The sequence below is a fragment of the Giraffa tippelskirchi genome, chromosome 6 (assembly GCF_054371585.1).
Source record: "Giraffa tippelskirchi isolate mGirTip1 chromosome 6, T2T-mGirTip1v1.2.pri, whole genome shotgun sequence".
Taxonomy (NCBI): Eukaryota; Metazoa; Chordata; class Mammalia; order Artiodactyla; family Giraffidae; genus Giraffa; species Giraffa tippelskirchi.
In genome coordinates, this window is record NC_137280.1 from 57,666,633 (window position 1) to 57,738,069 (window position 71,437).

General features: G+C 48.2%; 1 protein-coding gene and 1 long non-coding RNA gene across 15 annotated transcripts; one reads left to right on the forward strand and one right to left on the reverse strand.

Moving 5' to 3' along the window:
* Positions 1–14,124: 14,124 nt before the first annotated feature.
* LOC145509359 (uncharacterized) lies at positions 14,125–40,230 on the reverse strand. 3 transcript variants are annotated; one of them, XR_014056061.1, is made up of 5 exons: positions 40,152–40,230; positions 37,651–37,787; positions 16,737–16,781; positions 16,549–16,634; positions 14,125–14,449 (listed from the first exon to the last, which is right to left on the reverse strand). It is a non-coding gene; the product is annotated as an uncharacterized LOC145509359 (long non-coding RNA). The 3 variants fall into 3 exon arrangements; XR_014056062.1 differs by having other exon boundaries at positions 40,142–40,230; XR_014056060.1 differs by having other exon boundaries at positions 40,038–40,172.
* A 209-nt stretch (positions 40,231–40,439) lies between these two features.
* On the forward strand, positions 40,440–58,321 carry CLXN (calaxin). Of its 12 annotated transcripts, XR_014056055.1 has the most exons (10): positions 40,440–40,571; positions 44,747–44,905; positions 45,614–45,718; positions 46,652–46,803; positions 47,518–47,622; positions 48,943–49,022; positions 51,442–54,558; positions 57,004–57,093; positions 57,185–57,288; positions 57,977–58,321. XR_014056055.1 is itself a non-coding variant. In XM_081497992.1 (7 exons), the coding sequence occupies exons 1-6, from the start codon at positions 40,514–40,516 to the stop codon at positions 49,000–49,002; spliced, it is 639 nt and encodes a 212-aa protein (XP_081354118.1). In that variant the 5' UTR covers positions 40,440–40,513; the 3' UTR covers positions 49,003–49,022; positions 51,442–58,321. The 12 variants fall into 12 exon arrangements, 7 of the variants coding, with proteins under 7 accessions (XP_081354118.1, XP_081354119.1, XP_081354121.1 ...); XR_014056058.1 differs by having other exon boundaries at positions 51,442–51,616; positions 52,268–52,415; positions 54,678–58,321; XR_014056056.1 differs by lacking the exons at positions 57,004–57,093; positions 57,185–57,288 and having other exon boundaries at positions 51,442–52,420.
* The last annotated feature ends 13,116 nt before the right edge of the window (positions 58,322–71,437 follow it).

The window sequence follows — 71,437 nt, forward strand, 5'->3', positions numbered from 1 at the left end:
TGGACATACCTGACTTCAAGATTTACTGTGAAGCTACAGGAATCAAGACAGTGTGTTGTTGGTGAGAGGATGGACAAATGGGTGAACTGGAACAGAACAGACAGGCTGAAAAGAGACCCATATAAACACGCAGTAGGTCCCCTACTTATGAACCTTTAAGTTGCAAATTTTCAAAGATTCAAGCTTGTCCAATCACATAAGTTAATTCACGTGTCTGGCGTACATTGTCACATCCTCTATAAGTGGTTGTGCTTTTGTGTAGTTTTTACAGTGGGCTTCCCTGGTAACTCAGATGGTAAAGAATCTGCCTGCAATGAGGGAAACCTGAGTTCAATCCCTGGGTTAGGAAGATCCCTAAAGGAGGGCCTGGAAACCCACTCCAGTATTCTAGCCTGGAGAATCCCCATGGACAGAGGAGCCAAGGCGGACTTCAGTCCATGGGGTCGCAAAGAGTCGGCTACCACTGAGCGAATAACCACACACACATAGAATACAGTAGTATGATATCTTTATTTCAAGCCCAAGATGTCAAGAAGCAAGTGTAAAAGTGGTGATGTAGCTGATACATCACCAACCAAGAAGCGCCAAGCAATAATGATGAAAACAAAAGTGAAAGTTACCGAGAGAATACAGCAACAAGAGGAAGAAGTAACTGAAGAACAGAAGAGATTCATGATCCAGGAAACGGCAAGGGGATTTTCTTGATTTGAAGAGGTTCTGTTAGTCTTTGAGACTCAGAACCCAAATGCAGAATGGTGCACAAAGTTTGCAGCAGTCGTTCAGAAGGCGATCCAGTGCACCGTGTCATCTAAGACGAGAAAAAAAGAGCTACTACCCAGACATCACTGGATGGTTTTTTCAAGAGGGTGGATAAAATTGAACCCAGTAAAGAACCAGAATCGATGCCATCAACAATAGGCGTGAGTCAAATTCAGCTTGCCCTCTGTCTCCTATTGCTGATGATCATTCAGCTCTACCATCTCCAACCTCCTCTCCCTCCTGCAGTCAGTACCTTTTCTTGCCTGTTCACCTGATGCCAGCCCCTATATGCCAACTGTTGTTCTGTGGTACTGTGATTTTCACAGTACTGTATTGTAATGTTTAAAAATATTTTCTTAATTTTTTGTTTTTGTTAGCTTTTTATGTGTTATTTGTGTGAAGTGTATTATAAACCTACGATAGTACTACATAGCCAATTGTGTTAGTTGGGTACCCAGGCTAACTTTATTGGGCTTAAGAACAAATTGGACTTTCAAATGCATCACTGCCTGGAAGAGAACCAGACAAAGACATAGTTTTGAATCTCCTTTTCCAAGTTGCTTACTGTAGTCAGCTGATCCCTGACAAAGGGGCAAAGACAATTCAGTGAGAAAAGATAGTCCTTTCAACAAATGATCCTAGAACAACTGGACATCCGTGTGTTAAAAAAAAAAGACTCTAGACACAGACTTTATACTCACCACGAAAATTAACTCAAAATGATTCACAACAACCAAGAGATGGACGCACCTTAAGTGTCCATCAGCAGATGAATGGATAAACAATTCAGTTCAGTTCACTCGCTCAGACATGTCCGACTCTTTGTGACCCCATGGACTACAGCATGCCAGGCTTCCCTATCCATCATCAACTCCTGGAGCTTGCTAAAACTCACGTCCATTGAGTTGGCGATGGCATCCAACCAATTCATCCTCTGCTGTCCCCTTCTCCTCCTGCCTTCAATCTTTCCCAGCATCAGAGTCTTTTCCAGTGTCAGTTCTTCGCATCAGGTGGCCAAAGTATTGGAGCTTCAGCTTCAGCATCAGTCCTTCCAGTGAATATTAAGGGCTGGTTTCCTTTAGGACTGAGTGGTTTGATCTCCTGGCAGTCCAAGGGACTCTCAAGAGTCTTCTCCAACACCACAGTTCAAAAGCATCAATTATTCGGCGCTCAGCTTTCTTTATGGTCCACTCTCAAATTCATACATGACCACTGGAAAAACCATAGTTTTGACTAGACGGACCTTTGTTGGCAAAATAATGTCTCTGCTTTTTAGTTTGCTGTCTAGGATGGTCATAGCTTTTCTTCAAAGGAGAAAGTGTCTTTTAATTTCATGGCTGCAGTCACCATCTGCAGTGATTTTGTAGCCCAAGAAAATAAAATCTGTCATGGTTTCCACTGTTTCTCCATCTATCTGCCATGAAGTGATGGGACTGGATGCCATGATCTTCATTTTTTGAATGTTGAGTTTTAAGCCAGCTTGTGACATATATGTGTGTGTGCATTCTATGTGTGTGTGTGTATGTGTGTCAGAGTATTATTTAGCCATACAAAAGAAGGAAATACTGCCATTTGTGACAACCAGATTGACCTTGAGGCCTTTATGCTAAGTGAAATGTCAGACACACAAAGAAAAATACTGTATAATCCCATTTATATGTGCAATCTTTAAAAAGGAAGAAAAGAGAAAAACACAAATCATAGAAAAAGAGATCAAAATCTCAGATGTGTGGTTATTAAGAGGGAATTGAATAACAACGACTAGAGAAACAACTGGGAAATTTCTGAGCTCTAATCTGAGAATTGTTCAGTGCTGCCAACACTGGGCCACCTTGAGGGAGAGGGCAGGATGTGAAACCCATCGTGGGCTCCCCACCAGGGGCAAACTCAGGTCTCTTGTGCTGGGAGATGGATGGCGGACAACAGGCCACCAGTCCTGCCAGAGCTAGGCCACCTGACCTCAGGTCCTGTTGGGCACCACCAGCAGCATAGGCCTCAGCCCCAGGATGACCAGGCACCTCAGGGCTCCCACCCCCCTCACGGGGAGGAGCAGAGACCTCAGACCCTGGAGGGACCATCTGCAGACGCTGAACTCCACCCTCTCCCCCACAGTCCCCCCAGAAGCAGGTTTGTGCCAGGAGAAAGTTCAGATCGCTCACTGAGAAAGCCGAGCTGCCCCCGGAGGCCCCGGGCTTCCGCTGCGCTTGCTCCAGGGTCTGGCCTTTTCCCTTTTCTGCTCCTGCAGCCTCGGGGCCTCAGCACCTGCTCCCATCATACGATCCAGGTGCAGACGCACCCAGGGAGCAGATCGAATCTCCCCACCTGGCCAGGCATCTGTCTGTCCTGCTGCGGCAGGAACGTGACGCCAGGTTGACAAAATGCAGCCCCGCATGCATCCAGGGGTCTTTGTTCCACTCAGCGCCCCTGCTGCCGGGTCACCCCAAAGTTCAGGGGTCCAGACTTCTAATACAAATGGTGGATCCCAGATCCCAGTGGGCGACACTCAGCTGGACATGTGTGGTCCCCACTCAGGGCTCCTCCCTCTGTGCATCTCAGAACCAGCGAGTAGTCTAGGGGCTGTGTGCACACGTGTATGTGTCTGTGTGTCTGTGTCTGTGTGTGTGCGCACGCACCCCACCTCTGGCCAGGAAGCCACCTTCCACCCTGTCCACCCTCTGCCATATGCCTGGAGACTCATTCTACCTCTGAGATGCCTTCTCGCCGCTAAATCTGGTCTTTCCTTGGGGCAGGTCCAAGAGGACGCTGCCACCGCACGGGTACCTGGATGCTAGAGATGGAGCTCTTCCCACGTTCCGACTGCAGGGGAGGCGGGGACTACGTGGGGCAGGGTCCATGGGGAGGCGGGGTCTATGGGGAAGCGGGGTCCGTGGGGGCGGGGTCTACGATGAGGTGATGTCTATGGAGGCGGGGTCTACAGGGGCAAGGTCTATGGAGAGGCGGGGTCTACAGGGGTGGGGTTTGTGGGGAGGCGGAGTCTATGAGGAGGCGGGGTCTATGGACAGGTGAGGTCTATGGGTGATGTCTATGGGGGCGGGGTCTACAGGGGCAGGGTCTATAGAGAGACGGGGTCTATGGAGAGGCGGTGTCTGTGGGGAGGCAGGGTCTATGGACAGGTGGGCGTCTATGGGAGGCGGGATCTATGGAGAGGCGGGATCTACAGGGTGGGGTCTGTGGGGAGGCGGGGTCTGTGGGGAGGCGGGGTCTATGGACAGGTAGGGTCTATGGGTGATGTCTACGGGGGCGAGGTCTACGGGGGCAGGGTCTATGGCGAGGCAGTGTCTGTGGGGAGGTGGGATCTCTGGACAGGTAGGGTCTATGGGAGGCGGGGTCTATGGAGAGGCAGGGTCTATGGAGAGGCGGGGTCTACGGGGAGGCGGGGTCTACAGGGAGGCGGGGTCTACGGAGTGGGGTTTACCTACGAGGTGGGGGTTACGTGGGAGGTGGGGACTTGAGGCCTCACCTAACAGACCTCCGGGTGCTGCATGGGCAGTAGGATGGCCACCCTGGGCACCACAGGGAACAGATATGAGATCACGGTGACCTGAGCGACCTCAACAGTTGCTGAAGTATCTGGCCTCTGAAAAGGGGTTAAGATTCCAATACTCGGAAAAGGACGGGGGGCAGGGACAACAGGAGAGAAAGTCAAGTCCAAAGGACGCGGGGACAGGGCAGGAGGTAAGGAAGAGTCGACCCCAGGGCTCTGTGCCCCAGGCCTTCCCACCTGTGCGCCCCCGCCTCCCCAGCACTCAGCCCTCTTGATGCTCAGCACACAACCCCCTGAAGACCCCAAAAACTGGAGGAACCCCAGGTCCCACAGAATGTCATCGCGAGGTTAGAAGGGTGGGGAGGGGAGAGAAGAGGTGAGGGCCCCAGCCTGAACACTATGTCCCCTGTCTCTGACTCTAGGCGCATCCTGAGTGACTTAGAGGACAAAGCCGGGGGCTGAGAGCATGAATAAGCTCCCTCCTCATCATCGACAGCTCCCCGGGGAAACCCAGGAGCCCGTGAACCGGCCAAACTCCGGGGCACAGGCAGCAGCGCCTAGATCCAGGGATTAGTCACATCCTCTCCGGGGCTGGGCTCCAGTCCTGCTCCCCGAGGAGGCTGGGTCTGGAAGAGCTGCCTCTGGCCGAGCCAGGGCCAGGCCCATCCAGGCTCCTCCAGGCTCCGCGGGAAGGCCCGCCCGCGCCCGGCACACCCACCCGAGCCTGGGACCCACAAAGAGCCCTCTGTGCTCCGGCCCCGCGCATTCCTGTCTGTAGCGCCTTATACAAATAGCAATTTCAGTTTTGACCAGTGTCTGTGTGCTCAAAACTGAGAGGAACAGAATAAAAGAAGGGCGGCTGGAAGCAACAACAGAAACTCAAAGCCAAATTCTTGGTAAGTATATGCTTTTCAGAACCATGAGAAAAAGGAAAAGGCTTCAGAGATTCCTGTGGTTGAGCCCACTGACCACTGCTTTTAGGGACATCTCACGTTTCTGATGACAGAGCACAGCCCGCACCCAGGCACAGGGACACTAAAAGGTCCCCTTACAAAGCCTGGGGGACAAGCTTCTGACTTTTTAAGTCAAGAGAAAAACCCAGACAGAAAGGGGAGCGTTCCTGCCTGCAATGGGCCTGCTGGGCCACCCCAGCCACCCTGGACGGCTAAGCCTCCATGCCTGGAAAACTCAGCCCCTGTGCCTAGACGGCTGAGCCCAGGGGACTGGAAGGCCGGCTGCTGAGGAAGGGGCTCCTGCTGACTGCTCTCCTTGCACAGAACTCTGTGTCCCACACAAGGACCTGGAGCCTGGAGGCACGAAAGGCTGAGAAAGCAAGGCGGAGCATGATTCACTCGGAGATGAAAAGTGACTCAAAAAGGAAATTGCCGGGTGCGCTGGGATAGCACAGTTCACAGTAACCCACCGTGAGCAGGCCCCACGTCAGGAGCCCTCAGGGAACACGCCAGGCACACCCCAGCCTCGCCACCACCCGAAGACCAGGACAGCTCCTGGCTGGCCTGGCACTCCTGACTGCTCCCGCCCACCCTGCTCAAGGGTCCCTGAGACTCCAGGAACCTAGTCAGAAGCGAAGACAGGATGGTGGGACCCAGGAGGGTGGCAGAAAAGCAGGGAGCCCACCTGCACCCCGATCCCTAGAGCCTGCGCTTGAACTTCCTGCCCCAGCTCGGAGCTCCCTGCAAGCCACACGCAGGGAAAAGACATGAGCTCACTTGTGTGCTGACACGTGACTCTTTCCTAGTCTCTTCCTTTCTCTCTTTCTAAGGTAAAGCAGCTTTTCTTAAGCCTTAAAACATCTCAGTATTCCATGAGTTCATTCACCCATGAAAAGTAAAGATTAGGGTCAACTAATATAATATTATACATCAACTCTACTTCAATCAATAAATAAGTTACAATCAATAAGTGCACTTATAAATATGTTTAAAAATAAAGATTAGGGTAAAGTACATGAAATTACTGCTTTGGTAAGTCAAAACTGTGGCAAATATCCTCATAATTAATCTAACAGACTACCCCGGGGAGAAGCCAAAGCTGCTTCAAAAGTTGCTAATTTTCTTTCAGATGGCTTCATTGGTGTCTCAGGAGATCTTAGCACCTGTCACTCTTCCTCACCTGGTGGTCCTCACCACGGGTCCCCAAGCATCCTGGGAGGCAGTCATTTTCCCTCACCCCAGTCGTGACAAGCCGAATCCACCTGGCATTGACCTCTGGGCAATTTCACACCGTTCCAGGCTCAGGGGTTACTGGAGAACAGCCTAGACCTGGCCAAGGCCAAAACCAGACCAACAGGCCTGTATCAGAGGGAGAAACCAGCCTCCTTCCCCTTCGAGTTCGGGACCCCCGTGTCCCATGACTCGGGCAGAATGAACCAACTTGGCCGGTGGGGGATGCCCGCCTGGTCCATGACTGCAGGTGCGCTGGTGGCACCCCATCCTCCACGCGCCATCGCTGAGGAGAAAGGGACCGCCAGCTCCTCCCACATAGCGCGGGGCTCCAGAACGTCTCCACCGGGCCGCTTGGCGGCTTCCACGGAGCAGTCTGCCTGCCTGCGTTCCTGCCACCCTTCTTTCCTTCAGCGAAAACTTGTTAAGTGTTTACACAACACCAGGCACTTCCCAACGAAGAATCATCAATGTCTCAGACTGTTCCCAGAAAGCGAGGACTGTGCCCCAGCCAGGCCTGTGATGTTGCAAAAGGGTGTGTGTGGTGAAGATGGACTAGACTGCCAGGGACCAGCGAGCGTGTGGGGGCGTGACCAGGGAAGGAGCCACCCATCACCTCCTGGGTGGCCACCCCCGCTCCAGGTGCTGGGGCAGAGCAGATAGACAAACAGCTTCATGGAAAAGAATAGAGAATTCAGAAATGGATCCACCCGTATGGATGTCACCCACTCTGACATCCGCCTGCCTCTGGATCACGTGGGCTTGACAGACGTGGGGTCTGGAGTTTAGAAAAAAAAGGTGCAGCTCTTTAAAAGAAAGCAGGATAAATAAAGTTGTGTTTAGAAAAATATATACACTTTTTTGAAAAACAGGAATCAGGAACATAAAGATTTTCACCAAAGGGAGCAGCTTGGGGTCGTGGAAGCACATACATAGTCCAGAAAGGAAAACTATAGAAACAAAACTTTTCAGAATCTACAGCACAGGGAGCTACACTCAATATTTTGTAATAACCTGTAAAGGGAAAGAATATTTAAAAATTACATACACACACACACACACACACATACTCAGTCACTTCAACCGTGTCCAACTCTGTGAGTCCATGGACTATAGCCTGCCAGGCTCCTCTGTCCATGGGATTCTCCAGGCAAGAATACTAGAGTGGGTTGCCATGCCCTCCTCCCGGGAATCTTCCCTACCCAGGGATAGAACCCTTGTCTCCTGTGTCTTCTGCATTGGCAGGCAGGTTTTTTACCACTGAGCCATCAGGGAAGCCCATATATATATATATATATATACACGTATAACTGAATCACTTTGCTATGCACCTGAAACTAATACAACACTGTAAGTCAGTTATACTTCAATAAAAAACAAATAAAAAACTTTTAGAATCGGATGAATTATAGAAAAAGGAGAACAGTAACACATTCTGGACTCTGCCTCTGACCCCCTCAGAGGGGTGATCCGCACCCCCAGATCTGCCTTAGTCATCAATAGAGGTGGAAAGCATAATGGAAATAAGTCTGACCTTTCCACTTGCCTCCAACCCAAACCTCCCAAGCAGGCTGCTTAGAGGTAGGGTGGACTGGGTGGAAAGGAAGAAAACTGCCCGGCTCCACAGAAGACCACTTTCCAACGTTCATTTTCCACACTGAACATTCTCAACGTCTGTCATCTTCATCTGGTGTATACGGGTGGATCCATTTCTGAATTCTCTATTCTCTTCCATGAAGCTGTTTGTCTATTTGCAAGCCAACAGCACACCACTATCAGATCAACACAGATCTGTAGGAAAAATCCCATCAGACAATGTTAAGTCTTCCAATGGTTTTCATTTTTCAGCTTTGTTTTTGTTTTCTTAGATGCTTTGGTTTTCCAAATATGCTTTAGAATCAGTTTATTTCTTTTGAAAAGTGCACCCTGACATTTTGATTGCGACTGTGTGAACAATAGATTGATTTTAGGAAAATTAACATTTTAGGAATGTCCTCCAATCAGTGAGCAGGAGTGTCTTTTTCCATTGACTTAGGCTTCTGTCAGGCAGTGGTCTGTGTGTGTCTTTTCCTTCTTAAGTATTGTATTTTGTGTGTTGCTATTGTACACAGGATACTCGTGTTCTGTCTTCCAGTTCTTTGCTACTGGTATGTAATGCAACTGATTTTTTAAAACTGATCATCATCCTGTGACCTTGCTGAATGCACTTTGGGTTCCAGAGAAGTTTTAGCAGATCTATGTAAACCACTATCACCTGCTAAAGAAATAATTTTACTTCTTCCTTTCCAATCATATGCTTTTTGTTTACATTTCTTACTGCACTGGCTACAATCTCCAGTATATGCTGAGTATAAGTAGTGAAAGTAGTTACCCTCACATGAGTCTCAGACTCTGGGGGAAGACATTTTAGTGTTTCACCAACTAAGGAGGATGAACTGCAGTTTGTTTTCAATCAAGATCTTTTTACAGATTCAGGGGCTAGGATCACAAGCTGAGGCAGTTCTGTTGTAGCCCGAGGAAGTGAGAGCCACGGCCACTGTGATTAATCCTAATATTATGATGATTTCATTTGTTCGTTCATTTTTAAATATGTATGGAGCACAATCTATGCACCCCAGCTCTGTGCCAAGTGCTAGAGATAGAGCAGAGAGCGAATCACCCTGCCTTCAAGAGGCTTACACTCCAGTAAAATGGCGTCATTCAAACAATAGGACATTTGCACATCATTGCAAAGTGTGTTCTGTAGGAAGCACACAGTCACTCCCCACCATGCTGAGTAATGGGTGGCGAGAAAGCTGCTGGCAGAACTGGAAGGTGGCAGAGGGTTCAAGGACGCAGGCTCCCAGGATGACTACCAGGCTCGGATGGAGGAGTTTGGGGTGGTGTCCCCACATCAGGGCAGAGAGTGGAAGGAATGAGAGTTGTTTCTTCCTTCCATCCCTCAGGAAATATCTCATTCACGCTTGAAGGCACTAAGCTGTGTATCAGACACACCTCCATGTCAACCTTTTCATTCATGTTTTAGATTCCTTTTCATGCAAAAACTTGAGATTCCAACAGAAGTAGCACATTTATACCAAGTGCACCAGGAAGGAAGGCAGTAAAACTGCATCTTTCTAATTTTTGTCACATGCAGTCAAGCTCAGCGGACGTGCTCCAGAGGAAGTGCGTGGAAACAGCTCCTTAAGTAACAGGTGGCGTTTTGCTTTCCATCTGCCTGCTTTTCAGCTTTCTTTTATTACGAGTGTTTTTTGCTTTATTTTGTTTTAATGTCAGAAAGAAGCTGTTCAGCAAACGCATAACTTAGAGCCTTTAGGTGTCTTTCTTGAGTAACAGTCTCTACATTTTCTATCCTGTGAGATTCCAGATCCTTGGAAATCATTTAATAAGTAGAATGCTTTTTCTTCCTGCAAATATACCCTCTTAAATGTTTATTTTAGCATAAAAGCTTTCCTATGTCATCAAATAAACACCGTAGAATAATTTCAATTGAAAACAGAAATGCTTATGCCTCCTCTCATCCCCACCGGTGACTATATTTATTCATTTCATAAATACTTCTGAAGTGGTTCCCATATTGTGAGCCAAACACTGATAACTTAGCTAAACAACTTTCTTTTACTGCCTTTAATTTATAAATGCGATTAGAAGTCTTTTCTTCCTTGAAATCACATGCATGCAGATATTAACTCTCTCTCTATATATGAACATATGTGCAATTGTGCAGTTATAGAAGATTACTGTATATTCTTTAAAATTAATTATTTAATTAATTCTTAATTAATTATTATACTGCAGAGGGGTTTCACTGAGTCTAGATAAGAGATGTAAGAGCTTTAGCAAGAAAAAGAACATGTTATCTATTTCACATGTTGTACGATAAATTATCTCATGAAACTTTTACAAGTGTTCTCCTGAACACAATCCACAATGTGAAAAGAAGAAAAAATTTCAGGGGAATAAAAGCAAAATCAGTGTCATGCTTTTCTCTCAGTCTGAGTTCCGTGGTCCCATGTCCAGGAGACAGTGGTCGGTCAGAGTTTGACTCAGTCCTGTTTCCACTGTGGGCACTGCTGGGCTGGACCTGGTTTCTCAGTGCTGTCATCTTATGTTTGTGCCACTTTTGTGGCTTCAGCCAAGAGCCCACCCCAGTCAGGTCTGAGAAGCTATCGTCAGTGTGCCGGGCACAAGCCGCCAGCCCATCAGGCCCCTTTGCCCACTCTGCCAGGGGCTACCTGTCCCCGTCAGCCCCCTCTGGAGCCAGGTGAAATAATGACAAGACAAACAGAGTGATGCTGCCACACAAGTGGGGGATAGGTAGAGAGTGAGCATGTGGGATGAATCTGCTTCCCAGCCAAGTCCCCCTAAAACCGGAGCACTCGATCGGGGCGCCGAGTAAACCCCGTGATGGTCTCCAAGCCAGAGGTCTTTCCGGCAGCTCCCTCCATGGCTATTAGAGTGATTTTCTTGTCTCGAGAAGTTATGAGGAGCTTTGAACAAAGTCTGCCTTCATTGACTCAAAGAAACGATTCTCTCAAAAAGGTATAAAGAGCTTTGAGAGGCTCTTTATCAAAATACTTTTATGGAGACTCTTTCTTAAATGTTTGACCCCCAAGTTTCTCAGACCTGAAGATTTTCAGGTTTTCTCTCCAGACGAGAAAGAGAAGGTGCTCCAGGGCTAAGAGGCGCACTTGGAGCAGAAACGGGACACGGCGACAGTAAATGAGCTACATTTGTGCATGTTCCTTTCTTCTAATACTGTTTATTTGAAAAGTGCTAGAAATAGCAGAGAAACAAAAGAGTAAGACTGCAGAATGTTCATAAAATTTGAATTAGGCAGGAAATCACAACGTATTGCATTTGACAGTGAATAACTGCACCACAGGCCACAGAGCTGGAGAAAGGCCGCACACAGCCAGCAGAATGCGATCATCTTTGCCTGGCTCACTCTGGAGGCGCCTGTGGGAGAAAGGAAGCACGACCCTGGAAATGAGGTGACACCAAGGGATTTTCTTACAGCACCTGTGAGCAGCTGAACTTCCACAAAGTTTGGGGATGACGGTCAATAATTTTAAGAAAAAAAGAGAGTTTTAATGGCTCAGGCAGCAAAAAGATCAGAATAGGATCTTCCAGTTCCATTCATTTGATCTCTGTTGATTCTCCTGGGTCCTAATTCCACAGGTCACCTGTTGGCAGTGTCTTCCTGTGACAATGAGAGAAACTTTGCCCTTACTTAAAACTTAAACTTTGCCCTAACTTACACGTTTTAAGTCTCCATTGAGAAGACTCAGGTGGTAGCATTTATGAGTGGGAAGGTCTGTGTGCACCTGTCCCTGGATACAGGCTGCTGCACCAGCCGAGAGCCTGAATCCACACTTGGAATGTGCAGGTCGTACTTTTAGTCCAGGGCTCCTGACCTCTGTCTAGGTTGTGGTCATGATGTGCACACTGTCTTCCTCTTGACAGTTGAGATCAGCTGCTTTCTCCTTTGCACATGTTCTTTGACTTTCAAACTTTCAAGCACATTTGTCCAAGGAGGATGTTGCTTTAAGACTAGCAGGGCAATTATGAGACAGGACGGATGGTCCACACACGAGGGCTTGGAAGAGAGCCCTGGCATGGAAGCAACATGGGTTCATGCTTATGATGTGCACACAGCTGCCAGGCACTGGATCCCTGATGGCTGCAGAGCCTGAGTATGTGCCTGTATCTGGGGCATTAAGCAAAAACTTCATTGATGTCTCCTGCATCTTCCTGAAGACCACAGTCTATGATCAGGGCAGAAAAATGCGGTATTTCCCAAGATTTTCTGGCCCTTTGGGCAAAAGAATAGTCTTTTTGTAAGTGGGAGTTTGTCAAATGAGAAATTTGGAGAGAACGTGTAAGTCAGCACGTGATTGTATGCACAGCTTCACTCCAGGCGCCGACACGCTAGGAAAGTATGACCACGATTACATCAGGTCACTGTGAACAGCTCTATGGACAGTAAAATGAGAAATCCTGAGCATGGAATAAATGTGCTTCCCAGCATGAGTGAGAGCTCACCAGGCAAACCTCTAGTGCACATTTCCTTCCTAGTTACGATGTTCGTCCCCCGGGGCTGGCGGATCCCTTCAGCCCCTGTCTCCAGGAGCAGAGCTACATCCACTCAGGCCCCCATGCCCTTTGCTGTTTCGCCTTCAGAGGACAGACATCATGGCTCAGGAAAGGCTCTAGTTAAGTTCAGTCCACAGCTGCACTCATTTATCGGGCTCCTGCACCCCTGCCCCACTTTCTCTGGCAGCTGGGGTCGGGGCACGGGGAGGCGCGCGTGGCTTGGAGACAAAGCCCCTGAGGACACCAGTTATCTCGTCTGTCTTCAGACCCATCTCATGGACTCCTGCCCTCTCTCCCCACCCTCGGGGAGGAGCAGCCTCCTTTCACCCACTACAGTTAAAGCTCAGCCCTCAGAGACTCCAGCACCTCCCCCTCCCTACCCCCAACAAACTGCCAGACTCCAAGTGCCTGGAGTCTCCCCATCGACCACCTTGAAAGCCCAGGCTACGCTGAGAGCCGCCCATCACCTCAGCAGATCTGATCTCAGGAGGAGAGCATCTGATTATTCCAAGTGGGGATGTTCATTGAAGAAAGACCAGCAGACCAGCTTACCTAGAACACTACCTGTTCAGGTGGTCTGAGTGTAGCCCTTAGCATCCTGCATGTGTCTCGAGGGGCAGGTCCGCAGAGCCACAGGACCCCGGGCTTCCTGGCAGAGTGTGGCCTGGGGAAGCCGTGCCAGCTCAGAGTTGGGGCACACCTGGAGGGAGCGGGCAGGCTGTGCCCTTGGTGGCGGCTCTGGCCAGACACAGAGGTGGCAGAGCCAGGTGTGGGGTGTGGCCCTGTGGAGCCTTACTCATTTGGAAAGAGCAGCGGCTGTGAGGACAGTGGCTCACAAGACCCCCCCCCACCCTGATTCATTCCAGGATTGAGGAAACGCAGGAGAAACTGTTCTGAGGGTGGTGGTGGAGACCACAGGGGCCAGGGTCCCCGCCATGGCAGGATGGGGCAGGTGCCAAGGATGCATGGATACACAGAAACTGGGACAGTTTGCTGAGAGCCCAGGGTCGCCCAGCAGAGACCCTCTCTCCAGCTGGAGGGGAAATAGCCCTGAAGTGAAGATTTAGAGCAGAAGTAAACAGTGGCCACATTTGACAAAATGGCTCAGAATTCTCACTGAACTGATTGTATTACACAAAACAAACACATCAACTTGGTGGCTACACGCCACAGCTCTTACTTTCTGTCTCCCTTGCAGAGACAGGGTTCTGAACCAGCAAACAGGCCATTATGAAACAGCAATCCACACCCTTTGTGGTTGAACAAGAGGAACAGCTAGACACAGTTTCCATTCCGTAGTCCCTCAAAACTAGATGTGAATTTTCCAGTATTTCTGCTGCTGCGGAGTAGAAGACGTATATCTGAGGACCCAGACATTAAACACAGCCATGGGGCCCTGCTTTGGCCCAGTCCTCACCATCACAGTATCTGAAAGCCAAATGTCCATTTCCTTCAGAGTCCCCATAGCATGTGCCACCTAGATGGACTACATTTTGAAAAATCAATCTATTAATTTAAATTACATACATTCAATTCTATTAGCTTCACCCTAAAGTTTTAAGGTAACAACAAAGTAGATCATGTTTGAAGGTTTCTTTAAATGAAAGATGCAAAGTAACGTAACTGTGTCCTTTCTGCGGTTCCCTACACTCCTGTTCCTGAGTCCAGGACACAAAGGTCAACAGCAGAAGAAGTTCAGAAGGTAACAAATTGTGGGAGCTTGTTGAAATGGAGAAGCAAGGACACAGGATTTAATTTACCTGAGTGCTTGAAGAGGAGAGAGAGAGGATGGCAGAGTTGAAAGATCTGACATTCCCGTGAGTCCTGGGAGCCAGCCGCATCTGGCTTTCCCAGCACTGGTCTAGTCGGTGGTGCCCATTTCCTCCGCTCGGTCCAGAGGACAGAACTTGAAAAGAAAGAGCAAATACAACAGAGAAGATTATTTTTACATCAGTTCTTTGAAGGAGTCTCAGTACTGCTCATTTCTTTTCTGATCTTTAAACTTGAGTCATTTTTTTATTTTAATTTCAGCTTCATTGAGGTACAATTGACACAACTGTAAGATATGGAAAGTGTACACTGCGGTGATCTGATACGTGTGTGCACCGTGAAAGGATTTCCCGCACATGGTTAACCAACATCCGTCTCCTCACGTTTATCTTCATGTGTGAGAACATTTAAGTTCTTCTCTCTTAGCAAATTTCAACGATACAAACAGTGATCAACAGTTGTCACCACATTTTACATCCAATCCTCAGAAATTATCCTGCCTGTAGCTGGAAATTTATACCCTCTACCAGCCTCTCCCTGTTCCCCTGGTCCCTGGCAACCACCACTCTAGCTCTGTCTCTACGATAAACTCAAGTCTAAGATGGAAAGAAAATAACCCACAAAATGTAAACAACTTAAATGCTCATCTTAAGACAAAGTATCTACAAGAAGCAGTTATATTCAGAGACTTTGTTATTAATAAAAGAAAATTCTGTCTACTAATAATAAACCACTCCAACTTTATGTATTTTTATCATAACCAGCCTTTATTCGGTACTTCAACCCCTGTAAATTTGAGATGGGCTGGTAAATGCAATCCATCAACTAAAACTGAATTTTAATAATGTAAACATCTCATTGTGTTTAGAAGTGGTAGAGGCAAAATTTGAACCTGGATCTCATCCCCCAGCCTTTCCTGATTCCAATAGAACCAGTTGTCTTTCTTAGTTGACATGTTGAAACAAATTGATATACTCGAGTTACAGCATTTAAACTGTGCATTTCCTTGATGCACTGCCCTGAGATTACCCTGGTGGGTTACCCTGGGGACCTTGGTGGGTTACCTGGGGACCCTGTTGGCCCCTGGTCCCTGCCCAACTCAGCCCCACCAAGCACATGCCCACCAGGCACAGAGAGTCCATGTCCTCACCCTGCTGCTCTCGGAGTGAAAATTTTTCCAGGCGTGTTCTTACCTCCCAGCGGTCTGTGTAAAGACCTACTGGCACACAACCTTCTAAAGTAAATTGAGATCAACTGAAAGGCACTTTTAATGCTTATTGTAAGCTTTACATTTTGCCAATATTGTATATGAAAATATATTGCAAAAAAAATAAAAATAAAACTACCATATGATCCAGCAATCCCACTCCTGGGCATATATCTGGAGAAAACCATTATTCAAGAATATACAGGCACCCCAGTGCTCACTGCAGCACTATTTACAATAGCCAAGACATGGAAACAACCTAAATCTCCATTGACAGATGAATGGATAAAGAAGATATGGTACATATATACAACAGAATACTACTCAACCATAAAAAGAAGGAAATAATTTCATTTGCAGCAACATGAATGGACCTACAGATGATCATACTAAGTGAAGTAAGTCAGACAGAGAAAGTGAAATATCATATAAGATCACTTATATGTGGAATCTAAAAAAAGGTACAAATGACCTTATTTACAAAACAGAAATCTAGTCATAGTTGTAGAAAACAAACTTATGGTTACCAACGGGGAAATACCGGAAGGGTTAAGTCGGGAGACTGAGACTGACATAAAGACACTACCGTATATAAAATAGACGACTAATAAGGACCTACTGTATAGCACAGAGAACACTATTCAATATTATGTAATAACTTATATGGGGAAAGAATCTAAAAGCGTGAACCACGTATATGTATAACTGATTCACTTTGCTGTACAGCAGAAACTAACACACCATTGTATATCAACTATACGCCAATAAATAAATAATACAAACATACATAAATACCCATTTTCAAGCAAGAAAAAAAAAGAAATGTGTTGTAAATTTGGGGTGCAAAATTAGTAATAAATCACTGTACAAATGGACATGAGGCTACTGATTGGATTAATATGAAATTAGCTGTATTAAATTAACGAAGTTAAAATGTTCACTGCGGTGGACACGATGACATGTGAAATGACAGGATGGATGCTGACTTTCCAGCCAAGTCAATGGCAAGAAAAGATGGCAAAACATACCCAAAGGTGGGAGGAAAAACGCCTCATCCTCAAGGCAATTTGTACAAGTTTGCAAAATAGCTCCAGGGTATCTGCCTGGGGTGTACCTGAAATAGAAAATACCAGAAAGTGTACAGTTTTCAAAATACTTTTTAATGTGCAAATAATTCATGGCTTAACATTATTGAAAATGTATACAAAATTCAAACCTCATCAAAATGAGTTTGTAGGATTGTTCAAATTGCTGCATAGCCCTAAAGAAAGAAAGGAATCAGGTTATAAAGAGCTCTAAAGCTTCTACCAGGGTACTGCAATAAGCAGGATAATGGATCAGACAGCTGACACACACAATCAGAGTTCTGAATAACCCAAAAGTCGCAACACCTGGAGTTAAGTTTGAGGTTCATGGCTATATGACATCTTTACAATTCAAAAGGGCACACACACACACACACATACACATGTCTCCTTCCTGACATTTTTATACAAATTCACACACAATCCTGAATATGCATTATTTTTCTAACCTTCTGACATACATAGAAGAGAAGAAAAATTTTTAAGAATTTATGAAACTTCTATAAGCTGATTAAAATGTTATAGCTGAAGAAGCCACATCAGGAAAAAACTGTAGTTATGGGGCCTATAAAAACCTCTACTAAAATTGGCCTCTCTGTATGTAGAAAGATATTTTTAAACACTGACTGCTAAAGTGATGGCAGAATTATTGAATAATGACGTAAAATTGTCATTTTTATTAGCGATGGCCTTTCAGTTTCATACTTTCCACATTGTTTTTGTTTGGCAATAAAAAGAATCCTGACACTGATAAGTCTGAAAACGTTTAGAAGTTGCATTGCATTATCTCTGGAATGGAATGTCACCTCCTGAGGGCATTTCTTTGCCAGGTGAGCAGACAGCCTCCGGGTGTGATGGGCTAAGTGTGTCAGTCACGTGCTGGGCCCGGGGCCCTGTGCTGGTCACAGCACCGCCTCAGCCCCGCAGCCCAGTAAGCTTCCTCCGCGGCCCCGCCTTCCCGAGACAGAAGATCCGTCACAGCCCCGAGCGTCTCTGCAGAGGAGCGGACCAAACACGTACAGGCGGGACCCGCTGGCCGCGCAGACCCTCTCACGCTGGATGGACAAGGCCGCCCCTAGACCGCGGCTGGAACCCGGGCTGAGGGCGAGTCTGAAGTCCAGACTACTCTCCGGGTGAGTGTGGGCCTTTTCAATACACGCCCCAAGGGTAGAACTGATGACTATTAGAACAAAATCAAGGAGTCAGTATTCTACACAGCGGGTAGCGACCTGAGGGAGTCAGGATCAGGCAGGTGAGGTGTACACAGTCCAGGAGGCCGCCCCGCAGGCTACACCATAGCACGCAGCTCACACGCGCTGTTTGTAAAATGGATACACTGCCCTTTTCTAGAGTCATTAAAAATTATTTTTAAATCTTAAAAACATCCATATGTCTTTGAAAACATGTATACATATTTTTCTATTCTTTGAGTAGAAACGTTTCTTTGTGTAAAATTAGTTTTAGGCCTTGATTCTGACGTGTTTATTTGTCTTACCTTGGTCTGCCTCAAGAATTACCCCCTGACAAGTCCCTTTCTGATAACACTGCTGGTTCTCATCTAAATAACTAATTTAAATTAAAATAATGATAAATAACTGGTTCTCATTTAAATAACTAAGAAGTGACCAAGCCAAAAGCCAGCGCACATGATGGAGAGAGATGAGGGACTCCTCCGTCACATCGCCTGACCTGTGGCTTCAAACTGAGAAACAAGTTTTGAAGTAAGAATCTTCCCAGAAGGGTGCAAATACTACTCCACGCCCATCAACAACATACACACTTCACAGAATCCCCCATTTGTTGAGAACTTTCTCCCACCCTGAACTAAACCTCAGAGAAACACACGGGGCCTTCTTAGGAATAAGCCCAAAGCCTGAGGTCCCAGGAGCTATGAAATTAAAAGCAAATAAATAAAATTGAATAAATACATAATATGTTGAGCAACCTGGCTGAGCCTTAAACAACTTTTCCTTGTATGAAAACTTTCAGAAAGAAACTGCTCTGAAGTCGATGTGAGAGTGTGCCCTACGGGTTCTGCTGTGATATTTTAACCAAGATACAGGGAATGGTGACTGAAGCTACTGACAAGGTCTCCAGGCTGTCCCTTCTACTCGGGCACACACACACACACACCCATGAACGCACACACATACATGCATGCTCATGCACACACCCACACATAAATGCATGCACATAATGCAGGCACACACATGCACACTCATTATATTTATTTTAAAAAACAGAAATGTATTTAGACGTTGATGAGAATTTAGAAGCATCTCTCCTGCTCCTCTTGTTTTTGAAACTCTGACGCATGTTTTAAATCTACAATAGGCACTATTTAGTCTCAGCAGGCAGATACCCACAGGGACTGGGGGCCCTGCCTGCAGACCTAACACAGGGAGGAATGACAGATAAAATACAACTTCATCCAAACCCTTCCCCAGAACAGATGCTGAAAGCCAAACCAGAACTGCTTTGAAGAGCATAAGAAGAGAAAACTGGGTTAACTCTGGGTTTTGCTGCTTTTAAATGAGGGTTAGTCTGCAGAGTCTGCACTTCTGAGCCCCTATAATAACTAGATGCTGCAAGAGAAATGCCAGGTCCACCCCTAAGCTGCCCAGCACACATTAATTGAGTGCCTACTGCATACCAGGGACAAGTCAACCAACCAGCACTTCCTCGGGGATCACTAAGATCAGCAATGCTCAGAATACAGGTGGGATAAAATGCAGTATTCTGCTTAGAATGCAGAGTCAGGAATAGTCTTCTCCACGTTTCCCACGCTTTCCAGTTTTCATTCTGCCAGAAAGGCATCCTACAGCTTGGCATTCTTCTCGGAGAAATCTGTGACCACATTTATAAACAAGTAGCTATTTGTCATGAAGGAGCTTCTGTGTGGGGATCCATGGACAGTCAGTGCGCCGTCCACAAACCTCGATGACCATGAGGGAAATGAAGATCCTGCAGGGCAGGGAGCCCCAGCCAGATTCTGCACCCATGTCCACGCTGCCTGGCTACTAGAGGGCCAGAGGAAAAGCCTATATTTGGAACAGCTGAGTGTCCCAGGACCTGGCCAGGCATCTGAAGGTCATTCCAATATGGGGAGCAAGTTGTCCCACTGGCCGAAAGCCTTCCCTTCTGACAAATGATAATTAACCAACAAATTAAATACTGTAACAAAAAAACCTACCTGGACAGTGCATATCCACAAAATAACTCCTGTCTAGAGTGGTGCTTCTGAAAGTGAAGACAGTTCCGTTTTTAAATGCTCATCAGACCCCAGGCCTGCACTCACTGGCCCCATGAGGCTGTTGAATTAAAGACTGTGACACTCACTCTCTTGCCTAAACTGAACTGTCAACCTGCTCACCCAAGAAGCTGCTACAGGACCAAATATAAGGCATGACCTTGACTGGGAACAGTCCCTTTGACATCAAACCCCTTCTGGTCCTCCTATCTCGGTTGACACTCCAGACATCCATCGTCCTTCACGTGGCCACCACTTAGTCCAGAAACAGCTCACCACCCCACCCTGGCCAATGAGTTCAGGTCAGGGTAGCTCCTAGAAACAGGAGTTTGTCTCCTAACAGAAAGACACATCACCCCTCGACTCCCTCTGGACCTGCCAACTCAGCATGAATGCTGAGAAAGCATGGATGCTGAGAAAGATCAGAGAGAAGGAGGCAGCCTGATGTTGGTACACCTGCAGTATTGGAGAAACTGACCTCTGAAATGCTCATTGTATGAGGGTCGAATCAAGGGTTCACTTGCAGGCGAGAGCTCCCTAGTGACTCAGAAAACATAGTGTTCCTTCTGCCATGGTCCCTACATATGTCTGAGAGTCCTCCAAAAAGCAGGGATTGAAAGTTTGGCAACAGTCAGAGTACCATATTTTAGCTAAATGCAAATATTTGTTTTGAAATAAGTGTCAATTCACATGGCTCAGAAAGTAAAGAATCTGCCTAAAATGCAGGAGGCTTGGGTTCAATCCCTGGGTCAGGAAGATCCCCTGGAGAAGGAAATGGCAACTCACTCCAGTATTCTTGCCTGGGAAACCCTATGGACAGAGGAGCCAGGTGGGGTGACAAAAAGCCACGGGGTGACAAAAAGTTAGACACGACTGAGTGACTAACACTTTCACTTTTTCGTAGGTCATTTAAACTTGACTTTAGAATTCCAATGGGAATATACTCCTTGGTATACCCCTCCAGGACTGATCTCCTTTGGGATGGACTGGTTGGATCTCCTTGCAGTCCAAGGGACTCTCAAGAGTCTTCCCCAACACCACAGTACAAAAGCATCAATTCTGCAGCGCTCAGCTTTCTTCACCGTCCAACTCTCACATCCATACATGACCACTGGAAAAACCATAGCCTTGACTAGACAGACCTTTGTTGGCAAAGTAATGTCTCTGCTTTTTAATATGCTGTCTAGGTTGGTCATAACTTTCCTTCCAAGGAGCAAGCGTCTTTTAATTTCATGGCTGCAGTCACCATCTGCAGTGATTTTGGAGCCCAGAAAAATAAAGTCAGCCATTGTTTCCATTGTTTCCCCATCTATTTGCCATGAAGTGATGGGACCGGATGCCGTGATCTTAGTTTTCTGAATGTTGAGCTTTAAGCCAACTTTTTCACTCTCCTCTTTCACTTTCATCAAGAGGCTCTTTAGTTCTTCTTCGCTTTCTGCCATAAGGGTGGTGTCATCTGCATATCTGAGGTTATTGATATTTCTCCCGGCAATCTTGATTCCAGCTTGTGCTTCCCCCAGCCCAGCATTTCTCATGATGTACTCTGCATATGAGTTAAATAAGCAGGGTGACAATATACAGCCTTGATGTACTCCTTTTCCTATTTGGAACCAGTCTGTTTTTCCATGACCAGTTCTAACTGTTGCTTCCTGACCTGCATACAGGTTTCTCAAGAGGCAGATCAGGTGGTCTGGTATGCCCATCTCTTTCAGAATTTTCCACAGTTTATTGTGATCCACACACACAACCAGTCCGTCCTAAAGGAGATCAGTCCTGGGTGTTCATTGGAAGGACTGATGTTGAAGCTGAAACTCCAATACTTTGGCCACTTGATGCAAAGAGCTGACTTATTGGAAAAGACCCTGATGCTGGGAAGATTGAGGGCAGGAGGAGAAGGGGACAACAGAGGATGAGATGCTTAGATGGCATCACCGACTCAATGGACATGGGTTTGGGTGGACTCGGGGAGTTGGTGATGGTCAGGGAGGCCTGGTGTGCTGCGGTTCATGGGGTTGCAAAGAGGCGGACATGACTGAGCAACTGAACTGAACTGATACCCCTCCAGGGGTGGGTACATAGAGACCTCCGCAGTCTCCAGGGCTGATATCAAGTGTAGAAAATCTGCATCACTTTATACGCTCTTTTCTTCCAACACTCAGAAAAATTATTTGCTTAAATATTTCTTCTCACATTTAATGCTCCATCCAGAAGTTTCATTAAGTTTTGCTTAGACTGTCAGACACCGTTTGGAGAACTCAACAAAAGAAGGAAAACACACTACATTCTCACATTTTCTCTCTTTCCGCTCATCCTGCCCTGCTCCCTAGTCTCCTAGGACTAGGATGACTCAGCACTGGCCCCTCCAGCTGGGCTCCCTCTGGGCCATTTGCTGGTGTGGGTGGGTTTGGGCAGGATCAGGTTATCATCTAAAAGCTCTCTGTCCTGCAAGGCTCCCTTCCCTGGTTCTCAGCCACATTTTAGCTTCTGGATTATTCTGGCCCAGGTCTGGGGCATGAGGTGGAGAGAAACCAGGGAGCCCTGCCCCGCTCTGTGTTGTTCTCAGGGGCCTCTCCACTCCTGTCCACCTACCTGCCTCCACTGTCTGACTCTCACTTCATGTATTAGACTTTTGATGCCCACTGATTTCAGTTGCACTTCATGGAGGAACAGGAAAAGTGTGTCTAATTCATCCTCCTGAAAGAGGAAACGCCTCCGTCTCTGTCCACCCTTCCCCTCCGGTCACGGAGAGGGGAAGGGGGGTTGCTTTTGCTTTTTGATTGTTTGGTTTAGTTGTTTTGCAAGCAAGAATCATGGCATTTTTGAGACATAAAGACAATATTTTCTCAGTTTCAGAATGAATTCCCAGTTTTCTGAATGAAGCAGAGTCATCATAATAACAAGCTATCGGAATTCAACCCAACTATCGGAATCAGGCCGAGTCCCCGGGAGCCCCATTCAGACCCCGGGTGAACCAGGCCACACAGGCCTCCAGGCCCCCCGGGGAGGAAGAGGAGTGTGGACAGTCCTCCCAGCCACCGCACTCGCTCTGGGTTCTGCTTCCACAGGCCTCTGGTTCAGGAGAACGGCCAGCAGGCAGGCCAGCTGCTCTGCGCCTGCTGCCCGAAGACCTGTTGGGGACACACAGGCCCAGAGGCCAGGCTGTGAGTCCACTCAGGGAAGGAGCGATAGCGCCTGTCTTCCCTGCTCTGGGCTCGTCCTGCTCTGGGCTCGAGCCTGCAGCTCAGCTCCCAGCCGAGCAGGAGGGGCCTGGCGGCTGGCCGTGGCAGCAGGAACTCCCCTTGCAGACAGCCAGTCTGCGGCCAGTGGCCCACAGAAGGCCACTCTGTTCCCGGCCACCGGCAGCATCCCCACTGCACAGGCCGCGAAGGGGGAGGCTCTGAAAGGAGTGTTTTTTTTCCCTAGAATACACAGCACTCTTATTTCCTTGGGGTGCAGCAAAAAACACGCCAGGACCAGATCGGCAAATGCTGCGGAGTCGGCAAGGACATTTATCTCCAGCGCTGGGGCGCAGGACGGGTCACCGGGAGGCACTTGGAATGCTTCAATAAATCATCGTGAAACATGAAAATAAGAAAGCATTTGCTAAACACGTCTGGGAGGAGGCTTTCATGCCTCTGCTTTTTTCTACCAACTGCTGCTCCTCGGAGAGTTGACAGGGCTGATAGAATCCAACAGAAATTGGGTATTTGTTTGAGGTGGGGTGGGGGAAGCAGTCCATGCCTAGAGTCTTGATTTACATGGGTTTCTGAGGTGAAAGAAAATTCAGCTGGTAAATCCATGTGCATATGTTATAGGAAGTGTAAAAAAAACAACAATAAAAAAACCAAGCAGGAATATATCTCCCGGATGTGTGCATTCTTAACAAAAGGTCTATTGAAAGGTACCATATCATTTGCTTTCCCTTTCACTAAAATATAAGAATTGGTCTCCTTAAAAATCTATGGAAAGAAGCCACATTCTTTTATGAAGCAGGCTCATGAGCAATGTTGCACTGGCGTGGACCCCAGAAGCCCAAGGCCATCAAGAGACACACACTGGGGCTCAGCTCCCTTTGTGGCAGGCAAGGCATCCTGGTTTGTTCTGAGCAGGATGTGGAACCACATGAAAGCAGGGACCCCTCCAGCCTAGAAGCCATCCCTTCGTGATGCAGGCCCATCTTTCCTCAAGCCCCTGACCCAGCCTGACAGCCACTTTCTCCAGGAGCCTGTCTGTAGCCCAGGCCATGGGCTGCCCTGTGCTGTCTGTGCCCCTGGTTTCCATCAGGGGCTGAATCGAGTCCCCCGCACACTTGGTGCTGAAGTCCTGACCCCAGGACCTCAGTGGGGGATACACTTGGAGAGAGGCCTTTAAAGAGGTGGTTGAGGTACAAGAAGGTCCTGTCTGAATGGTGTCCTCGTAAGAAGAAGAGATTCAGACCCAGATACATAGAGGGAGACGGTGAGACAACAAAGGAGATGGCCACAGGAGAAACCTGCCCTCCAACCCATTATCTCCAACTCCCAACTCCAGGACCATGAGAAGACGCACATCTGTGACACTTGTTACAGTCACCCTGGCAAAGAAATAGCCTCTCACACTCCGTGACACCCAGCTCTCAGCCTCGGGCAAAAGAAGACACAAAGCTGACTTGTTGGTGACCCAGTTTACTGTTATATAAAACATAATAACGTAAATATATGTAATGACATATGTAGTATATACAATACATATAGATTAGATAAATTAATACAGTGATGGCTTATATAACATAATTGATGTATAATTTTATGTAATATATATAATACATTATATTTATGTAATACAGGATAATACATTATGTAATATAACACTATGCATCACATAGCATGATATATACAGAGGAAATATAAGGGTGAAAAAGAGAGTTGCAATTTTATGAAAACTAAAAAAATGTACTGAGTTCTAAAAATATTCTGTAAGATGCTTATAAGATACTTAAAAACTAAAAATCTAGCAGCCTTCCATTGGACTTTTTCTCCCAGGAAGATGTCATAGACAAGTTTTTCCCTTTCTTCCTGTTAAGTACAAATAAAAGCAATAAACAGTATGTCTAACACAAGCACAGAGGCAGGAAGGAGAAGGCAGGTACCTAGAGAACAAAGTCACAGGGCCTGTAGGTGGATTTAAAAAAGAAATCCCTGAAAGAAAGGAGGAAGAAAGTGTGTGGAAAACTATTCAATGAAATAATGACTCAAAAATCTTCAAATTTGGCAAAGGACATAATCCTACAGATTTAAGAAGCTGAGAAAATCCCAAACAGGATAAACCCTAAAACATTCTTTCCAAGAAGCATCCTAGTCACATTACTAACATGTGAGGGCAAAGAAAAAAATCTGGAAAATAGGAAGAGAAAAGAACATGCTTTCTCTAGGGGAAAAACAATTTGAATGAGAGTGAAGTTCTCTCCAGAAATTAGGGTCCACAATGTTTTTTAAGATGTAATAGAAAAGAACTATCAATCCAGAATCCTATACTGCTAAAACACCCTTCAAGAATGAAGGGAATTCAAGACTTTCTCAGATGAAGAAAAAAGAAAACATTGCTGCTTGCAGAACTAACTCAACAGAGGGCTAAGTGAAGTTCTCTAGACAGAAAGGCATGTCTAACAGGAGACTTGGAGCAGCAGGAAATGAGAACAATGGAAAGAGTAAAAATATGTATCTAGACAATGCATGTCCTTCTCCTACGGAGTTTTCCAAGTTAGTCGTGATGATTAAAACAAAAATTATAACACTTTCTGGCATGACTCTAAAAATATGTAAAGAAAATACATAAGACAATTGTACTTTAAACAAGGTTATAAATGGGATGTAAAACAAGGTAGTCTCCAAACTTTATTCAAACTGGAAAATACTGACATCAGTAGTCTGCGAATAAAACGACAATAACAACAACTAGAAAGAGAGAAAGAGTTACATTTAAAGACACTAAGATAAATCAAAATGAAACTCAAAAGATGTGTTCAACTAAGCGAGAGAAAGCCAGGGAGAAAAGACACAAAGAAAAGAAAAAAATAAATAAATAAATAGAAAAGAAAAATGAAAGGGTAAGTTTAATAAACCATAGCAATTAACAATTATATTAAGTGAAAGGTCATCACTTAAAAGACAAAGGTTGGCCCAGTGGATTGAAAATTATGACACAATTATAAATTATGACAGAAACTATATAGTAAAGATGCATCATGCAAACATTAATCCAAGGAAAGGAGCTATCAACATCCATATTTCTACCAGCTAATGGAGACTTCAGAGCAAAGAGGAACACAGCAGCAGAGAGCAACAGTGAAAAGTCAGGCCACCAAGAAGACATAGCCGTCACACATGTGTATGTGCCCAACCACAGGGTTGTGTAAGTTGTAAAACAAACCATGATAGAGCCTAAGAGGGAAACGGCAAGCCCACAACTCTGTTTGGAGATGTCACGACCCCTCTCTCCGCCCTTGGTGGACAGTTATTCAGAAAACCACCAACTACGTGGAAGGACTCAGTGGCACCATCAGCCAGCAGGATCTAGTCAACACATCAAGAGACACCATACCCTGTTCAGAAAACAAAACCAACAAGTTTAACAGAATTAAAATCATACAGGATGCTTCCTGCCCATAACAGAGTCAAAACAGAAACCAAAAATGGGGAGATACTTCTTTGAAACTAACCGGTGTCCTTTTAAATAGTCCATGGTCAACGAGGAAGTCTCGCAAGAAAGAAAGCGTCTATTGTACTGAATAAAAATGAAAATGGTCCATATTAAAATGTGTGGCATGTGGCTAAAGCAGTGCCGGGAGGGCCATTCATAGCACTAGATGTTCATATCAGAAAAGAGGGAAATCCCCTCTTCAGGGATCTAGGCTTCCCACTCAAGCACCTAGAAAAGTAAACATGAAACAAACAGAAGGAGGGAAAAGCCCAGAAACCATTGAAATTAGAAACACAAAAACAGTAAAGAAAATCCATGAAACAAGAAGCTTTTTCTTTGAAAAGATCAACAGCACTGACAAACCTCTAAAAAGACTTACAGGAGAAAAAGAGAGAGGGTACGAGTTTCCACTATCAGGCATGAAGTGGGGGTGTTACTACAGATCCTGCAGTCATCAAAATGGTAATAAGAAAGTGACATGGGCAAGTCTATACATATGAATGTGACAGCTTAGAGGAGTGGACCAATTCCTTGAAAAGCACCGACTACCACAACTTACCCATTATGACACATGGAATTTGAATAGCCTTTTAACTATTTGGGAAATCCAATTTGTTACTAAAAACATCCCCCCAAAGGTAATCTCTAGGCACAGAGAGTTTCCCTGAAGAATGCTACCAAATCTTGTAGAAAAATTAACATTAACTGTTTAAACGCTATTCTGGAAAATAGTAGAACCAAGTTACACCCGAGGCAGGATGAACAGCTGTGTCTGAGCTCCTGTCAGGGGCCAAGAAGACACAGGCTTTCTGAGCCACAGCATCGGGCAGGGCTATACTAGGCCTTTCAAATAGTGGACAGAATCACAGGGTTTATGATAAAGCAGATGCAAAAGAAAATAATTAATATAAAATCTGCTAAGCATTCCAAAGTGAGTATATAAAGGATGCCGATGGGAACAGGGGTGGGGGTAAGATGTGAAATAGAAACATTTTGGATTATAATAAACTTTAAAGTGCTTTGTTGTCAGATCTTTTGAGGAATTGCACATGTATTTAATAATAATCTGAACCATTAGAAGGTTGGAGGATATTAATGAAAGACCAAGTTTGTGTTGTAATTAGCACACTGATTTGCATGTAAAGCATAGCTGAGCACAGAAATGTGTCTATGTAGCCACAAGCCCTGGGTGTGTTATCAATTTATCAATTTTAAGCAAATAATTCACCATGTGTTTAGAAATTTAAATTGTAGCTGCATAGGATGCATGACATGGGACAGCCTGAGTCCATGAGGTTTTGCTATAAACACTAGTGAATTTTTGATCTGTTTGAAAAAAGAAGATTCCTTCCAACGAAGTGAGGTCAAGTGTAAAACATCAGATACAATGTGTAAAGAGCACAAAGTAATCAAGTTGCTCATGTACCCTCACAAACAGATGTTTACTTTTCAGATTCTGGTCTTCGCCTTGAACTTCTCTGGCAGGAAGAAGTCTGCTTGACAAGGCGTATAATAACATAAACTGAATCTGCACTCAGCTGAGGCGTCGAGGCCTGTGCAGAGCAGCCTCGCTGTGCCCGGGCTCCCGTTGCAACATCCATGTCCGCTGGGAACTCTCGGCCAAGGGGCCTGCGGGGGCTGCATTCTCCGTCCAGAGAGCACTGTCCACATCCATCTTCCAGAGGAAATAGCTGTCCAGGGGCCGTGGGCCGATAAGAAGTGGCAAGTGACAGATGAGGCACCAGCACCGGCGGACAAATGGCCCCTGGGGATGGGAGAGCCTACGAAATGGCAACTGCAGTTCAGCTGGCCACTGCAGGCCCGCCAGAAACATCACACGCGTGTGCACTGCATGCACACACACGCACAGGCACAGAAACAGCCTCCAGGACGCTAGGAAAGCACACTCTGAAGTGGCGTTCACCCTTCGCTCCAGTGTGAAAATGGCAACTGACCCTCTCTGAGCCTCAGCTCCCTCCAGCGCAGCTCCAAGGGGAGAACAGGGCCTGCCTCCCTGGGCCCACTTGGGCCCAGATGCTCCAGGACAGGCAGGAGGCCAAGAGTGGCGTCCGGCATGCGGTCAGTCCTCAGTGACTGCAGCTGATCCTTAGAAGCAAGATAAGATGCTCCGTTGCCACCTTTCTGGTGCCTACCCTCCACCTCCAGCTTTCTACCTGTCAAAACACGCTTCAAAACACACTTCCCCAATTATAAATGCTGCCAAACTCCAATCAGTCAAGCTCACAATTTGTTCTCAGGACAAATCTTTATCCTTAACTGGCTTGTCAGGCTCTCGGCTGTGTTTCCAGATGCTCGACACCCTGGATTCCACCCCCAGGAGAGGGAGGGGGGCTCTCTTCCCACTGGTCTCTTTCCCGGCCCTGGGCACCCACATCTGGGCTGCATAGGGCAGGACCCAGCAGCCGGCCCAGGAGCAAGGCTCACGGGCCACAGGGCCCGCTCACCGTCTCGGCTCCTCCTGGAAAAGCACCAGCTATTTTTGAAACAAAGTACTTCCTTGAGCCCGAGAAAGTCCATATTAGTAAAAGCACGGGGACTGCCTCCCGGCCCTTCCTCTGGCTCTCTCTCCTGGTTATTTTTAGCAGTTCCTTTCTCCACACCGGCCATGGAGAGAGAGGAAGCAAGCGTGTCCCTAGGGCGACGCTGTGACCTCATGGCTCCCCGGCCATGGGGTCCGTGCGAGGCTCAGGCTCCAAGCCATGTGTGCTGCCCCGGGAATCGCTGGATGGCTCAGGCCTCAGTCCTCAGCCCACAGAGCGGGTCTGCATCACGGCCGCAGAGAAAGGTCCTCAGCCCAGGGCCTGGGAGTTCTGGACACAGCCCTGGAGTGAGAGGCGGCCTCAGCTCGACATGCCCCGTTATGTATGAGTCTCCCAGAGATCCATTTCCAACCATCCTCGGAGGTTTCCTGATACTTTTGGCCGAGACCCCCAAAAGCGCATCCCACAGAGCTGCTGGAGGCCACAGGCTGCCTCCTGCCTCCTTCTGTCCCACAGAGCCATGTCCCCCAGAAAGAGACGCCACTTCTCTTTCCCTGAGTCCACACTGCTGTGGACCTGCTGTGACGGGGGGATGGGGTTAGGGGGGGCCGGCCTCAGAGCGGCAGTGTCCACCCCAGCTCTTCCCACAGGATGAGGCTGAGCCCCCTTTCCAGGGGAGAAGAGGTCACCTCCCCTTGGAGGCAGTGCCGGCCAAGAGCAGGGCCACTTGCATCCTCAGGGCCACCATCGTCACTTCCCAGGAGACCCACAGAGGATGCTGAGCCAAGCTGAGCCCAGATCACCAAGCACAGACTTGGGAACAGACAGCTGGCCATGGTTCTCAGCCACAGAGACTGGTCTAGGTGTCCGTGGACACAGCTGACTCAGCCCAGCTGCAGCCCAGGCCTCCAGGCAGCTTCCCCCACGTACCTGGGCCTCAGGCGTCTGCTCCCCTCCCTGCGGTGCCCCCACATGCCTTCACCTGGTCGTGGGAGGCCTCTCCCCTGACCCCTGCCCCATGGCACCCTTCAGGCTCTACACGTGGCCCTCTGACTCATGGCTGGTGTCCAGCAGGTCCTAGAATACCACCCGCCCACCGCATGGGCAGAGACCAGTAACACCTGCCGGGTTCAGACTGACATGGTTGTTTTCCTCAGAGCCGGGATGGGCTCCTAGCCATGGGTGGCTCTGCTCCACGGGACCCCTCAGACCTGAGCCCCCATCATGTGAAATTTCCCTCCACCCGCAGAGCGGGGTCCGGGCCAGGAAGCCTGTCCACCCCAGCTCCTGGAAAAGGACACGTGACCCCCAAGGTGTCTTATGTCACAGTCCCTGAGGTGGCACAAACCCACCCACCGGGGAGACCAAGGCCAGAGTCTGGCCAGCAGCCCCAGGCCTGGCTGCAAGCCTGTTGCCATGGGGAGGTGGCAAAGAGAACTGACCCCAAGAGGGAGCCCCCTCAGAGATGGGCAGATTTCCCAGGAACTGTTCTTGAGGAACTTGAATCAAGAAAAACTGATGTAGAGAACAGACTTAGGGACATGGGTTGGGGGAGAGGAAGGAGAGGGTGAGATGACTGCAGGGAGTAGCATGGACACATACGCACTACCGTATGTAAAATAGATAAACCATGGAAATTTGCCATATGACCCAGGGAATGCAAACTCGGGCTCTGCAACCACCTAGAGGGGTGGGAAAGGGTAGGAGGTGGTTCAAAAGGGAGGGGAAATATGTACACCTATGGCTAATTCATGTTGATGTATGACAGAAATGAAAACAACATTGTAAAGCAATTATCCTTCAATTAAAAATAAATTTATTTAAAAAAAAAACAAACCGATGTCCAAACTAACAGTACAAAGGAGAGAAGACTGTGTGTATGCAGAGCTTTCTGGGATGTCCCCAGGGCTCACCTGAGCCATGAAAGAGTCAGTCCTCACCGGTGAGGTCAGCAGAGGGGACCAAGCCTCCAACCTTGCATCCGGCAGGAGAGAACCGGGGAGAGTGTAACGAATGCGAGCAGTTCTGGTTCAGGTCCTGCCTGACCTCTGATTGGCTGGTTGGTTCATCCTCCTGGTCATGGGCTTCTTCCCTGAGAATATCAGGAAGTGCCCCAAGGCCATTGCCAAGGATGAAATGAAGTAATGACTGAGAGATCAAATGAGCCCAGCTCAGGCACTCAGGAACCTGCGCTTCTCTGAGTGAGCCAAGGAGAAAACTACATGTAGGCATTTTACGACCATTGTAGAGACAACATTTGGACTATTTCACAGCTCCCTTCTTTCCAACGCTGCTGCAAATGTAAACACTTCTATCTGACACCCTCACACAGACCAGCAAGCTCTGAAGGCTGCAGCCTCGGGGAGGAAGGATCAGGGCCCCATCCAAGCAGCTCATTGGGTCCCAAAGGTGGCCCAGTAATCAGGGTGCTGGGGGTCCGGGACCAGCCGGGATCAGCACACCGCCCACATGGGAGGGAAGCCAGGTCCCCCATAAGAGTGAGACAGTAGGGGAGCCACGGCCGGTGGAGAGGATGCCCCTTCATGAGATGCCCCCTGACGTCCTTATCAAAGAGGATCTTTTCAGCAAGCATTGAATCACTTGAAAATGCTTCAAAGTATATCTGTCTGTATGAAATTCACAGTCCTCCTACTAGAGCAGGACTCAGCTCACACCAGACCTTCTGCAGAGTCGGGCCCTGGACCACACTCCAGGCGTCACCATGGGCATCTCCGTGTCCCCTCCCAGCATGGCATTTCTCCACCTCCCAGAGCTGTGCTCACGACCCAGAATCAGGGAAATGAACCATTTTTAAATATAAATAAGGACTGACTTGATCATCAATTCCCAGGTTATGTGGACACACACACACACACACACACATACACACACACACACACAGTGAGAAACACCCATGGTTCAAACAAGACTTTGAAGCAGAGACATTTAAGAACTTGGTTTCCAGAATAAGAAGAAACACTTCAGAACCGAATCAAGGCTCTGCAACCAGGCTGGATTTTTTTTTTTTTTTTTTTTTTTATAAATTTATTTATTTTAGTTGGGGGCCAATCACTTCACAACATTGCAATAGTTTTTGCCATACATTGACATGAATCAGCCATGGGTTTACATGTGTTCCCCCTCCTGGACCCCCCACCCACCTCCCTCCCCATCCCATCCTTCTGGATCATCCCATTGCCCCGGCCCTGAGCCCTTGTCTCATGCATCGAACATGGAATGGTGTTCTGTTTCACATATGATAATATACATGTTTCAATGCTATTCTCCCAGAACGTCCCACCCTCACCTTCTCCCTCAGAGTCCATAAAATTGTTCCATGCATCTGTGTCTCTTATTCTGTCTCGCATATAGGGTTATCGTTACCATCTTTCAAATTCCATATATATGCATTAGTATACTGTATTGTTGTTTTTCTTTCTGGCTTACTTCACTCTGTATAATGGGCTCCAGTTTCATCCATCTCAGTAGAACCGATTCAAATGTATTTTTTTTAATGGCTGAGTAATATTCCATTGTGTATATGTACCACAGCTTCCTTATCCATTCGTCTGCTGATGGACATCTAGGTTGCTTCCATGTCCTGGCTATTGTAAACAGTGCTGCGATGAACATTGGGGTACACGCATCTCTTTCAATTCAGGCTGGATTTTTATTTAAATGCAAGGTTCACAGAGCACTGAGGAGAGGCCATACCTAAGTTCTCAGACTTAATGAGAAATGGCAGGATCCCCAGTGAACGAGGGGGTTCTCAGCCAACCCCTGAGAACCCCGTACCGACCATCCTTCCATCAACCCCAAGGAGTCTTAACCTGGCTCCCTCTCTTTTGACTGAGATTTCTGTCTCCCTGTCATCTCCCGAGTTCCTGCTGGTCCCACCCCATCCCTAACCCAGCAGAAGCCACACGCCCAGCCACAAAGCCAGTTTCTCAAATAAGGCATTGCCTTCTGCAGAAAACCAACCCATCAGCCCACAGAGATTATAAAACAAGGCTGCTTAGCTGATGATCTAGGCTGTCTCTCCCACGTCATCAAGAGCGGTCGTCTCGTTAACCGCATCCTCTAAGATCAGGGTTAGTCACACTTTGCTTCATAGGTTCCCAGGTCTGAACTGAATAGACGTGCTTCAGGGGACTCCAAAGAAGCACTAGAGTCTTGAAGTTTCATTGACAGGAACTCCCCTGTCAATGAAACTCGGGGAAAAATGAGTAGAAGCAACAGCAGGCTGGGTCCCTGAACCCCTTGCCTACAATGAGTCCTGAACAATCACTTGAGCTTCAGTAAGAGATGCTTAGATCTGCCAGGGTTAGAACCTGACCTCCATCGGGAAATGATTTCACCAGGGATGAACCAAAAAGAAGGAAGTATCTGATTCTTTCTAAGCTCTCCCTGAAGGAAGTACATTCAAATGTGTAAAATCGATATCTTATTAAAGGAAAGAATCCGTTGACTCTGACTTTCTGAATGTAAGCAAACTGTGCTGTTTCTACTTGGTATAAAGCCCAGGGTGGGATGTAAAAGAGAAAGTGAAGGTTCTGATGATCTTGAGGCTGAAATCCACTGAGCCCTAAAACGTGATGATGAACAGCAGCAAAGTTGTAGGAAGCTAATTATCTGCAAACTCGAACCCGACACTGACATGTTGAATGATGTCATCATAACTGAAGCGTTGGCGGGACTCTTCATTGTTTAACTGGATCTCTCCTCGACACAGGACATGACATCACCTCACGGAACACAATACGGTTCAAGGTAGGCAGATGCTCAGAAACAATAGGAGAGGAAAAAAAAAAAACAGAAAGCCTGCTTTCAAAGCTCCAAGGATGTCACTGCAAGGGACACGTGGATTTAAGCTAAAAAAACAAAAAGTGAAGGGAATGTGATGTGCTTTTCGGAAACATTATGAAGAGTATCCTTCTTGCCTGGGGAGAAAACACTTCCTCTGGCTAACACAGGAAGGAAAGGTAGGCGGACGCCCTGGCAGCCGCAGGGAAGAGGTGACAATTCAGAAGGTTCCCTCAGGACCACCTCTGTTTTCTGTTTGAAGGAGGTGGTGAGGCTGCATGCTCAGGTGTGACACCCGCAGAGTGCCCAGAGGAACAAGGAAAACAGAAACGGCTCTCCTACCTCACCCGAAGGATCAACTTCCCCACCCCGAGTTGTTATACTAGAAGGAGCTTTTGTTGTTGTTTAGGTGATGACGTGCGTTCCAAGGCAGGCTCTCAAAACCACGTGCTCTCCTTTTTGTAGAACAGTCACATGTGTGTCCCAAGACCAGTGTTCAAAGAAGCAGGGGAAGACACAGGACCCCTTCATTCATTTTATCTGTTGTATGCGTTTGTCTGCTTTCAGAACATCACGGGCATTGCCCTTAACATGTGCCTGGATTAAATTATCTGGTTTTGACTGAACTAACCGTGAAAAAAAGGACAAGTAAGTTAAAGTCATTTCTTCACAGAAACACTGATTTGAGAGTAACAGTAAAAGGAAAGGCATAAGCCCACGAGAAGAGCACAGTGCTACTCTAGCCACCGCCCACGGGGCTCTGCCATCGAGAGAAGGATGGCAAGATGATCTCGTCAGATCTGCAGAAAGATGGCCACAAACGAATGTGATCTCTGACCCATGAGATTACAAATGGATCACTGGAGAGGAAGCTGCAACTAAGAGTGCGCTGCGGTGGAAAATACGAACTGATGACAGCACAAGCAGTAGAACAATTAAAAATACGCATGTAGAACAGGGAGAGTAAATTGTAAAAATCTTTACAATTTTTAAGGTATTTAAGGTTGGGTATACTCAACGTAGTACTTTACAAACTTTTTTTTAACTTGAGAAATATTTGTAAATCTCGCTCGGGCTCTCTCGCTTCATAGGAAGAGAAAAGAAAAAAGCCATACAGTTGGGGAAACTCTTGCTCTTCCTGGAGACAACATGTCAAGATTATAAACCATTCATTCTTCAGCATGCACAACTGGAAGATGCACATAAACAACTATGTATGTTCCATTAAACAATAGAGCACATCCCCTTCCTATCGGGGATCAGCTGCACTATTTTGCTGGACAGTATGCGTTGTTCAGGGAAGGTGATCTGTAACACGAGACCCCAAGTTCCAGGGTAGAAGAGCATTGAAGACCCTCTTATTCAGTGTCCACAGAAAGTGTGTCTGTCCTCCAAAGATCAACCTTGGACCCCCAGGCTCCTGACACATGTTTCCCCCCCACCCAGTGCAGCACACGTCCTCTGCCTCCAGGGTCAGGAGGGACGCGCTGTGGCCAGGCTGGGCAGCCCCTTTCACTTCTGCCCACGTCCCTCTGACCAAGGCCTGGCGATGTGGTCCCATCTTGATGCAAAGCACTGAGAAGGGTGGTCCCCCCACAGAAGCAGGAGGGACACTAAGAGTGTGCTTCGAACCATCACAATGCATCTCAACACGTCTAAGCTTACACTGTTTGATCAACTGTATTTCAAGAACAAAATAGTGTGAGTCTCTCAGTAACAAAAATGCCAGAGAAGTATGTTTTCACATAAAAGGAAGTAGTAAATAAAAAGAACATTACACTGAAGATAAAATGTGAAGCTGTGAAACTTTGACCACAGTGAAAAAACAAAACAAATCCCCCTGAGTAATGCTCTAGAGACAACACCAGGCCATTAAGTGGGTCATTTGTGGGCAAAGTACTTCAGTGACAAAGTTAATTCAAGGTGAACAAAGTCTGTAATGTAGTCAGTTTTATAAAACGGTGCCTTACAATGCTACTTGACAATAATTCACAAGGAGGAGGATGGGGATGAAGGTGGACCTTCTGCGCATCAGTGATGCTCACTGTTCAGAGCACTTTGGAGAAGACAAATGCTGTCAGTGTCCAGGATGAGCACAATCACTTATTTTCCTCAAAGACAGGCATTCTGGATTTGCTGGCCTTTTCTGTGATGTGCGGCTCATCCAACACGTGCTTGTGACCCTGCCGGCGAGGGAGGGGTAGATAAGCAGCACAAGCTCAACAACCCACAGATGACAAACACACTCAGGAAATTTGGAATAGATAACTTCCTACCCTGACGTAGGCCATCTGTGAGAAACCTACAGCAAAGAGCACGTGTGATGTGAAACAATGGCACCTTTCCTCCGACATCGGAGGCAGAGCAGGGGTCACTCTCACCACTGCTCTTCACAGCACACTGGAAGGGCGGAAGCAGGCATGCCTGCTGCCCCCTGTGCTGCCCCCTGTGCTCGAGGGATGTGCCCAATGTTGATTTAAAAAGGCATGCAGACTGGAAAAGAAGAAGTAAAAATGCCCTTATTTGTAGAGAGCATGATCATCAATGCAGAAAAACTTAAATAATCTACAAAAAAATCTAGTAGAAGAATATATGAGTTTAGCATGGTTACAGCATACAAGGTCAGTACACAGTTATCAGTTATATTTTATGTACTATCAAAGAACAACGGCAATATCAAACATTGCATTTATATTAGCATCAAAAATACTTACAAATTCATGTAACAATGGGTGCTCAGATGTGTTCACATAACACCTCAGAACACTGCTGAGAGAAACTAATGAAGACATAAATAGAGAGACTTACCATGTCCATGGACCAGAAAAACTGATACTGTTAAGACATCAATTCTACCAAAATTTCTATATAGATGTGATGCAATCCCAATCACAATCTCAGCAGGATTTTGGGGGGAGAAACTAACAAGCTGATTTTAAGGCATGAATATGCCACCTGCGTGGCACAAGGTGGATGTGTATGGCACAATTTTAAGGCACGAGTATGGATATGAGAGTTGGACTGTAAAGAAAGCTGAGTGCTGAAGAATTGATGCTTTTGAACTGTGATGTTGAAGAAGACTCTTGAGAGTCCCTTGGAGTACAAGGAGATCAAACTAGTGAATCCTAAAGGAAATTAGTCCTGATTATTTATTGGAAGGACTGATGCTGAAGCTGAAGCTCCAATACTTTGGTCACCTGATGCGAAGAGCTGACTCACTGGAAAAGACCCTGATGCTGGGAAAGATTGAAAGCAGGAGAAGGGGATGACAGAGGATGAGATGGTTGGATGGCTCTATGGACATGAGTTTGAGCAAGCTCCAGGAGTTGATGATGGACAGGGAGGCCTGGAGTGCTCCAGTCCATGGGGTCACAAACAGTCGGACACGACTGAGCAACTGAACTGAACTGATGCCACCCTCAATAAACCTCAGGCATTTGGCTTCCCCACCACTCACTTGCTTAGGGTTCAAAAAAATTACCAGAAATGTGTTAATAGCAGTGAGTGTTGAGTATATATTTCAGGAAAATGTCTTCCTCACTCCCCAGCCCTTTAATGGCCCTTCTTTGCATTCACAGGGGTCTCCAGGATGGAGGCTGCAGAAGAAGGGCTCCAGGCTCCACCTGCTCAGGATACTCCCAGCTCCCTCTCCCTAAGTGTGGACCACGGAGCATGGGCTGTGCTGCGAGCCGCAGAAGGGTGACAGCGGACAGACACAGGGATTCAGAGATAAAATAGACACAAATATGGGGGAAAGCAGGATCATGTGATTCACAGTCCAGTGGGGAGACATATCAGAGAGCCATCACTCACTGTGGGAAGTGCTGGAACAGAATGGTCTCCAGGCAGATAATGATTTACTCATCTCTCTGAAGAGCTGCCCTAGGGGATGGGGGGAAGGACAGGCAGGAGTCCTGGAGTGGGGAGACAGCCCCGTGCTGCTGGAGAGGCTGTGGGGAGCAGAATAGGGGAGAGAAAGGGTGAGAGATGGTCACCTGTCTGAAAGGTTGGCTACAGTCCCCCTAGAACTTCTCAGTACTCTCCCTACAACCTAAAACTGATACAACTGGATATAAATTATATAGATAAGTAACCTTTATATTTTCCTTTCATTAAAGTAGTTTCATAGTAAATTTGTAATATACTTGGAAATCAATTCTGTGATGTTATCTCCCACAGTTTCCAAATGCCTCCATTATACAAGATCCACATTAAGTGAAATACTGTCATCAGTTTGACATCCAAGCTCTTTATCATGGCAAAACTGCAATTAATTGTTAGCCCAAGGGGAGACTGTTTTGCACACAAAATTAAAGGAAATACTCATAATCAGTTTAATACACCATTGTATCCACAAAAGTACCTATCCCAAAGCTGCTTGAACTCTGGACAGTTCTATGGCTATTTTTTACACAGCACAGATTGAGCCCAGTTTTTGATTATTCTATTACTGATTGATTTGATATGAGGTAACTGTTCAGGCTTAATTGCTTCACTCGGAAAAAGCCTTTGGGATGCAGTCCTGCATCTCTTCCACACAAGCAACTAAACCTAAGAATAGAAATTACAACCAGTCTCAAGACACACTCAGCAGACTCCATCGGGCCCACAGCTTGTTCTAAGGTATAAAAATATTAAGTTCAAATAGGCACAAGAATGTAGAGAATGCTCTGAAGCTGGCCAACATGTGGACAAAACACACCCCTGATAAATACTTTCTTTCCCTGAGAAAGGTTTGCAAGACTGTACGGTGAGGCCAGTTCCACAACCCACCCTCTGAGATACAAGGGAGATGCTATGATACACTTGCAAAGTTCTGGCTAAAGGAATAACATAGAAGAAAGACCTGGGAGCAAGGGTGAGAACAGGATGCCTCACCATGGTTTCTTGGCAGGTTTGGGATTTCTGCTGGTAGGACAGCTCTGACTCCTAATCAGGCTTCTGTCACACTGCCTTCCAGTGGCTTTTCCACTTTGAGGGAACATGGATGGCGGGACCCAGGCCTGAAGCCTGTGAAGGAAGAACTGATCTGCTCCCCAAAGGTGCTCAAGAAGCTTCCAGTGCATGAAGTCTGCAGAGATGTGTGGACACACCAGACGTGCCAGCAGGGTGTCTGTTCAGCACACCTGGTAGACACAAGAGGGGCCAGCGGCTTCTCCTATTAACCACAGACAACCACTCTTTCGGCTGTTTGTCTCTATGATGAGCACCCCCAACAATCTCTATGGACTAAATATTTACCATAGCTCTGACATCTGACAAGTCCCTAAAGTCTCACAGTGAATGTATCTGAATACATCCATCCCCATTTGTTCCCTATAATCCTATTAGAAATGCCACATCTGCCTGACAAGACTGCGTATAGGAATACCAGTTAGCCATTAACTGGCAAACTCACAATCACCATCATTTCATACTAGTTACTGTTCTCAAGGAATCTGCTTCAGGATAACACAGTGCCTGCCTTCCTCAAGCATCCTTGACTCTGGATTCAAACAGCATCCCAGTCTTCCATTCCATAAACAAATGAAATAAGGAAACAGAATCAGAGACCTGATTTGGAATTGTTACTCATGGTCGGTAGAACTTTTCTGCTTTCCATTTTACAATGACAGTACACACATTATAAAATCATATGTATTAAAAAGAGTTACTGCTTCTGAAGTGAAACAAGTGACATGTTGGAGAATATTGTAGGACTTTTTCCTTCTGGCTGAGCTAACCCATGTTACTGTCTTAATTCAAACAGGGTGTCTCATCTGCGTTAAAAGTAGAAACTTCTCTCATAGTAAAGATGTAAGAACTACTGCCTTTGTTTGCAGTGAAAGAACTCGTCTTTCAAATAAGTAAAAGATTCATTTTGCTGGGATATTCTTCCAGAAAAGCAAGGTCAGTTGTATCCCAGAGCCACTGTCCTTTGTCAGCGTGTCTTTATTTGGAAGGTTGACTCTTTATCCAGCTTAAAAATTGCTAGGTGTTTTTCCCATATTCGACTGACAACCTCCACCCCACCTCAAGAATGAACGAGAAGGGGAAAAAATAAATAACTATTACAAGTTCCTCTTGCTCTCAGTAACATCATCAAAACCTTGAAGATATCTTGCTGCAGACTCCCTCCTGGCATCAGAGCAAAAGGACTGGCAACCTGAGAGCAAGCCCCTCACCCTCCCTTCCTGCACAGCTGTCGTCCGGATCCACACCTGCTCATTCCTGCATCCCCCGGGTTCCCAGACCTCCCTGAGGACCTGGCGTCGCGCTCACCACCCAAGACATCCCCGCACGGCGCGCACAACAAAATTCAGACCTTGACTCACGGTGCAGCACAGCAAAGGGGCCGTGAACCCGAGCCAGACACACCTGGATGGTCACTCGCTGATGTCACAGTCGGAAAGCGGTCGGAGGGCGCCTGGCTGGCCGCCCAGTGAGAGAGCGCTGACCCAGCAACCAATCAGCGGCCGCCGGAGGGTTGCCATGACCACGCCGCCTGTTAGGACCGCGCCCTCTTCTGCCCATCAGCCAATCGGCGGCCGCCCAGCCGTTGCCACGGCCACGCCGCGTGTTAGAACCGCGTACACACACAGGGGAGACCTGCCTGCAGCCCCAGACCCAGGGCTCGCAACAGTCCCGGCAGCTGCCTCCGGACACCGGCCGCTTCCCGGTTTCCTGAGCTCCCAGCATGAACCGCAAGAAGCTGCAGAAGCTGACGGACTCCTTAACTAAAAATTGCAAGCATTGTAAGTAAGAATCAAGGGCTGAGCGGGCAGAGACTCCCGGGCCAGGCCCTATCCTGCCGGGTGCTAGAGTCCGGTCTGCAGAGCCCCTCCACACCTGACCCTAAAGAGGAGTCTGGAAGGGAACACTAGCATCAGCTCCTTGGGGTGGACATCCACAGAGCCCAGGATCTTAAGGAGCATTTCCAGGTGTCCAGGCACCAAATTCTACACCCATGCAGGCACCTTCTTGCTTCTCAAACCTTCTCTTAACTTCCCCTTACCTTATAAGAAATGTGATTTAATTACCGTGAAGACATATGTGGCCCTCGGAGAAGGCAATGGCACCCCACTCCAGTACTCTTGCCTGGACAATCCCATGGATAGAGGAGCCTGGTAGGCTGCAGTCCATGGGGTCGAGTCGGACACGAATGAGCGACTTCACTTTCACTTTTCACTTTCACGCATTGGAGAAGGAAATGGCAACCCACTCCAGTGTTCTTGCCTGGAGAATCCCAGGGATGGGGGAGCCTGGTGGGCTGCCGTCTATGGGGTCGCACAAAGTCGGACACAACTGAAGCGACTTAGCAGCCTCAGATGTAGGTGGAAAACAAGCACTAAAAACCACTGGAATCAAGAAATGTAGCACAACAAAAAGCTCTTCTTAGAGCAAATCAACTGGCAAGGTCCAAGTTCTGGAAATTACTAGAAGATCCTTAAGGGAAAGTGGTTATCAATGGTTGAACATCCTTAGGAAAGGTGGGTTAAAGTGGTACAGAAACTTGTATCTCAGGGCAAGGAAGTGTGCCTGGAAACCAAGGAGCTCAAAAAAGCTAATCACATGGTAGAGTATCTGTTCCCATCTCTGGGGCCCCACTTTCCTGCAAAGTGAAGGAGACTTGGCAGGTGGCAAGATGAACACCTATTAAAGATGTTAATGTTAATAACCTACCTACTCCCATCTCACACATATTCTGAAAAATGGTCCTAGAATTTCACAGGTAACTTTATAATTATATTCAGACTCAAAAACAGAACTGTGCTTGGGCAAGGAAGCTATGGATATGGTATACATGAGGAAGATACTGTTTGATGATCCAGCTTATAAGTTATGTGCTTATTACAAAATTATTGGTCTCTTAAAAAGTAGAAGAAACCATAATCCCAAGACTATTCCCACTGTGCAAAGAAGCACAAACATGTTTTGATGTAGTTCTAAAGATTATGGAATCTAGCGCCTTCTAATCAGAGTTAGTATCTTATATAATGAGAGGTAGGAAAGTCTGTCAGGATGGTGCTGCAAATAAAAGTGAGTATAAGCATTTCAAACTCCTAACATAAAAGCTATCCTATAATCTATTATTATGGTTACTACAATCTGAGAGTTTTGTCCTGTTGTTTTTCTTAAAATACTTTCATTTGTTGGAAAAGACCAGATTTTCTTAAAACATCTAGTAACATTTTGAATAAACAATGCAATAACTACAATACACAACAAACACTGAATTTGATTTAATTCCTTTTCCAGTGTGTTTGCAAATGTATTGCAGACATTCTGTGAATATATTAAAAGCTAAGTGAAAACAGGACAAGAAAACCAGTCAACAGTTTTGATTTTTGTCCTCACATAAAATTTTTAAAGTAAGTCTTAAGAACCTTGATGATTAAATTCTGTGGAAACAGTGACTAATCATGGACATTGTAATAATTTTGAATCTTTACACAGAAGACCTTTCTTCTAAAGTCAGATTTCCTTTTAGTTGCCAAGTGATGTTCCCAGCAGGATGAAGTGGGTAGATTTTGCAGAATCAGAGAAGACAGTATCTTAAGTGGTGGTCCAGTTAATCCACCACCTGGCAGATCTGATCTGCAGAGCAGACTTACACCAATCCAAAAAGATAAAAAATCCCTTCTCCAGTGTCCCTAATTTAATTTAGTATTGTATTCTTGCATTTAAGAAACATTTCAGCAAGAAAATTTTTCCTGTGGAAAAATTACTCAGCTTTGATACTTTGGGTAATAAGCTAACATTCTTTCATTTTTATTTCAGCTGAGATGGGAAAATGGCTAATCAACACGCCCTCAGCTACCATTTCATATACAAGAACAGATCGCATCATCTTTCATGCAAGGCTCTCTTTCCCAACCATTAACATCTCTTTTTATTTTTAGAGTTTTTATTGTGGTTAAATACACACAATGTAAAATGTATCACTTTAATTATTTGAAGTGCACAGCTCAGTGGCATTAAGTACATTCACATTGTTGGGCAGCCATGCCCCCCATCATCTCCAGAACTTTCTCATCTTCCCAAACTGAACCTCTGTCCCCATGAGACTATTGGTCCCTTCCTCCTCCCCTAGCCCCTGGCACCCACCACCTACTTTTTTTGTCTCTGTGAATTTGATACTCTGGGTATATCATATAAGGGCAATCATAAAATATCTGTCATCTTTGTCTGGCTTATTTCACTCTAGCATGTTGTATTCAAGAGTCATGACATGGTAGCATGATTCACAATCTCCTTCCTTTTTGAAGCTGAATCATAATCCATTGTATGGATGGACACCCATCTACTCATCCTTCCATGGACACCTGGGTTGCGTCCACCTTTTGACTGTTGTGAATATTGCTGCTATGAACACTGGTGCACAAGTATCAGAGTCCATGCTTTCAGTCCTTTGGGGAAAATACCCAGAAGTGAAATCACTGGATTGTGTAGTATTTCAATGTTTAAGTTTTTTGAGGAAGTGACATACCATTCATACCATTTTCTGTGGCAATTAACAGCTCTTTTAAAAGTTATAACCACTCTATCGTTGTCTACTATTTATCAACCTATTTACTAAATCATTTATTTTCTGAAGTTTTCAATGTTCCTCTTAAATTGTGGTGCCCCAAACCAGAAATCACCCTCAAGCCTGTCCTGGCCTGCAAGACGAGATGGGATTTACCCTCTTCTCTGTGCCGTTTCCTTGTACATGGATGCATCTTCTTTGTTTTTAAAAATTCTCAACCACAATTTTGTCTTGTTTTGAAATCAAATCTTCCCCATCTTCCACCTGTAGTTCGTATTTAAACTCCTTTTTATGTTCTTAATGCCAGACACTAATCCTTCCACCTAGGCACCTCAGACGGTGATCAGGACACAATCAGCTCTGTGTTTACTGCACCACCCTTTCCACAGTCATGTATACTGCAAGCAGGCGCATGTGTGCACATGCTTTAGACAAAAGTGTTCTTCTTCCAAGGTGCTGCTGCATGGTTGCCTGTTCATTTTCACATCACCCACAACCCACACTTCCTGCATGCTAGAATATGCTTCAATCCTTCTTTATTGGAAAATAGGTGATTCTGATTTCCAAAATCTGACTCATGGCTTCACAAAAGCTAATGTGAGATGCAAGTTGGTGCCTAGTTTGGGGGAGATTGGTATCTATCTCCAGGGGAACGCTAAACTGTAAATCTCATGAATGAGTGTACTCAAAATGCTGCAGAGGGCTCCACTGGTGGTCCAGTGGTTAAGAATCTGCCTGCCAATGCAGGGGACACAGGTTTGATCCCTAGTCTGGGAGGATCCCACAAGCCGTGGAGCAACTAAGCCTGTGTGCCACAACTATTGATCCTGTGCGCTAGAGCCAGGGAGCCACAACTACTCAAGCCTTTGTGCCCTAGAGCCTGTTCTCTGCAAGAAGAGAAGCCATCACAATGAGAAACCCATGCACTGCAACTAGAGAGTAGTCCCTGCTTGCCACAACTAGAGAAAGCCTGCACGTGGTAATGAAGACCCAGCACAACCAGAAATGAATAAAGAAATAAAATTATTTTTTAAAATGCTAGGGAAAATTACCATTCTTCACATCGCCATGCTCAGCCATGCTCTGCTGCTTTGTTCAGGATATAATCAGACCCCACCGTTGCCTTTCAGGTGACCTGGCTGATACTATCTTTTTTTCCTAAATATGACAGCCTCAGTCTGTGGAGGGATGGCTGTTGTTCCTATTGTGGCAAGACTCTGGGGTGGTGGGGTCCTCTGTTAACCTGGGGGTCACGAGTCTCAAAGCAGTGTTGTCTCCTGTCGACAGCTGTCTGTGGACGGCTCCAGTGTTGTTTGTTTGCAGACTCATTCATGCAGAGTTGAAGCTGGACTTTAAAGGTTAAAATGCCTTTTGTTATGTCTTAATTTTATTCTTTCCCAGTTAGTAAATTTGAAGTGAAATGCCTTATCAACCTCTTCTATAACCTGGTGGGAGAAGTGACGGAGCGGCAGGGTGTGATCATCGGGCTGGACCGCAACGCCTTTCGGAACATCCTGCATGTGACGTTTGGGATGACGGACGACATGATAATGGACAGAGGTGAGCAGATGCCAGCATCCTGATGGGCCAGATTCAACCATAACTGAGGAAAACAATTTGGAGTTCAGGCAAACTCTAGGAAGGATGCTTCATGTTCTGTGACCCCAATTCCACTTGAACATAAAAATTTAATTTTCATATTCATAGGGAAGAAGATAGCAACCACTCTTTTTGTGTATTTAAGAAGAGGGCAAAGTCAGCCTGAATAACTAGGTTTCCTTTACCTTATATCAGAAAACTCCAAATATTTCTATTTCTACTTAGTAAATAGAATACTATAAAAAAATAGCTTTAAAAGGACATTTACATTTCCTTATACCGTTGAGAGTATTTCAGTAAAAATTAAGATATAGCCTGTCATGTAATAGCATTACTTTCATTGAGTAACAAAAATACAAAAGTATATATTTCATGTTAACATACTAACATCTAATATACCAGCTTGTTTACATGTTAATTGTTGATTCATATCTTTAGATATTCAGTTTGCTTGTTCTCACAAAGTGTGAAGGGAGAATGTAAAAGCTTAGGTGAGAGAGTTTTCCAGTGTTATGACGTCTCAGTTTCCTCTTTTGTCAAATGAGAACATGGGACCACATGGTGCTGAAGTTTTACTTAAACGTTGAGAGTGAGCAGTGCGGTGCAGGCCTTCGCTGAGAATACAAGCTCAGCACAAGTGTCATGTTGTACGTCTCTCTCTTTTTTTAGTTTTCCGAGGGTTTGATAAAGACAACGATGGTTGCATAAGTGTAACAGAGTGGGTTTATGGATTATCAGTGTTTCTTCGAGGAACTTTGGAAGAAAAAATGAAATGTAAGATTTCACGTCATCCTACTGGTTTGTACTTTATGATAAGCAGGTACAAAGAATGTGAATCAGTCTGGTGGGTTTGTCTGTTGTTTGCTTGATTTGAACTCCCATTGACCTCATGTAGGGAGCAAATTCAAGTCAATAATAAGAGTGGAAAAAAATAAAACAGACAAATCAGGAGACTCTAAGGAGGAATCATGCCAAGCAAGACCACACAGGCATGTAGCACACATGCTAACCATACTGCTGTTAAGTCACCTCAGTCGTGTCTGACTCTGTGCGACCCCATAGGTGGCAGCCCACCAGGCTCTGCCGTCCCTGGGATTCTCCAGGCAAGAACACTGGAGTGGGTTGCCATTTCCTTCTCCAATGCATGAAAGTGAAAAGTGAAAGTGAAGTCGCTCAGTCGTGTCTGACTCTTAGCGACCCCATGGACTGCAGCCTACCAGGATCCTCCATCCCTGGGATTTTCCAGGCAAGAGTACTGGAGTGGGGTACCATTGCCTTCTCCGATGCTAACCATATATGCATGCATTTAGGTATGAAAGTATTGAATATTTTACATATTTTATTACTTGAATTATAATCATAAAAGTTGAAAACATTGATTCAAGTTTCTGATTCTTAGTTAATTCCTAATTCACCCCCAGTGAACTCTGTTTAAGAGGCACATTTCAATCAGTTTTCCAAGGTTTTCAAGATGAAATTGTCAACTTGTTGTTCCTTGGCCTGCTCTTTGTAGGTAGGTGTAAGAAACCTTTCTAGGACTGTTGAGTATACTCAGTAAGTGGACGTTAAGCATCTATTATGGGAATTGATTGCTTTGAGTCCTGGGGCTTGATAAGAGCATCACCCTAGAGCCCTGGGCCTTGAAAACCATCAGAGCAAATGCTACCTTGCTGATGGCAGCACTTTCGTATCGGTTGTTTTTTTAAGATTGCTTTGAAGTGTTTGACTTGAACGGGGACAGCTTCATCTCCAAGGAGGAGATGTTCCACATGCTGAAGAACAGCCTCCTGAAGCAGCCATCTGAGGAAGACCCTGACGAAGGCATCAAGGACTTGGTGGAGATCACACTGAAGAAAATGGTGAGATGGATCATTCAGACTTTTCTACTGAAATTCACTTCCCAGGTGGCACTAGTGGTAAAGAACCTGCCTGCCAGTGCAGGACACATAAGAGACGTGGGTTCAATCCTTGGGTGGGGAAGATCCACTGGAGAAGAGAATGGCAACCCACTCCAGTATTCTTGCCTGCAGAATCCCATGGACAGAGGAGCCTAGAGGGCTATAGTCCATAGGGTTGCAAAGAGTCAAACACAACTGAGCGATTTAGCATGCACTGTAATTCACAGACCAGAGATGGGATAGAAATAAGAATTCAAATTGCGGAAACTCTTTTCCTGGGCTTCTCTGATGGCTCAGTGGTAAAGAATCCACCTGCCAATGCAGGAGATCCAGGTTCAATCCCTGATTCAAGAAGATCCCCTGGAGAAGGAAATGGCAACCCACTCCAGTATTCTTGCCTGGGAAATCCCATGGACAGAGGAGCCTGGCGAGTTATAGTCCATGGGGTCACAAAGAGTCTGACACGACTTAGAAACTAAACAAGAATCCGTTTCCTGCCTGGTGAAAGAAAGCGCCACCTTGTTCTCCTTCATCGTAGTATTAAAGGATCTTTTCCATTTCATCACTTAGTCATTTACTTTCTAACATCATTCTTTGAACCATGGACCACGAGAAGATAGTGTGTGTCTGTGATCAGTGTTTCCATGTTAACTGCCGCGTGGCGGTTGCCCTCAGGACCATGATCACGATGGGAAGCTGTCTTTCGCGGACTATGAACAGGCCGTGAGGGAGGAGACCCTTCTACTGGAAGCGTTTGGGCCATGTCTCCCTGACCCAAAGGTAATGGCGTGTGTTCACAGAACAGAGACCAAAACATCCTATAGGAGCAGCAGCCCAAGACTCCCTGGTTTGGCAAGTGATCAGATGAGTCACATTCACCCACAGAGGACAGCTTCTAAAAGAGAAAGGCGGCCGAGAAATAGGGCTGGTCCAGGTCTTTGAACTCGTGTAATCTGATGTGACTTTTTCATTCACTAACATGTTTGTTCCTGTAAGAAACTATTATCGAAGCGTAATGTGGGCCAGAAACCCAGATGAAAAACTCTAGGGCTGCACTCCAGAGCAGGGAAAAAACCAACATGAAAATGATTACATGATAATAATTATTATTATACCAGCGTTGCAGTAATGCTAGTCAGTACCATGAGCAGTGCTGGCAACCCCATATGGCCTCACTTGTCCCCTGACAACCCTGTGAAGTTGGCAGGATCATTGTCCTCATTTTACGGATGAGGAAACCTAGGCTCAGAGAGTGTAGGCTGCTTGCCGAGGATCACTGATCATGGGTTACAGAGGCCCCGGGACCCAGGTGCTGGGGCTCAGAGGGGCATGTGTGGTCAAGAGGGGACATGGAAACTGCTGCAGGAGTTGGGTGGACAGCTGGAGGGACAAGGCGGGCTCGCACATCTTGTGGACCCAGTGGTCAACCAGATGCACAGGGGCAGCAGGGCCCACACAGAGGGAGTGTCTTGTGTGAGAGGGAAAAGGGGACAGTATCAGAAGAGCATCTGGAGTCGTGAGGCTGACGATGAGCCTGGAGGACACGGAAGGGCCCAGTGCATGGAGCTTGGAACTTGGACTTTGTCTTGAAGGTCATGAGGATCTGTTGAAAGGTATTAGGCAGGTGGAGTGATGCAATACATGAATATTGCCATAGTTCTACCCCAGTCTCTCATCTGTATCTCCAGCTAGGCTCATGTCTTACTCGACCTTGTCCCTTCCCCACCCCCAGATCTCCCTCCAGCATCTCTGCTGCCACCACAGCCTGGCTGTGCCATGATGAGCCCTCTGGGATCCCCAGGGTGCCCGACCTCCTGCAGCCCCACTGTGGTGAGCTGAGCCCCTGGTTCTGGCCTGTGAACCAGCCCCTGGTTCTGGTTCTAAGCCTATGGGCAGAGGCCCCTGAGAGCCAGGTCTCGCCCTCCTGGTGGTCCCTGAACCAGCGCTGGGCTGGAGCAGAGTCAGCACCTGAGAATGAGCACACAGCCCATCCCAGGTCCCCACCTCACTCTCCTCATCACTGCCAGGCTCTTCGGACATTAGACAGACACAGAACAGTTTTTGTTAGTCAGTACTAATTTGAGCACTTTCATTTTACAGAGCCAGAAAGAATTTGAAGCCCAAGTATTCAAAGATCCAAATGAATTCAACGAGGTGTGAATTCCTAAATGTCATCTCAAGTGAGTAAAAAGGGAAGCTCACTCATCCTGTGTGTTCTTCCTGCTTTAGCCTGGAAGGTGCGGGAGAATTTGGCGAATTATGTGTTTGAGGGGGAATGGGTCAGGGTTGACTAACATACATTATCACCTTTGGTGTAAGATCAGGTAAGATAGATGCAGATACAGATTTCCTTATTAGCTGTGGTTGGGTTTGGCCCAATGGGTTATCACTGCAGAGAGGGGTTATCACCTAGACCATCTGTTGACACAAACTGTCAAAAAATATCTCCATGAATGAAACGAATAGAGAGAGCGTGTAATCATGAGTTGTTTTCTTCATGGTGGAAAGATGGTGGGCACATCTGAACATCACTGAAACTACTGAATTCCCTTTGGAGCAATCAGTAACCAAGATGACTTCCAAAGAACAATGATTCTGGTGTTCAGCGTTGAGATGCCTTCCTGCTGTGCCCTAGGTGACAGTCGGAGACACAGGGCCTGTTTTCAGATGCTCTGTGTAGCTGTCTGAAGTGCCTGAGGGCTCAGCCTGCTGCCCAGAGGGGACCCGAGCAAACACCAGGGACAGACAGCACCACGAGGCTGACCCATCTGTGGGTGGGCAGGGGCGGGGCATGCTCCTCCCTGGGTCTGGGGGTGAGGTCCGGGTGTGAGTCAGCCCGGACGCCCCCCTTCTGGTCAGATGCAAAGCCCCCACTCTGTTCTGCCCCCCTGGGTCTCCCCCTGGACCCCACTGTTAGTACATATCACCCCACCTGGGACGCCCCTTGTGCAGCCCTTCGTCCGGGGCCACGTCACATGTGCCCACCAGCCAGATATCCCCAAAGCCGGCCTTGCCTTCCCTCGCCCCCGTTTCCAGTGGGTGCTGAGGGCATCGGCCGCAGCTCGAGAAAGACGGGCCTCATTCTGCTGCTGAGCCACGTCTGCCTCCTGCGAGCTCCAGGGCAGCTGCGGAGATGTCAATTGGGAACCCCCTGGTCCACGTGCAGACACGTAAAGGCCACACGGCCTATCAAATTCCTCTTGTTACTGCATATGCTTTATTACATTTTAGCAAAAGAATACCTAGTGTTAAAAATGAAGTGCTATAAATAAGCAGAATATCCAATTTCATGAAATGGAAGACATTTTACTGTCCAAGTGTTTTCTTAAAGTTTTGGATTCTCATATAGATGGACTTTGATACAATTTTTCTGTCTTGAATTGGTATATTAAAAAATGCAACACAATATGCTTGTAATTGTTATTGTATTTTTCCAATTACAAATAATAATCACTGAAAATATTTCAGAAATTTAAGAAATTTTAAGATGAAACTAAAACATTAATATTCTGGTATAGACTCTCTCAGGCTTCCTTAAGACCTCTGTGAGGACACCTACATTTTTGCACAGAGTCGCCCATATTTTTAGGTGATGGCACTGAACCTCCTCTTTTAAGCTGCTTTTTTATGAACCACTGCGCCAGGAACGTTCCCTCAGGTCAGGAAATCCTTGTCCAGAACCGTCCTGGGAGGCTCTTTCCCTACCCTTTACAATTTGAAGGTCCCCACGTTTGCTGTTACAAATAATTCTCCAAATGAACTGTCCTCGGAGATAAATCTCCTCACAAGCTTCATCGCTTCCTTACTTGGGGTGACTTTGTGAGTAGGAGTGCTGGCTTCCAGGCCTGCATCTCTGGAGATTTCCGGTATGTTTGACTACACGGTCCCGGGAAGGCTGGCAGGGAGGGTGTGTGAGGACCAACCCTGCCCTGTGCAGCACTATTTACTTCTTTGCCAGCTTGTGGGCCATAATCGACTGTGATTTTAATGGATTATGCAAAGCCCTGATTTTATACATCTGTCCCTGAAACTTTCCCTGTAGGTCAACCTCCACGTGAATAACCCCGTTTTATTACTTGACTTCATTTAAAACTAAAAAGCCTTTAAAACACTTGTGGGTGGGACTTGAGGGTGGGGCAACCGAGGGAAGCGGCTGGAGCCTCCCCACAGCCCAGGACACGCTGGGTCCCACGCCTCTGCCCTGTCCTCTCCTTTGGTGACTGGTAGATGTCTAGATTCTCTAATGTCACTACTTTGGCAGCTTGTGAATGACTTTAGCCCCAAGGGTTCACTCGACTTCACGGCAGGTCCTCCGAGCACATGAGTCCCCCTGAGGACCAGCCTCTCTTCCTGCTCCACGTGGGCCCCGCCGCCTCCCCACCTCCTCCTTCCAGGCTCAGTGGGACTCAGCACTGCGTCTGCTCCGGGGTGGCCGGGTTGGGGCTGTGGGGAACAGTTATAACCCGGAGCCTTCCTTCCACTGGCTCCTCAACACGCTCCCCCCTCCACGCCCTGGGAGGCCCCTCTGGGAGGGCTGCACAGCCCCTGAGCAGCACAGAGAGACTCTGTTTGGGAAACAAGTAACTTTTTTTTTTTCAGCCACAGGATTTAAAAGCTACCACTGAAAACTGGTAGTCCTGCATTCTTAACCTGCAAATATCTTTGGGAACAAGATTGCACTTGTGAGAAGCCAAGCCTGCAATTGCCTGCATCATAAAATCATCCAAAACATTCATGAGTCCCACCTCGGGCTAAGCTGGCAGGGGTGGGGGAGGTGGGTAACTCAGCCTAAATCAGTCCCCTGCCAGGTCCGTGGTGTAGACGAAGGCTCTGCACCCTGCGACACCTCTGTGATGCCCCTGCTGTCCCCCTCTGCTGGAGTCCCTCCTCCCCCCCAGCAAGAGTCCTGTCGTGGAGATGGTTCAAGGGAATTCCCATCACACAGGCTCAGAAACTGTACCGATAGCCCCTCTAGAGAAGGTTCTTCCGAGCAGCCCTTCTCAGCATCCCTGACCTCCCAGTCATCGGGGTTCACATGCAGCTACCGGGGAAAGAAACAGACATGCACCCCAGACTTGTGTTGGTCATGATGTACTAACTGTGCAACTGCCTGGTGATACCCGGAAAGTGCAGAAGTCCTGTGTGTCCCCCTCCTGGGGGACCACCCCTCCCTCTGGGTGGAGCACGCAACCTCCTGAAGTGGCTCTAGTCTGGTCACCAGTGAAGGAGGAGCCGACCCTGAACACATCTCGGAACCAGAATCGGCCCCTAGACGCCAGCTTTCCGGCAATGGAAAGGGCAGCCATGGTGGGGCCAGCCCAGGAGACTCTCCCCATTCCAGCCCCATGGGGATACACCGCTCCAGGTCCCATCATGTGGCTCCCTGTGGCTTCCTGTGGCCCAAGCTTCCCACCATATCCACCAGGAAAACACTCCTCCCCAAGACCCGCATCTTCTTGTCTGCCTATACCTCCTGCTGCCCTGCCTGCCCATCCTGCCTGGGATGGACCCGCCGCTGGCCCTGGCATCTCCACGGGAGAGACAGTCCAGCTGGAGGTGTACAAGGAAACCAGGTGAGGTCCCAGGCGTCCTGCCCTCGGCCTGTGTGCACCACCTCCTGTCCCCACCCCAGGTCTCAATGTGGACAATGCTCGGGATTTTGGAGCCGGGACAGAAAGCCAGGTTTGGAGGAGCGCCCCAGGCAGGCCGGGGGTGAGCACGTCCTCCCTGCAGTGGTGTTTTGAGCGGAGCCACTGCCTCCTGGTGGGAGCGGCTAGCCCAGAGCTCAGGACACGGCTGGGCCCTGCCCTGCCACAAGGAGGCTGTGAGGAGAGGTCATGGGGGAATGTTGGAAGTCTTTCCCAGGGAAGCGGGGCATGGGTTTCTACCAGGCCCCCCCATCTCGGTCCAGCTCTGACTGCCTCACACAGGCCACGTGGACTTGAAAGTCAGACATAAGTGAAAGGTGATGTGTGAGCTGGTGGGGACTGGAATACGCACCATCCATCAGGGCTGCGTGGAGAAGTTGTGGTCACAGCGGGACAGTCATGTGTTCTCAGCCCGTAACGTTGTTACTGAATTGCTAAGTCCTGTCTGTATCTTTGCAACCCCAGGGGCTTTAGCCTGCCAGGCTCCTCTGTCCATGGAATTCTCCAGGCAAGAATACTGGAGTGGGTATCCATTCCCTTCTCCAGGGGATCTTCCTGACCCAGGGAATCAAGCCCACATCTCCTGCATTGGCAGACAGATTCTTTACCAAAGAGCCCCCAAGGGAGCCCCATAGGCTGTAAATACTCTACAAAGTGTGTTTCATATGAGATGGGAAAACACCTGTACTCTCTGCCTCCTCTCATAGGGTCTTTGAGAATGAGCAAGAATAAGTTTATGATGCCCTTTTGTAAACTGTGAAGTGTGACAGAAATCCGAGATAAATAGGGGTACACCGTAGACGTGAGAGTCTAGGGCAGGCAGCATCCTCACCAGGATCTTGTAGCTGACCAATAAATAATGACACAGCAGGCTCAACTTGAGGATCTGGCTCTGGGTCCTCCCCTTGACAAGTGTGGAGCATCGTCTGAGTGGCGGAGCCAAAGTCTCACGAGGGGTTCCCTAGAACTCCTTCAGTCATCTAGTATATTTAGAGAAACGGAGCTCATGAAGCCAGGATAAAGCTCCAAAGAAAGTGTCACTAGGATTTTCACAAATGTGACACTCTTGGGGTCTGTTTTTGTGAAGTTCCCCCTGTTAACCCACCAATGCATCCTCCCCACAGACTCACAGAAACACACAGTAGTTTATTCTGTTTACGGGACACACTCGAGCCCCCTGAAGCCCCATGAACAATATGAAAAGGCAAAAAGATATGACAGTGAAAGACGAGCCCCCCAGGTCGTAGGTGTCCAATATGCTACTGGAGAAGAGCAGAGAAATAGCTCCAAAAAGAATGAAGAGGCTGAGCCAAAGCAGAAACAATGCCCAGCTGTGGATGTGTCAGGTGGTGAAAGAACAGTCCAATGCTGTAAAGAACAATATTGCATAGGAACCTGGAACGTCAGGTCCGTGAATCAATGTAAATTGGACATGGTCAAACAGGAGACAGCAAGAGTGAACATCAACATTTTAGCAATCAGTGAGCTAAAATGGACAGTAATGGGCGAATTTAATTCAGACAACCATTATATCTCACTTGTCATGACCCTGCTAATCCCGAAGCCATCGGTGCTGTCCCGCTAATGTCTGTCTTCCTGTCAACCCCACTCAAGGCTCTGGTGCTTGTGGCACTGGCTCTTGGGTACTGAAATAGAAATCAGTAGGATACAGGGTTTGCGTGGAAGCACAGGTGTCTGAAGGCTACTGAGCAAACAGGAGCTGCATCCAGGTTCTGTGAGCTCCAACCAGCCCAGTCCACACTTGGGTGTGCCTGCCATGGTCCTGAACGGGACACTGTGAATTTGACTAAGTGGAGAACAAGCTTCTTGCCTCTTTGAATTTCTAAATATGACCTGCTGCTGATTTTGATGCGTGTAAATGCAGAAGAGCACAGCGACCTCAGGAAACCAGGGTCAGTCGACGGCTAGGAAGGGTGGATGCCTCCTTCTTGCCAAGGGCACCATCCTGTCTGGGTCTGTGCACAGAGGCCCCAGTGAGGTGTGCAGTCTGCAGAGCACAGGCCAGGGGACTGGAACCCCGGGGAGTGCCCACCTGCAGGAGTACACGGTGAGGGGAGGGGGAGGGGAGGACCAGGAGGAACGGGGAGGGGGAAGGGATGACGGGGTAGCAAGAAAGAGATGTTCTGACTGCGGGCATGGTTTTTAAATCATGAATTTTTTTTTAAGATAACAGGTAAGATGGAGAGTTAAGAGCGGCACTCGCCCCTGCCCGCGTCCTGTCAGGTAGGAAATCCTGGCCGTGCAGTCTGGCCTCCACGGGCATAGCAGGATGTGAGCAGGCTGGGGCCTGCAGCCCAGCACCAGGTATGCGGCCCGAGGAGGGCGCGCCCACGGCAGGTGCAGCTCGGCCAGCGCCCGCGGCCCCGGGACAGGAGCCCTGCAGGTGCGGTCGGTCGGTCGGGGCACGCCCGAATCTGCAGAGCCACGCGGCGCCCTCCGCCTGCAGGTCCCGGGGTGCAGTGGGGCGGGGCCCCCGGGGGGGGGGGAGGGTCACGGACCTGGCGGCTCAGGTGACGCCCACGAGCAGCTCCGGGAGGGGGTGTGGGCAGAGGGGGTTCCTGGGGAATCCTCTCTGCAGAGGCCTCGCCGGACACTCAGCGCGGCCCCACCCCTGCATTCTTGGCACCCACAGCCCCCCTTCCCCTGGGGCAGCCGCTCCGACCGCGCGCCCTGCCTGGACCTGCTGCTGCGGGGGAAGAAGGCCGGCGGTCACGTCCCTCAGGTGCTGCCGGGGGGGGGGGGGGGGGCAGTCACAGAAAATCAGAGTCAGGATGTTCTGGGACTCAGGCCCCCGAGGTTGTGATCCGAGGCTGGGCTCCTGCAGCCCGAGGAGCCTCAGGCAGTGCCGGCCTGGTCTGGGAGCTGGAAAGGGGGCGGGTGCCGCTCAGCCCCGCCTCTGAGCTGCCCCCCGCCCCCGGGCCCCACCCTGCCTCCCCAGGGTCAGCAGGCATGCTTCTGGTCTGGCCCTTCTGCACGCCCAGACGCCGGGGACCTGCAGGAGGGTGGTCTCTGCCAGGCGCCCAGGCCCCTCTGGGCCTCACACCGCGTGCCTCGTGTGGGTGACCCAGATGCCCACCCGCAGGGTGTGGAGACACAGGAAGGGCCGGTCGGGGAGGGGGGCGCCTGGAAGGCACCCGGCTCAGGAGAGAAACTCAGTCCAGGTCAGCCCCAGACTCAGTCGTCCAGACGGCCCAGTGAAGACCTGGTGCTCTGGCCACATGTCAAGGACTCGAACCCGTAGGTGCTCAGGATGGCAGTGAGGCAAGGCTCCCTGGCACCCCTCAGCAGGCAGACTCGCTTACAGGGCCTCCAGGGACGGAGAGTCCAGGGGGTCCCTGAAGACGCTAGAGTGTTATGTCCTTGGATTCAAGGGAAAACAGCACAGCTTGTAGTGACACGGGAACACTATGGTGACATGGGACACGGTGACACGGGGATGCTATGGTCACACGGGGATGCTATGGTCACACGGGGATCCTATGGTCACACGAGGATACTCTGGTGAATCAAGACAGGGGGCATGCTCTCTTGCCCAGGCTCCCTCCTCAGCACCACCAAGTCCCAGGAGCTCACAGGTGACAAGTGAGGCCCAGGGACAACAACCTGCACCTGCCGCTGACCTCTGATGCTGTCATTGCTGTGTGGGCAGAATGCTTGTCTCTGGTGCCGCTGTGTGCTGTGGTTGTGTCTGTGTGTAGATACATCTGTGCTCACACACACACACACACACACAACTCACATTCACATACTCACACAACTCAAACACACACACACACACTCTGCACACACAGTCACATTCACATAGTCACTCTCACACACTCACACACATGCTCTCACACACTCACACTCATACAACTCACACTCATACAACACATACACTCACACTCTCATACATACACTCACACACCCTCAGACACAGTCACTCACACACATTCTCATACACACTCACACACTCTCACACACACTCTCACATACAACTCACACACTCTCACCCTCACACACACTCACACACATATACTCACACACTGTCACACACATACACTCTCTCACACTGTCACACACACACACTGTCACACACACTCACACATACGCACGGGCTGCCTGCCTCTGCCTCAGACGCCCTTACCGTCAGCTCCCCCTGCACTGCCCTCCCCTGCTGTCCTTTGGTGGCACAGGTGTGAGCACAGGCGTCCCCTCTTAAGAGAGGGTGAGGGCAAGGGGCACACAGACTTGGGGCCTGGGGGCACCCCACAGCCATGGCTCTCTTCCCCGGGATGGAGTTGGCCAAGCCTGAGAGTACCTGGGGCTGCAAGCAGAGAGCATGGAAAAGCCAACTTGGCTCAGGAAACACAGGGTCACCCCAGGAGGTCCTGTAATCCCCTCTACCTGGAAAAATCTGCAGCCCAGAAAGGTGTGAAGGGGTGGGGGCACAGCCCACTGTGGGTTTCTCAGCACTCTCTCCCGGTCACTCTGAACAAGCCTGTTCCTGCAGCTGCCTCTCAGAGCTTGAAAAATGACTACAGTGTTCAAAGTCCAGAAGCAAACAGCACCTGATTTTACAGAAAGCTTGACATTGGCTCTGGTAGGAACACATGACTAGGGACCTCCTCCAAGGAGCCTTCCAGCCTTAGCAAAGCCCAGTTTCCCTGATGACCGTTGTCCCCTCCTCCAAGGTCATCCCTGGGGTCTGCACAGTTACAACCCACGGGCGTCATGGTCAGTTTGCTCCTGAGAAACCGTGATAAGCTGAGGAGCTCACAGCAGCAGAGGGACGAGGGTGAGGTCACCTGGGCCATGCAGGAGGGAGAGGTGGGGAACCCGCCTCGTCCCATCAGGTAGGAAATCCTGGCCATGCAGTCTTGTCTCTGCGGGCACAGCAGGATGTGAGCAGGCCGGGGCCTGCAGCCCAGCACCAGGTATGCGGCCCAAGGAGGGCGCGCCCACGGCAGGTGCAGCTCGGCCAGCGCCCGCGGCCCCGGGAAAGGAGCCCTGCAGGTGCAGTTGGGGCACGCCCGAGTCTGCAGAGCCACGCGGCGCTCCAGTCTCCGAGCACCCTCCCTCCGTCTGCAAGTCCCAGGGTGCAGTGGGGGCGGGGTCCAGAAGGCCCAGGATCAGGAGGCTAGGGTGACGCCCATGGGCACCTCTGGGAGCCAGTGTGGGTCAAGGGGGTTCCCAGGGAACCCTCTCTGCAGAGGGCTCGTCAGACACTCAGTGCTGCCCCTCTGCCCCCACACAGGCACCCTGTCTGTCCACCCTTGGCCATCCCTGGGCACATGGCTCTCTGAGCCTCCAGCTGCCACCTGAGTCTCCCTGGCAGGTTCACACACACCATGGGGAGGAGACTCCAGGTTCTTTGCTGAAGGACTGCTCGGCCCCCTGGGAGGGCTCCCGCTCCCTAATGTGACCTCAGAAATCAGACAGAGTCCTCGGTCCTGACACACATTCTCCCTCTGCTTCCTCCAAAGGCCTGGATCCTCAGACTGGATTTGCTGTTTCCATCAGTTGCATTGTGAGATAGGAGACGTGGTGCTAAGCTAAGGGTTGCAGTCCTGGAGGACAGCGTGCCATCAGCCGTCCCATTATTGCAGCCACGCTAGACTAACCCCAAGGGAAGCAGGCTTAGCACAGCCTCCATCACCCTGCTGCCAGCCTCTGCTTTGTTCTCAGTTTCTATTTACTTGTCTTACGTTTTTTTTCATTCTACACAAACATAGGTCCATAAACACATAGGTATGGCCACCTTTACTCACTCTTGTTCTCCTGACTTTGCACACACTTGGCACTTAATAAATGTTTGCTGGGTGAGTTGATGACTGAATCCCAAGGCTGGATTGTGGGAAAACGCCTTTCTGTTTTAGTCTGTGCACCCAGGGAAATGATGACTCCTGAGAAAGTTGTCAGGCCACAGCACGTGCCCAACAGCACAAAATGGGAGGATCAGCTCCCCAAGGCCCTGACTGCCGGCAACTCACCATGAGGCCAGGAGCCTGGCCAGCAGTTCCCCTGCCCATCATTTCAGGGGCATCAGTGTTGACCTTTTATGTTGGTCACCAAACACAATTTAAAATGTCCCTCTGAGACAAAGAACAGTGAACCAGGGCTACTTGGGTATCTGGAAGGTCACTGACATGAGTAGGTCTCTGCCCACGGCTGATTCAGCATCTTTACTTGAAGTTCACAGAGTAAATTTATCGTATCGAATATGTCTTCAAAAAGGGAGCAAAAGTAAACAGATTCCTTTGGAAGCACGGAGTAAGTATAGTTGGAGTTCAATACACAGTGTCCTGCTGATGAGGCTAGATCAAGCCAAGACAATCTTCTAAGAAACTGACACCCTTATGAAACTTCAGTTCAGTTCAGTCGCTCAGTTGTGTCCAACTATTTGCGACCCCATGAATCGCAGCACGCCAGGCCTTTCTGTCCATCACCAACTCCCAGGGTCTACCCAAACCCATGTCCATCGAGTCAGTGATGCCATCCAACCATCTCATCCTCTGTCGTCCGCTTCTCCTCCTGCCCCCAATCCTTCCCAGCATTAAGGTCTTTTCCAATGAGTCAACTCTTCACATGAGGTGGCCAAAGTATTGGAGTTTCAGCTTCAACATCAGTCCTTCCAATGAACACACAGGACTGATCTCCTTTAGGATGGACTGGTTGGATCTCCTTGCAGTCCAAGGGACTCTCAAGAGTCTTCTCCAACACCACACTTCAAAAGCATCAATTCTTCAGTGCTCAGCTTTCTTCACTGTCCAACTCTCACATCCATACATGACTACTGGAAAAACCATAGCCTTGACTAGACGGACTTTTGTTGGCAAAGTAATGTCTCTGCTTTTAAATATGCTCTCTAGGTTGGCCATAACCTTCCTTCGAAGGAGTAAGCATCTTTTAATTACATGGCTGCAATCACCATCAGCAGTGATTTTGGAGCCCCAAAAAATAAAGTCTGACACTGTTTCCACTGTTTCCCCATCTATTTCCCATGAAGTGATGGGACCAGATGCCATGATCTTAGTTTTCTGAATGTTGAGCTTTAAGCCAACTTTTTCACTCTCCTCTTTCACTTTCATCAAGAGGCTCATTAGTTCTTCTTCACTTTCTGCCATAAGGGTGGTGTCATCTGCATATCTGAGGTGACTGATATTTCTCCCGGCAATCTTGATTCCAGCTTGTGTTTCTTCCAGCCCAGCGTTTCTCATGATGTACTCTGCATAGAAGTTAAATAAGCAGGGTGACAATGCACAGCCTTGATGTACTCCTTTTCCTATTTGGAACCAGTCTGTTGTTCCATGTCCAGTTCTAACTGTTGCTTCCTGACCTGCATACAGGTTTCCCAAGAGACAGGTCAAATGGTCTGGTATTTCCATCTCTTTCAGAATTTTCCACAGTTGCTTGTGATCCACACAGTCAAAGGCTTTGGCATAGTCAATAAAGCAGAAATTGATGTTTTTCTGGAACTCTCTTGCTTTTTCGATGATCCAGCGGATATTGGCAATTTGATCTCTGGTTCCTCTGCCTTTTCTAAAACCAGCTTGAACATCTAAGTTCACGGTTCACATATTGCTGAAGCCTGGCTTGGAGAATTTTGAGCATTACTTTACTAGCGTGTGAGATGAGTGCAATTGTGCGGTAGTTTGAGCATTCTTTGGCATTGCCTTTCTTTGGGATTGGAACGAAAACTGACCTTTTTCAGTCCTGTGGCCACTGCTGAGTTTTCCAGATTTGCTGGCATATCGAGTGCAGCACTTTCACAGCATCATCTTTCAGAATTTGAAATAGCTCAACTGGAATTCCATCACCTCCACTAGCTTTGTTCGTAGTGATGCTTTCTAAGGCCCACTTGACTTCACATTCCAGGATGTCTGGCTCTAGGTGACTGATCACACCATCGTGATTATCTGGGTCGTGAAGATCTTCTTTGTACAGTTCTTCTGTGTATTCTTGCCACCTCTTCTTAATATCTTCTGCTTCTGTTAGGTCCATACCATTTCTGTCCTTTATCGAGCCTATCTTTGCATGAAATGTTCCTTTGGTACATTGTATCTCTGATTTTGGTTTCTCTAATTTTCTTGAACAGATCTCTAGTCTTTCCCAATCTGTTGTTTTCCTCTATTTCTTTGCACTGATCACTGAGGAAGGCTTTCTTATCTCTCCTTGCTATTCTTTGGAAATCTGCATTCAGATGGGAATATCTTTCCTTTTCTCCTTTGCTTTTCGCTTCTCTTCTCTTCCCAGCTATCTGTAAGACCTCTTCAGACAGCCATTTTGCTTTTTTGCATTTCTTTTCCATGGGGATTGTCTTGATCCCTGTCTCCTGTACAATGTCACGAACCTCTGTCCATAGTTCATCAGGCACTCTGTCTATCAGGTCTAGTCCCTTAAATCTATTTGTCGCTTCTACCGTATACTCATAAGGGATTTGATCTAGGTCATACCTGAATGGACTAGTGGTTTTCCCTACTTTCTTCAATTTAAGTCTGAATTTGGCAATAAGCAGTTCATGATCTGAGCCACATCAGATATTTTCTGATTCCTGAGTCGAGTCCCTGAAGGTGGGCATTGCAGGATTCCACCCAGACCGGAGTGAAATTATAAGACTGAGGGTTTCAAAACTCACGTGTATTCAGCACATGGCTAGCCATCGAGATCTTAACTTTTAAAGGCTGATAATGTGCAGGTCAACAAGGTAAAAAACTACCTGGGGAAGTCACACATCCCGAGAAGTCTCTCTGCCCCCACAGCTGTGTGTTACAGGCTCAGAAACGGGCACCATCTGGGCCTGTTAGAAAGTGTTCTGGCAACTTGATGGTTCCAAGAGGCTGCCCAGCTACCTGGCTCGGCGTTACCAGGATGAGGGGCCCTGGAGATGACACCCTTGCTGTCTGCACGGCCTCACACCTCCTCCCCCTCCCTTCCCGATGGTCCACCACCTGCAGATCTCCCCGGTCTCTGCTGAGAGTTCAGCCCTGACCCCCGCCCTACCCCCTCCTCAGCCGATTCCCCTGGGCCCTGGGCCCATACTTCACTTCAGTGCCCCTGTCTAGAGGATGACCATCCCCAGTCACGTGATGGATGTGTGACAACTGTTCTCAGACCAGACTCGCCAACTCCAAGGGGGACTCTGATGATTCCCCAGAGATCCCAGAATTCAGATCTCCTGCCCTGAGAATGACAGATGTCCATCTCTGTCAGCCTCTCACGCCCTCCAGCAGCAGCCACACCACAGCCTGGCCGTCGTGGGACCCCTCTCCTCCAGAACCTTCCATTTGACTGCTCTACCCTCCAGACACGGCCTTCTGAGCGGCTGCCTCTCAAGCCCGTCCCACTGCACTTGACCTTCCACGCCATGCACACCTCTGCAGCTCACCCCAGTCCCCCAACAGGGCCCTGCAACCTTGCGTTTCAGCACCGACAGGCACCTGCACTCCAGGAACCAGGTGTTCCGTGGATGCTGGCAACGAGAGAGCACCGACCGCTGGTCTGAGGATGCCAAAGCCCCCAGAGCACAGCCCCATCCCTCCTCACATAGGACCCCCGGCCACTAGGACTCAGAGCCCGTTCCCCGAAGTGTTCAGTGAGGAGCCGCATGCTGAGTCACGGCTGGCGGGCTGGCTCCCTGGCGTCCGTGCCCTGACCCTGTCCCTGCGGGGTCTTTATTATTTGAGTGGCACTTTTATACTTTGCAAATCACTTTTATACCCATGACTTCATGAAATCTTACAGCCATCCCAGAAGTAGACGGGCAGACAGGGTGATTAATGGTGAGCAAACGGAGGCAGGGAGAGGTCAGACCTCAGCCGCAAGGTGCTCACCGGGCGGTGCCGTGGACAGGGTCCCAGCGCCAGCCCAAAGTCACTGCAGCTTCTCAGGATCAACAGAATCCACAGGCGGCATGTATAGGAGCATGGACACCGCCAAGAGAGGCCTGGCTCAAGCGCAGAAGACACGGAGCCTCCCCAGCAAGGCAGCTTCGGGGGTGAAAGCATCATTGAAACATGCACTGGGTCGTTGTGCTTGTTCTCACGGCATGCTGCGTGCTCTGGTGCAAAAGCCTAATTACCCTAACGCAGCCTTTAGCTCCCACCTGGCAGAGGGGATGCCCAATGTTACAAAGTCGCATCTCTGGCCACGGGCCCACTAGGCCTGGTCATAGGCTAACACAGGTCAAACGCAGCAGCAGCTCCTGCCAGGGGCATCCCCTCGTGTCCAAGGACATCGGAGCCGAGGTGACCTGAGACGTCTCGAGGGCAGGGCAGTGAGGCAGAGAGCCCCCCTCCCAGGGAGGGGCCAGCTCCCAGGGCACCAGACAGAGCACCGGGGTGGACTGCCAGCCTCACACAGACGTCAGCTCCCCTGCAGACTCGGAGCCCATGGCGGGAACTCGCTGCAAACCTACCCGGCTGAAAGGAAATCATTCATTTGCCTGGAGAACAAGATGTACCCAGAAACTCGTCCAACTTCTCGCCGCCACCACCAGGAAAAACACACAGCGAGGAGCTGGACGACGCGGCTAACCATTGCTCAAACCTGCGGCCGGAGCAGGCACCAGCCTGCCTGCATTCCTCCCACCCGCCCGCGGCCAGGAAAACACAAAGGGATGTGGAGAGTTCAAAGGCTGAAGAGCTGGCTGGGTCGTTATCACCAGCATGGATGCTGAGGGCTGCGAGCGTCCACCAGAGAGCTGACCTGAGGCTCCTTTCTCTCTGCATCAGCCACGGCGGGTGAGGAGACTTCCTGGATGTGGGGCCCCAAGGCTCAGTGTGTGTCCTGCACACGTGCACACTCATACAGCACACACACGCACGCCTGTGCAGGTGCACACACGCACACACACACCTGTCTCTCTCATAAGCAACCTGCTGGGAGAAGAGGCCGTGAAGACAAGCCTTCTCTGCAGAAACCATCCTGACGAAGACTCTGCTCCCTGTTCTGTCAGCTTCCACGGCTCCTCTTCTCACGCCCGCCTCCTCAGAAGGAGCACCCTCACAAAACTTCATCAAGACATGGTGCCCAGAGTCTTTTAAGTGAAAAAAACCCTGCCATAATCGAGGGGGAGTGGACAGACCCTGTCCGAATAGAGTTGAGACCCCCCTGCCACACGGGGCTCCTGGGAGTGGATGAAGGGTGTCCCCCACAGCAGCATGTCATGGAGAGCCCCACTTGGTGAGGGGCTCCCAGCTTCTGTGCTTCACTCTTCCTTTCTGCGTGGAGATGTAAGGGAAATTCCAGCAGCCGTGGAGTCCAAGGACCTGGTTCTGAGCTCAGGAACTTGAGAAAATCTGCAGAACTCAAAAAGGCACTGGTAGAACAACAATTAAAGAAAAAAAAAAAAAAGCACACACAGCAAAAAATTTAAATAACAGCCCAAATATTAACAACAAGCACGTTGGCGGGGCCGGCTTTGCAGCAGCTGAGGTAGAGGACAGCTGTCACAGCCCCTTCCTGCAGACAGGAGGGTGACACACCCAGAAAGGATCTTGAGCATTGCTTCCACACGTGTCACAGTCACTAAGCTGTCGTCTGGGGTTAGGAGAGCAGGGCCCAGCTTCAAGCTGCTGATGCCCGCGGGCCTGACGGGAAAGAGATAGGTCCAGTCATCACCTGTTTCTGCAGGTAAGGAGCCTGAGGTCAGATCCAGCAGATAAACATCACAGCAGGACAACCCCACCCCTCAGTCCCCCGAAAGAGCTTGTGGTCTGACCCAGCCCAGCATCTGCACCAAGCAGCCCCAGGATAGTGGCCTCGGTCTGGACACAGCTGGAAGGCAGGCTGCTGGCTGAGTCTTGGGTCTACACCTGTCATACCTCCCACAGGGTGGCCCCGTTGGTCACCTCAGCCTCAGCTCCTGCCCAGCAGCACACAGCACCCAGGGGCAGGGTGTGGGTGAGGGATCCTGCCGTCCTGGGGGAGGGGAGGGCGGGGGGAGAACAGCCCCCCTCAGCCCCACCTGCAGGGCCAGCCCTGGGCTCCCCCAGCATCTTCTGAACAAACTCCAAGCAGATGTGACAGCTTCAACAGCAGGACAGCCACAGTGGGACCTGGAGGAGGACAGACTGAAAGTCTCCCCCACCCCAATCTGGGGCCCCGGCCATGGTCCTGCCGTGGACCCGACGTCAGCTCTCCTGTGTGGACACCCACAAGGGCAGCTGGGTGATGTGGTGACAGGTGCTGATTGTGGAAGCAGCCTCTTACCCATCAGCAGAAAGAAGCATGGCTCACTCGTACAATGGATGTGATCCAGCCTTCAAGAGGGCCGCATGCACAAGCCAGGCTACAGCCTGGGAAGACAGGCCTGAGCTGCCAGGATTGTTCTGAGGGAAGAGTCAGTGATGCCCTGATTTGTGTGTCCTTAGCACAGTGCCTGTGTTAGCTGCTATCTTGCATCACCACTGATGTTATCAGCATATCGTGTCCTGATGCGTTTTCTCTGCTGTTTCAGTTCCTTACATGCTGTTCCTATACCTTTACGTTGTTTTCATGGTGATTGTTGTTGTTTAGTCGCAAAGCTGTGTCTGACTCTCTGTGATCCTATGGACTACAACTCGCCAGGCTCCTCTATCCATGAGATTCTCCAGGCAAGGATACTGGAGTGGGTTGCCATTTCCTTCTCCAGGGGATCTTCCTGACCCATGGATCAAACTCGCGTCTCCTGCATTGGCAGCTGGGTTCTTTACCACCTTTATGTTGTTTTCATGGGGGAGGCTGTTAATTCTATGTTTGGCCCGAGTTTAAGTCCTCAAACTTTCTCTTTAGTAGTCCCACTAAAAAACCACAGTCATCGAATGAAGTGTGTTGAAACATGGCCACTGCCCAGCTAGATGACCCTGCAGGGCCACAGGGACCTGCGTGCACCGGGGCCTGAGCTTGGGTGCCAGTATTTTGTTGTGTAGGCTTTGTCTCAGGTTGGAGGGGAGGTTGGCATCTGGACCATAGTCTGGGAGTTGCAGGCTCCGGGTCGGGACCCGAGTCCTGCAGAGGCACCGTGTTTCCCTCCTGTGACCATCACTGGACTGTGTGCTGAGTGCACGTGCAGGCCGGGGTGGGGAAGGGAGCTGCTCCCCTAGTAGAGGGACGGGGACCCCCAGCAGCTTGGGAGCAGGTGGGCTTCTCAGCGATGGAGCTGCGGGTGGATGGCACCAGGGATTCATCAACATCCCCCGTTTCACTTTGGCGACAGAGCCTTGTCCTTTGGGTTCAAAGGGGCAGCTCCCAGTCCCAGGTCTTCGAAGAGGGCCCCCAGCCCAGAGAAAGCCTGCCCAGTGCTTCCCATGCTGCAGATAGAGATGAGACCCAATTTTATAAATATAAGTAGATCATGTGGGGAAAAACAGGTTTGAGTTAGGGAGAAAGTTCTTTATCTTTGCTTAAACAGTCAAATGGGTATTAAGTCCCACTGGGCAGGATGCGAGTGGCTAGGTGAAGAGGCAACAACACTCCAGCCAGCTGCCGAGGGCACAGATCCCACCAAGCCCTGGAAGGAGTCTGTGAGGGGCCTGGCCAGGACTGCTGGGAGTCTCTGCCCCACACACAGGGTTCCCCTTTGTCTCTTCTCCAGCCACACCTCCTGGGGTTCATCTGCTCTGTATGCTTTATTTATGACTTCCTGTCTTCTGGAAAGTCACACAGACGTGTGCTAACCGGCAGGGCTACGCACAGGGCGTCCGCACCAGGGCACACGTCGTCCTGATTCAGGATCAGGCAGCAAAGATCTGTGTGGCGGCAGAACAAAGGCAGAGGTTGAAAGAATTATTTTGTGTTGGTTTCTCTTGAATAGAAAATCCCCTAGAAAGTTTGAACAGTGACCTGGAGACTCAGAGATTTCACACTAATGACATATTCTGTGCTGCCTTCATATCTAGATTCAACCAGGGATTTGTATTTATGTAGTAATTGCTGTGTGGGTCCAAGTTCTACCTTATATATTAACCTCAGGATTGGTTTTACCTTTGTTACATGATGTAAATCTGGGCAACACATTATCCTAATGATAGACTCTAGTAATTTCAGGTACAAATGATTGGAATAATACTTGCTATTGTATAAGAATTTAGAGGGGCCCAGTCCACTCTTATGGATTTAGAGTCCATGTTTTGAGAAATGCCATGCTCACTGTCAATATGTAATTCCCAATATCTGATATTAATAATTAGGTCAATTTACTGGCTCACTATTGCAATATGTATCCTGTTTTGATCTCTTTCAATAAAGTCACCATATACATCATGAGTTTCAAAGGTGATTCCATGAAAGGAGTGTAAGGGACTGATCTGGTCAGGAGCCACTGCAAAAAAAAATATTTCTATTCTAAAAGGTTTTTCTAAACTTATGCATGTGTGCATGCTAAGTTGGTTCAGTAATACCTGACTCTTTGCCACCCCATGGACTATAGCCCACCAGGCTCCTCTGTCCATGGGATTCTCCAAGCAAGAATACTGGAGTGGGCTGCCATTTCCTCCTCCAGGGGATCTTCCTGACCCAGGGATCGACCCCTCATCTCTTACGTCTCCTGTATTGGCAGGCAGGCTCTTTACCACTAGCACCATCTGGGAAGACTTTTAAACTGATATTTAATTGTTGAGCCAGTCACCAGACTCAGCTGGGTGATTAGCCATATCTGTGGAGATCACACATTTTGCCAAGAGCGGAGCTCAGAGAGCCTCTAAAGAAACTCCCGTGTTAGATCTTCAGGAATGTTTTAGCTGTTTGTTAAATTTCAAATGATTGAATATTAACTTATATAAACTTGCACCTGAATAAATTATATTCAGTGTAAAAATGGTAAGAACTCAAAACTCATCACTTCCTAAATATTCACTCTGTTTCACAGTGTCTGGCATCCCTAAGGCCACGTGTGGATCATGGCGGGTGGCGAGTCAGAGGCTCCTGGATGTGGAGTCCTGCCTGAACTCCCTCACATCTCGTAGGTGAATGAGCTGGTTTGAGCTGAGGTGCTGATACCATAGACGACAGCAAACATCACAGATCAGAGCTTGAGTCTCAAGTGAAGAAAAGAAGAAAACATTTATGTTGCAAATGAGACCTGAAGGTGTGCGTTTCTGTGGCTGTCACACCATGACGCAGCAAGACACATGGGGGCCCGCTGCCCCCAGCCCCCTGCCATTCCATCTGGAGAGAAGCCATGTCCCGTCCGAGGACAAGTAAGGTCTGGCTCCACCCCGTATCTCCCCTCTGCCTCCATGCCTCATCACTAGGAAAACACCAGCCCACCATCACACCTGTCCACAGCTGCGAGGTCCCAGCAGAGCCAGCAAAGGCATCCTTTGAGAGTCAGTGGGTTTGTATCAGGAGTGTTGCCTGTCACTGTCGGGCAAAGTGCTCCCAGCCTGAAAGGCAGGCGAGAGGGGCCGCTGTGATGCCACCACGGCTCCCAGGACAGCATGGTGAGGCCAGGGCCACCTGACACGGGGGAGCTGTCCCACCCTGCCCCTGCTCACGAGAGAAGTTCTGAGCAGAGCATTTCCATTCCCTTCTCCTGTCTTTAGCGCCATCTGAGTGTATTTTTCTAAATTAATAAAACTCTCGGTAAGGAACAGAGATCAGGACGAGATAGCTCTGTGATGTTTGCCTTGTACATATGTGGGCTCACCACAGGGTGACCCCCCAGCAGGAATCCAACAGTCAAATGGTGCCCAGCGCACTCCATCCAGTTTAATGATGCATTTGATGAGAATGACTTCACGTGTCTCATAAACCGATTAGTTATGTTCTACTTCTAAACCATGGTGGGGCTGGGGCTTCAACAGCAGAGGCCAAAGGATCAAATGGACAAAAAACAAAAAATGTATTTTTCTTTAAGGATGAAAGATACAGTGTCAGGATGAATTCAACTAAACACACCACTAAACATCTATCAATACAATAAAATATAAAGAATGTCATAAACAAGCATCAAGGAAAAACATTTGCCTGTTCCAGAGATGTAGGAGGAGTTGACGAGGTTTGTCCACATAAAATATGACCCACTGAGTCTGCCAAGGTCAGCGAGACCCAGGGCGGCCAACTTGGTCTGAACTGGGTTTGTTCGTCCTGCTCATCTGTGCTGGTTCCTCCCTTCTTCTATCTCTGCCGCTCTCTTTTACTTCCCCATCGTCCCTCCCTCTCCACCCCCCGAGGGGTGCACACCACCCACGGCGAGGGCAGTGTGGTCAGGGTTGAGCGCTGAGTTTCTGTCTGCTAATTGGACCCACTATCTCCATCTCCTTGTGGCCCAACTCTTGAGGCGGTGGGAGGACAGATGCAAGTTGCTCAGATCATCAGAAACAGTTTTTACAAATCAGTCAGAGGGTCTCTCACTGTTGCTCATCTTTCCAAATTCCTATTTCCTTCCCGGTTTTTTACAAGCTGGCATCTCTTCACAGGTGAGATGCTGACCAAGTGCATTGGCAGGTTATGGAGAATAAGATTTTGACTACAGTGTAAAATTATATGTAGGATGGAGAAAATAAAATCTAAGGCTTTTAGTGAATTAATACATTTAAAAATCTAAGGGCAAATATTAAGGTAGGTTAAGCCTCAAAACATCTCCCGAAATAATAATTTCTTCCTGAAGTGAAAGTGTTAGTCTCTCAGTTGTGTCTGATTCTTTGTGGCCCCATGAACTATATAGCCTTCCAGGCTCCTCTGTCCATGGAATTTCCAGGCAAGAATATTGGAGTGGGTTGCCATTCCCTTCTCCAGGGGATCTTCATGACCCAGGAATCGAACCTGGGTCTCCTGCACTAAAGGCTGATTCTTTATCATCTGAGCCACCAGGGAAGCCCAATTTCTTCCTAGGTGTACTATTGAAAACACTGTACAACTTCTAGAAACACTGTGGTTTGTGTTTTTTTTTTCAAGAAATTTTATGTAGTCATGGAAACAGGAATATGGTGAGAAGGAAGAGATCTTTTAAGTCTTTTAGTACAAAGTAAAGCAGAGTGTCAAGCCAGAAACAAATGAACACAGAGTAGCTTCTGATGATGAAAATCATGAAAGGAAAAACTGCGAAAGGATAAATCCTCACTATCACCTTGCTGCTGGGAAGAAACAGTTAAAGTCGCGTAAGTATTTTCTCCCTAAATCCCATTTATCTCATTTTTCTTTATGTACAATTTTCTGAAAAACAAAGCGTTTTCCCTGAAAACTTCCCATGCTAGGATTTTCTCTTTCTCCAGGGGTCACTTATTCATATGTTGGGAAAATCTGAGCAACATCTGTTCGAGGGTTCTGGCTTTCCGGTAGGATGAAGTGGAGGAAGCACAAGATAATACGCCTGCCCCTGAAAACTGTTGGCTCGTTTAATTTCAGATCCCTAATCAGTAAAGAAAAATAGCCATTTCTTCACATGCCTCAACAAGAAAGGCAGTTGTGTAGAGTATTACTAATTGAGCCTCCATAGAGACGTGCGAGTTTTCCTCCATACATGTTACACTCTTTGGAAGTCACTCCTCAGACACATGTGCCAGCTGCTCGATCTTGTCCCCATTCCTTTAGTCAGAGGTGGTCTGTGCATCCTGGGGGACAGATGCTGAAGGCTGGCTGTGTGGCCTCAGCCAGCCTTAGTCCACCTTGGGTCTAGGTGGCTCTCTGTTCCCCAAGGACTCCATGTTCATTCCCGCTCCATCACGGCCCTGATGCCTGGGGAAGTCTAGTGACACCTGAGCTTGGAGGACAGCCACCCGGCCAGCCCAGAACACCAGGGAGGAGCAGGACATAACACGGCCCAGGCTAGGGGCTCCCCTATCCTGGACCTTCCACATCCCTGTCCATAGGATGTCTATGCAATTTTTCTCCAACATTGACCTATTTTATTACCTTCTTGTCTTCAGAACTTCATATCTGACATTAAAGTTTCTTTTTAAAAAAAAAAAAAAAGGAAAATGTTAAGAGATGTTGACATTGTGGATGATTTCTGCATATTTTTTAAAGAGTTGTTGATCATTTTTGAAGTCTTCAATGAATTTGTTACAGTTTGCTTTTGTTGTTTATGTTCTGGTTTTTTGGCCACAAGGCATGTGAGATCTTAACTCCCGATCCAGGGATCGAACCCTCAACCTCTTCATTGAAAGGCAAAGTCTTAACCACTGGATAGCCAGGGAAGTCCCTAATTTCTGTATATTTTAAGGTAGGTGTTCCGTTTTAAATTTTGTTATCAATTTTTTAAATGTGACGGAAACAAGAACTTACTTTTGTGACACTCCTGGGACACTCTCGGAGCGTCTCAGACTGCCCAGCTTGTTCATCAGAGCATCTCTGACATACCCTAGTCAGGGCTGACGTCTGAGCAGGGCCAGGCAGGAGGTGTTTACACAGACCGTGTCCTGTGTTGCTGTGCGACGCCAGGGCCGCCTTCTGGCCACCAGCCATCTCTGATGAAGAGAAATCAACAAACAAAGCCTCATCCCAGTTCCTGCTCCGGTCTTGATGACGAGCGTGGCCGCCTAGCAGCCCAGGGGCCGCGGTGGGAAGCGTCTCTCTTTCTGCAGGAAACGCAGGAGGGCAGGAAGTGAGCCCGAGGTTAGCTTTCCTCCCCAGCTAACAGGTACCTGGCAGTTTTCCAGTTTTTATGACTTCTGTAAGAAAAGTGTACTTTTCCATTGTTACTACTGCAACAATGGTTTTGTCTTCCAACAACAGAATTCTTATCATCTTCTGTGACCCTTGAGTAAGAAAACTGTTCTTTTGTGACACCCACAAGTCCTCTCCCATCAGCAGCAGGATGTCCCACCCACCCCCCTCCTCACCCTCCCAACTCTTAGGTGAAAAGTGTGGAATCTTACCCAACCCCAAAGTCAGCGGGTTCTCCCCACCCCACCCCCATCACCCTACTTAGAGAGAAGTGATTACTCCTGACTGCCCAGATGTGCAACTGCTAAAAATTTGCCCACTGATAAAACTAAACCCCCGTACCCAACTTGGCAACTTAC

Bases quoted from the DNA above. Each gene is read 5' to 3' on its own strand.
- CLXN (XM_081497992.1), top strand. From the start codon at position 40,514: ATGAACCGCAAGAAGCTGCAGAAGCTGACGGACTCCTTAACTAAAAAT. The intron at 40,572-44,746 runs GTAAGTAAGAAT...ATTCTTTCCCAG, and splicing joins AACTAAAAATTGCAAGCATT to TTAGTAAATTTGAAGTGAAA. The intron at 47,623-48,942 runs GTAATGGCGTGT...TTCATTTTACAG, and splicing joins CATGTCTCCCTGACCCAAAG to AGCCAGAAAGAATTTGAAGC.